Source organism: Apium graveolens, chromosome 1 (genome assembly GCF_009905375.1).
Source record: "Apium graveolens cultivar Ventura chromosome 1, ASM990537v1, whole genome shotgun sequence".
NCBI classification, from domain to species: Eukaryota; Viridiplantae; Streptophyta; class Magnoliopsida; order Apiales; family Apiaceae; genus Apium; species Apium graveolens.
Window position 1 is genome coordinate 160,983,270 of NC_133647.1, and position 71,600 is coordinate 161,054,869.

The window sequence follows — 71,600 nt, forward strand, 5'->3', positions numbered from 1 at the left end:
AAAGTGACTTCTCAGAAGGATTCTGCAATTGGGGGATCTAGGCTTCTCAAGAGGCTTAGAAGAATGATTGTTCCTGAAACTCCCAAGGAATCCATATCTACAAAGAGATACAAGAAACAGAGGGCAAAAAGGCCAGTTTCAGATGATGAAGAAGCAGCAGCTAAGGAAGGGGATCAGGAATCTCTGATCTCACAAGAAAAGGAATCTGTTCCAGTCACTACTTCTCCATCCACTCCAACTCAGGAAGCTGTTACTGAAAAGGACAATACACAATCTGTGTCTCCTGTTCAAAAATCTGTATCTCCTGTTACTACAGGCACAAGTGCTGATATTGATATCCAGACCTTGGTTGTGCCTGAAGTAATTCTCTTAGAAGCTCCAACAGCAACTAATCCATCAACAACGCATGTTTCTGATGCTGCTCAAACTCCAGAATTATCTACTACACCTTCTCTGCATCTAGATGCTGATGATCAGAATATAGGTGAGCATCAGGATATGGCTGTTGATCAGAACTTGGAACCAGATCAGCAATTAGAGGATGGTGAAGCCTCCATTGCTACTCACACTGTTGTTTTATCAGAAGATACTGATTCTGTAAGTTCTGATGCTGCAAATGTTGGAGATACTGGTGATTCTGCTCCAAATGCAGATGCTGATGAAGCAGGTCCCTCAGGACATGCTCCTCAACAAACTGTTCTTAAATCTGAACTTGTTAAGAAGTTTGTTACAAGAGAAGCACCAGTGCCTTGGAGTGAAACTCCTGCAGGACAGGAGTGGACTAAGGAATGGAACTCAGTTTCCTGTGTTCCAACTGCAAAGCATCTTGCTGAGCACTTGACTAAAGCTGATGAGATGTTAATTACTGATGATTTCAAAATACAGCTTAGAGTCACTGCATTGAGTACTAAACATCTACAAGGTCTTCATTCAACTACTCATGCAGAGCTACACATGATTCGGGAAGAATTTATCAAACAAGATCAAGTTCACAAGATTGATAAGAAAAAGTTCTTCCAACCTACCTTTGACAGGATTGCTTATATTGAGAAGACTCAAGAGAAACAACAAGCTCAGATTGATGATATTCTGAAAAATCAAGCTTCTCAGCAATCTCAACTTACTGAAATCCAAGCCTCAGTGGAATTGCTTGTCTCTCTTCTACTACCTGCTGATGCCAAAAAGGGGGAGAAAGTAATTAAGTCCAAATACAAGGATGACAAGACACTGAAAGGGAAGGATGATGAGAAGGATGATCACTGATGAAAAGGATGATCTTGCTCTAACTTCAAGAAAAGTTTTTAAAACAACCACTGACATGGCTCAAGTTGTTCAGAGTCAAGAGACAGTAAGTTCTGATATTCCAAAGAAGCAAGTAACCTCTGACATAGCTCAAGTTAACTTGATATCAGAAGATAGACCAAAGACACTCCTACCAGGATTCACTAAAGCAAAACAGACTCAACCTTTGAAGACTGCTGCAAGTGGTTTTGAAGCAAGAGTAGTTACTGGAAATGAAGCAAGAGATAAAACTGGATTGGGAAGTGCTGATGAAAGAAGAATACAGAACACTACCAATGATCCAACTTCCTTGAGTGAACCAGGTATTGGAGCAACTCCTGAGATATTGAATCAACTGGAATCTGTACAAATGGTTTACCATACCTACTTGAAAGAACACATCTTGTTGTACTTCATGACAGATGGTAGGGTTTATCATATAAGGCAAAATGTCATTCCATTGAAGTATTTTGAAGAATTGGAGCATGTACTATTCTTACTTCAAGTGGATGACAGATTGACAGGAAGTGCTGCAAACTATTTGAAGGATTGGATTCAGAGACAGAAAAGGCTTTATTTTGTTAAGTCTGACAGCACATATGTTCCAAAGTACAGAGATCACAAGGGTGATATAGTTGAAATGAAGCCCAATACTGCTAAGATTATAACTACCTTTCTGGGTTACAGGGCTGTGGAATTCAATCTTGAGTCTGATAAAGCTTATTTGATCAGACTGGATCAGGATATAAGAAAAGCAAATATTAATGATCTCAGGGCTGCAATCTTTGAAATTGGTGAAGATAATGCAGAGCTTAAAGATGCTAAAAGGAGGATGATTGATGAACTTAGATATGCTGAGAGATGTTTGTTGAAGAACTATCTCAGAACAACTCCTGACATCAGAGAGATCAGAAGATGAAGTCAAGTCAAGATCTACAACTGCTTAAATTCTGATATTTGTACAGACTGAAGCTGTTATCAGAAGTTAAATATTGGTAAAGCTTTAAGGACTGTAAGTTGTAGTTATATAGTCTAATTCTCATGCATTTGTACTTAATGTTTTTGACATCATCAAATATCTGTTAAACTTGTATATTATGCTAATTTACAAGTTGGGGGAGATTGTTAGATATATTTGATAATGTCATGGTTAATATGATTTATGTTTAGTTTTCAGATCTTACTTAAACAGGATAAATCAGTACTTACTGGAAGTCAGGACTTAAGGATATCAGTACTTATATTATCAGGAGATAATCATCAGAAGATGAATATCAGAACTTAAATGCTGAAGGATGATCAGATAAGGACAGTAGCTGATTAAAGGAAAGAAGACCGAGATAAACATAAGAAGAGATATGCATGAAGAAGGAATTCTATGAAGAATAGAATACTTGGAAGAAAAGATATCTGATTGATATATTTTAGGAAGCAGAATTATATTCCATATCAATTAGCGATTATCTTGTAATTGTGTAGTATATAAACACAGACATAGGGTTTACACTATAAGTGTTATCATATTTGAGAAGATTATTCATTATAACCCTAGCAGCTCTCGTGATATTTGTTCATCACTGAGAGGTAACAGTTTCATACAGTAACAGAGTTTATTGTTTCAATAAAGTTTGTTTTCTGTTACTTGAGATATTAACGTTCGATTTGATTGTACTTTACACTGTATTCACCCCCTCTACAGTGTGTGTGACCTAACAGCCTAAATATATACATAACATACATTTTCGTGATGTGTTACCCACATTCGTGTTTAGTGGGTATCTTGGGAAATCCTTCCCACATTTGGATAGTTTAGGTTGAGTTTTTTGAGTAGAAATTAGAAATTTTGATATAGCACCCATACTATGATGATTTTTAAAAATTATTTAAATACATTAACGCTACCCGTACTTCGTATGGGTTATCAACTATTATAAATAATATAAAGATAATATTGATAATTGTTTCACGAGCATTACAATGATGCACCACAAATCTAAGGGAGAAACTGATAAGAAGTACGGGGACAGTATTCGGTGTTGGCCCCGAATGTTACAATTTGAGGTAGAATGACTCTCAATGTCACTTTGGGAAAAGATGGCCCCAAATTTCACTCTAAAACCTAATTTCGTGTTATGTTTTTCTTTTTAATCAGAAACGGAGTTGCGTGTTTCGTTTTTAATTTTTATTTTTTACAAAAAATGTAACTTCCAATCATGTTTATGGGGGCAAAACACAATCTCAAACTGTGTTTTCCATGTTAACGCATGTTGAGTTTGCGTTTTTTATACCCAAAATGCTAGATAAAGTTATATTTTTCAAGTTTAAAACTTTACTCTAACAAGTATTTTATTTCATATTTTATTCAGATCTATAATTATTTGATATTTTTAAAACTCAAATTGAGAATCGGTTAATCGTAAAATATTAAAAACGGTGAATAATTAGAGTTTGATTTCGTAGGAATTAGGTCCATAAACCCTAGATTAAATTAGGGTTTGGGCTCTAGGGTTTAGGGCCCTAAACCCTGAATCCTAAACCCTAAATCAGTGTATCTTTTATTAATTTATTTTTAATATTTCTAAAATCCAAATGGAAATGGATGAACCCTAAAATGTTAAAAATTGTTAAATTAGACATGTTTTTTAATCACTTTTTAATATTTCTAAAACCCAAAGTTAATGATTGTTGAACCGGAGTCCGCACTTTTAAAAATTAATTTGAAATTTTAATATTTTTGAAACCCAATAAAAAGTTATGAAAATATAAAATATTAATTAAAAATTAATGAAAACGTATTTTTTTAAGTTATGTTTTATTGTTAAAAATGTAATATCAAGTGTTGTTTAGGGTCTATAAACATAACTTGAAGTTATATAACAAATTAAAAAAAAGATTAAAAAAAAACAAAAAATATTTCAACGAGAATGAATTTTATATTTAACAAAAATATTAATTGAAAATGAGTTATAAAGTGACAATTAGAGTCACCTTTTAAAGAGTGTACGTAAACGTGTCCAGATACAAAAGGTTATTAGGGATAGAGGGAGGAGTATGCGTTGGTCAAACAATCACATGCTGAACTATTTTCCATTACACAAAAAAACGTACATAACATACCCATTATTTTTTAGGTCAACGATGTACCCAATAAATAGGTTTTACTAATTGGGTGCGCAGGCGCAACATTATTCGCAAAGGATTTGTTTTAATAATGATAAATCAAATGGGTTTTATATTAAATTGTCCACTAAACTCGTTAAAATATATCAAGTAGTTAATCAATTTCCACGGCGACTCATTTAAATTATTAAAATACTACTCTCTCAGTCCCTTTCAATTGTTTACATTTCTGAGCAAATGTCCGACACGTATTTTAAGGTGCATAAAAAGTATAGTTATGTAACTTATTTTTACAATTTTCTTTTTCTGAATAAAAGTTGAATGTTTTAATTTTTATTCTGAAAAACAAAATTGTAAAAAAAATTACACAATTATACTTTATATGCACCTTAAAATACGTGTCGGACACTCTCTAAAAAATGTAAACAATTGAAAGGGACGGAGGGAGTATTATATATCACTCCGTTAAATTGTTTATTTTTTTTTAACAGAAGTGTTGTGTTTGCCGTATATTTCTTTGATTATATTGAGTGTCTCTCTCATCTGTATATATGTTTAATTGGTCCCAAAATAGTTATTATTTTCATGAGTAAAATAAAAGTAGGGTGGTATGCAATTGCAGTATAAATTTGAGTAAAATTCAACAGAGAGATGAAAAAAATATGTCCTTTCAACTTGCATAAAATATAAACTTTTTTTATAAAAAATATTATTATAAAATATAATATATTGTCTTGAATATCCATGCTGAAATTATTGATATAAATATAATTATATCCTTTTCTTAATTTCTTAATTATTTTGTTATATTAATTGAAATTATTAAAATTAATTTTTGAAATGTTTGATTATTACAAAAGAGTTAAGTAAGAATTTGAGTATAATTAGAAATTAAGTTGAATAATAATTCATAGAAATCTGTAGTTATATTAAAAATATGATTTAATTTTTTTAGTTAAATTATATTTATTTAAACTTTATTTTGTAAGGTGTTAATATACTTAAGGTGTTAAATGTTTAATTTATAATAGAATAGTATATTGCCTTACGTTTTCTTTATTTTGCAAGAGTTTTTTTCTATTTGTTTATATTTATATAAAATATGTTTATTTTTAATTAGGAAAATAGATCGATACCTGGGCCGATGAAGGAGATTTTGCAGGACAGGATTTTGCAATAGAGTTTGACCCAGGTTATTTGTTGAAGTTTAATAAAAGACTAATAGCGTTGTTTATATTTTAAATTTTTTGGAAATATTATAAAGTTGTTTTAAGAAAGTGTTAACCAACCAACCAAATTATCATATGTTTTACTTATAATAGTATAGTATAAAAGTTTAATAAAAAACTAATAGCGTCGTTTATATTTTAATTTTTTTGGAAATATTATAAAATTGTTTTAGGAAGCTGTTAACCAACCAACCAAATTATCCTACGTTTTGCTTATTATAGTATAGACATAGATACAATTATATCCATCAATCTGGAACTCATATCATTTAACCTTTAAGATTTCGTACCCTTTAACCCTTTTTATCGTTGCCGTTATAAATTGGAGTGGCAAAAAGACGTTTATCCTCCGAGTTGTACCATTATGAGTCAAAAAATATATTTTTCATAATTTGAGGGTAAAAATGTAGATCTCTTACATATTCATTATATTTATTAGTCCTTAAATTATATTACGGTATAATTTTTAACCCTCGAAATATAATAAATGTATATTTTAACTTTAAAAATATAAGAAATGTACATTTTAACCTTCAAGAGTACAACTCGAAGAGGGTTTAATATCTTTTTTGCTTCTTCAATTTATATCGCTAACGTAAAAATAGCTAAAAGGTACGAAATCTCATACCTTGGATTTTTTTATCGCAGGTAACCCACAACCGCTACCTTTCGGGTGCGCACTGGCTAAACTCTGCGGACTCACGCAATAGCATGTACGAGTTAAATTGTACAAGTTCATGCCCTGGGGTTAAATTGTACGAGTTCAAATATTTGAGTTTGATGGGTATAAGAGCAATTTCAATAGAGGCTGCCAACGGCATGTGAGATGACGTGACTTGACACCCTTGTTAGCACTCTATTGGAGTTGATAGATGTCACTGGGTGCCAAATCAGTTGGCATGTGGTGCCAACCTGGGGTGTCAAAAGTTAGCATTTCATAAACTAGGGTGTCAACTTCATTTGTGATCCCAATTTAATGTCAATGGTACATAAAATATCATTTTTCTAATATATTTATATAAACATTTTTTTATTAAATTAATGAAGTTGATATCTTGGGATGCCAATTATTGAATATTTTTTGAAAGAAGAGTGCTAAAAATGATATGGAAGAGATAAAGATTAAAATATAATACTTTTAATTATGCGGCAAAGTTGGCACCATTTGAATTGCTCTACATTATATATTTTAGGGGTCAGAAAATAAATTATTAACTTTTAATTTATGAACGTATATATATATATATATATATATATATATATATATATATATATATATATATATATACGCAACGTCTCATTTTATTATGAGTAAAATTATCAAATATACAACTTATACGTTAGCATTTGATAATGATTCCGAAAATTATTTGAGAGATTATAGCATTTCTCTTATGAAAGTATTAATCTAAATACTATTCAAATCATTCGACAAAGAAGAACTAAACCATCCCTATCAAAGATCACAAGTCTTCCTTCGTTTCTAGATCATGTTTACTTTATCAAAGTTAAATGCATCAAATTCACTATATATAGATCGTATGTTCATTTCTCAAACCCATAATCAACCATCACAAGTCAACATTTCAATAATATGAAGATTTTATTTGCCACTATTTTTCTTTTCTTTGGCTTTCCGTTAACAGTTTCATCAACTAAGAGCCATGAAGATTTTCTTCAATGTCTTACGCGTTTTTCTCCGAACTCGAATTCGATAATCAAAGTCATTTACACCCCGCAAAACTCATCTTACACATCTGTGTTAGACTTCTCCATAAACAACCTTCGATTCGCGACCTCTAGCACTCCGAAACCTCTTGTCATTATCACACCAGTGAAGGATTCTGAGATCCAGACCGTTATTTATTGCTCGAAAAAGTATGACATTCAAATGAGGATACGAGGAGGAGGCCATGACTACGAGGGGCTTTCATATGTGTCGAAAGCACCTTTTGTGTTGCTCGATATGATTAATTACCGTTCGATAAATGTTGATCATGTCGCAGCTACTGCATGGGTTCAATCTGGTGCTACATTAGGTGAACTTTACTATAGCATTGCGGAAAAAAGTAATACACTTGGATTTCCAGGTGGATTCTGGTACACTGTTGGTGTTACTGGCATCATTAGTGGCGGAGGTTATGGCAATTTACGACGAAAGTATGGTCTTGCTGCTGACAATGTGATCGATGCTCGGATCATGGATGTGAATGGAAGAATTCTGGATCGAAAATCAATGGGGGAAGATCTGTTTTGGGCTATTCGAGGAGGTGGTGCTTCTAGTTTCGGTGTCATTCTTTCTTGGAAGTTGAAGCTAGTTTCAATTCCGGAGACACTGACAGCTTTTCGATTGGATAAAACAATCGAAGAGAATGGTACTGAAATTCTTCATATGTGGCAAACTATTGCCCCTAAGCTTCCCAAAGAAGTCGAAATCAGAGTTATTGCAGCTACTATATGGAAATACAAACCTAATCCAGGAGGCAGAACAGTACTAAGCGAAAGTACCAACAAAGATGAAAAAACAATACGATTAAGGTTTTCGGGTTTCTTTCTTGGCAGACAAGATGAACTAATTTCAATGATGAATACAGAGTTCAAGGAACTAGGGCTGTCAAAAGAACATTGTACCGAACTTAGTTACATTCAATCTGCATTACGCTTCTCTCTTTTTCCAGAATCAGGGTCTCCGAAACTTTTATTAAACCGAACATCATTCAAGATCCCTTTCAAGGCCAAATCAAGTTATGCCGACAGACCAATCTCAAGAAAAGGTTTAAATGGGATATGGACAAGACTTCTCCAAAATGATCCTGGAACGACGAATTTCATCTTCACGTCCTACGGAGGTAAAATGGACGAAATTTCAGAATCTGCAATTCCATTCCCACATAGACGGGGAACATTGTTCATGATCTACATGAGAGTGCAAACTGATGGAAATACAGAGAAGAAAATGAAATGGATCAGAGAGTTGTACAAGTATTTGACACCATATGTAACGCAAAATCCAAGAACTTCATACGTAAATTACAATGATCTTGATTTGGGAGTGAACAATCAAGAAGGTCCAACAAGCTACAAGCAAGCAAGCATATGGGGTAAAAAGTATTTCAAAAATAATTTCGATAGATTGGTTAGGATTAAGTCCATAGTTGATCCTGGCAACTTCTTCAGGCATGAACAAAGTATCCCTCCATTTTCATAATTCTTTGAAATGTAAGGTTAATCTGATTCTTATTTGTAAACGTTCTTCGATAGATTTTTCATCAAATTATATATTTCAAGTTCTACAGCAGTATAGTTGCTTTGAAACTGTTTTTTCTTTAGACTCATCGACTGTAAAACGTATGAAATCGATATGATGTACCTCAGGTAGATTTCTTTATCATTTTTTTTGGCATTATATCGAAGCTGAAATAAAATTGTTTACTGATTTTCGGAGGTAAACCGGGCTTTAACATAAGTTGATCCTCTGGTTCCTCACTTCCTCCTCTAATCTGCATAAATTTTGACCAATATTTTTTATTTTAGTTGTGGGCTGCACAATGATTGTAGAAACAGTTATTGCGGCCAGGTTGACGAAGGTGGTTGTCTGGTTTTTGTCACAAGTCAATCTCTGTATGCCACAAATCATGATTACTACAAGATAGATAAAAGCTGTAAACTAATATCCAAAGAAAAGTCAGATTGACATTGTCAAATACACATATACAACTAGAACACAAGTTCTAGGATTGTATTGATAGAAAATTTAGATTAGGGAAAAAAATTACACAATCAAAAGAACCAAGAACACCACAAATCTCATGTGACTACAATAAAGTTATGATATGATAGCCATTTGTGCTCCTCCTGTCATTTTTCTATGTTTGTTATTCAAAAAGTTAGCAGACTCTTTTGGTTTTTTAATACAAACGTAGAATAGTTCTGCTTCTTTTGGTCTAAAATTGTCATTTGTCAAAACAGTTTTTCATTAAATATTAAGCGGAAGTTGGACATAAATTTGACTTTTGTCATATTAAAGAAAAACAAATGGTGACAAAAGTTATTGCAAAAAATTTCAGTTGAAGATCAGAAACAAAAGTAAATAACCCTTAAAAAAAGTTAAATGTTAATGAAAGTTATTGCGGACCATGCTTGTATCTGCAGATTTCCTTGTAAGTCTACGAGATGGGTTCAATCTAGTATTGTTATGTTTAACCATCAGAGCTTAGTTTTCACTGATAGGCTGGTGGTGTTAGCCAGTTTCTCTCTGGTTTTCTTCTTGTAATTACCACGTAGCATAGCATTGACTTAAGTTTAGTAAGGGATCATAAGTAAAACTTGACCTCTAATGCGTAAATTTCTCATTCAATCTCCAATGAGAAACTGAGTTATGTGATATTGGGTATTTATATTAGAGTTGAAGTTGCAGGCACATTGAGCACATGGACATCTATCAGTGACTGAACTGCATTCTAGCTAATCATAATTAGACCTAAATTCAGTGAATTGGACAACAATAGACATTGTGTGTGGGAGATGAACATTTCCTTCCTAAAATTAAACAATTTGGTTTGAGCATATTTTACCTCTAAATCATCCAATATTGATTTTGCATATTACATATAAACAATGTTATTTCTGATTTCATAGTAAATTGAGTTTTAGATCCAAGATGTTACCATGTTAATGCACCTAGTCCAGTGACCAATCTACAAACATGTAAGATCGATGAAGCAGCAGGTTGAGTTTATGACCCATCCACAATACCTAGATTCAGCTTTGATGATAAAGCTATAAACGCTGATCTTCTCTACTGGTTGTAATTGTTTTCGCTCACTGCGACTGTGGTAACCAACATTCCAGGATTATCTAAAGGATGTAAAAGATATGGATGACTATCATCCACAGGCGCAGACATAGTTGTTGATGCAGATTATGATCCTGCGGGAGCAAAAGCATATGGTGCTATACTTATGATCAACGGAAAGTTTGTAAGTGTCAGAGACTTAAGATGCAATAAATAGTGAAACAAACAATTGAAAGAAGAAGAGTAACTGGTATAAGTAAATCAAATGATTTTTATTCAAGTCAAGTGATGGCTAGCTTAAATAAAACGAGTCCGTTAATTAAGAGTTAAACAAATTCCATTTCAAAATCAGTTGTCTTGAATTAAACTATTTAGCGTTCTCAGAGTTTATTTATTTATTATGACAGGACATTGCTTGCGGTTGATCCGCGGAGTGAGCCAAAGAAAAGTGCAGTGGACATAGTGATCGTGCACTCGTGCCAGGTTCTTGGAGATCTTTGATGGGTAGACGATTTCTAGCTTTGCTACCTTAGTGTTATTGAATCAAATATTTTGTGTAGATGTCGATTTATAATTCATAGATTAATGTAATTGCGTTATTGTGATCACATTCTAAAAAAATTCCAAAGTTAAGCATACCGAGAACAGTAGTATGAAAACAAATAGAAGTATTGTTTATAGGATGGACTTGGCATATTAGGGTATTGGGTGGATCAGTTGACATGGGACTGCAAAATCAAGAAATTAAAAAAGTCTATACGAGTAGATAAGAATGCTATGTTGATTAGATCCAGACAATGTACGATAAACAAAGATGTGCTTGAAAAACTTTTGATCTAGAAGATCAAGCTCACAACTAAATTATTGCACAGTTAAAGACCCAAAATCTTACCATTTGTTTATCGTTATAGAGTTCGTAAACACCCTTCCTTTTTCTTCCTTCTTCCTCCTGATTCAACTTCCCCACACACACACTCGCTATATTTAGGAGGCAAAATGGAGTCGGACAGCGATGCTAAAGCAATTGCTGCTGAGGCATGTTCTCAACTAGTGAACTCCATTATATCGGATAGTCCAAGTGATATGTCAAAAGAATATTATCATACAATCCGAGGAAGAGGTTTTGATTATTCACAAGAGCAATTCGAGGAAGCGCTATAAATATAAGCTAGGGACCGAGAACATTCGAGACACAATGAGAGTTGATACGCCCTTTGTGTTGAAATTTCACTAACAAATATTGCAACATAGAGGCAAGTATATATAAAATTTATCAAGTCCAGGCCAAGACCACAATTAACAAAACAAAGCATGCATGTAAACAAAATTAGTAACTGAAATAACGAAGAGAAAAACGAAGATGTACTCGAAACCATAGTTTTCAAACGTGTCTGAAAAATAATGGCACACAGATACAAAAATGCCAAGAAAATACGATCACAGCCGAGTCACCATGCCTTGCTCGAAGCCCTGGCTGTTCTTGAAGAGAATATTGCCCCCTACCTGTTGCCTTTGGGATGTGTGCAATATCTTCACCAGGATAAAACAGCTCGGAGTTTATGTTAACAACAGCAACAAAACCTCCACCTCGACCAGCACCTCAGTCGCCGGAAAATAACAGCACTTCGAACTTGTGTTTTTGGGAGAGAAATGCAGAGAGGGAGAAGAGAAGAGAATGTTGTGTGGAGTAGAAAATACATTCACTTTAGCCTCTATTTATAGGCGAGGAAAAATGAAACTGTTCCACACACTTTAATGTCTGAATTAAACTGCACCATTAATTTAAAAAATCAAAACTGATCAGATTTTGAATTTGAATTATTTGTAACAATTTTTTTCACTTAACACCCACATTATTATCAGATTTAATTTTAATTCAATATATCAGTTACAGATCAGATTATTTATTCATGTCCAAGTTCAATGAATTTAGACTAAGCCTATCAAACCCAGCCCAACAATTTATTATAATAATAATAATCCAGTCACCGATAAATAAATTCGAATTAAAATTAATTCTCAAATAAATAAAATCCTCGCCCAGGTCGCCTCGCGAGACGCCGAGACATTCGCCCAAATCGCCCTTCGACCCGGCCCGGTGCGTGGCGGGGCGGCGGCGGCGCGCACGTGAAGCACACAACACAATGGACCATCACACACCTTAGTAGTTGTATACTACTCATGTGGGTAATACCATATAAAGCACACAACCCCCTTTATTTATTTCAATGTGGGACAAACATTCTCAAAATTCCAAGTTTTTTCAAGCTACTTCCAACTCTCAATTCATATGGATTTCATTAAGAAAATTCTTAAAACCATACATAAAAATTTAAGTTCAAATATCATTGAACAATTCCCAATCATTAGATTTTAGGATTAACATCAAGTACATAATTAAATTAAGCTCTAAAATCCTAATTTTCTAACAATCCCCCACAAATCCATACAGAAATGCGATTAATTTCCCATCATGACTTGTTTTTCAGAGTCGGTACCCTTCCGGGTTTGAACCCTCCTAATTCCTATACTTCAATGGCTATCGGATTCAGATGGAATGTTTCACCTTGAATCTTACTCCGTTTAGTATAACCATATTCCATAGACGACGACAAGTCAAAGGCTATGGTGTCAATCTAACGGCTTTGAGACATTAATGGTCATGTCTCGATCCTGTTCGTCGAATGCTTCAAGGATTAACGCTATCCTCTAATTGCGACCACACAATTACATTCGTTTAGCTGGGCATCTCTAGAGATATACTGCCTATATCTCGTCAAATGACTTGACCCCATTCAGAGTTTTAACACTCTTGCTTTTCTAGCAGTGTCAGTACCTTCTAGGTTTACAGGGGATAGACTCAGATACTATAGTATCATCTATGTAGGAAAGGTACTACCAATTCATCCTTAAAGCTTGTTATTACCCATTGAATACACTTCGAGGGATCTCCTCTCATGTGTATTGGGTTCCCACTGTTGATGAATCATGATGGGTTGACAGTCTCATCCCCAACCTTGACTTAAGGACCACTACAGGTTCCAGTCCTTTAGTAAGAGGATCAACTATATTATTCTGAGTTCCTATGAACTCTATAGCTATGATCCTATCAGTCACTAAACCCCTTATAGACTTGAGTCTAACTTGGATGTGTCTCTTGGTTTTAGCATTATGCTTTTTAGTGCTAATCTTGTCGATAGTTGTTCGACTATCACAGTGAATAGCAATAGCAGGAAGCGGTATGCTTATTACAGGTATTGCAGACATAAGTCCGTGTAACCATTCAGCCTCCGTCCCTGTGGCATCAAGTGCACACAACTCAGCCTCAAAAGTAGACCGAGTAACTATAGTCTGTCTGCTTGACTTCCAGGATATTGCTCCACCAGCCAAGGTGAACACGTATCCAGTCACTCCATTGGAACCAGACTTCTTAGCTATCCAACTTGCATCACTGTACCCTTCAAGCACACCAGGAAATCTCCTGTAGTGTAAACTAAGGTACATTGTGCCTTTTAGATATCTAAGTACTCTATCAAGAGCATCACAATGAGTTCTGTTTGGACAGCTTGTATATCTAGCTAATTTAGACACAGAATATGAAATATCTGGTCTAGTACAGTTAGCAAGATACCGCAAGCTCCCAATAATCTGAGAATACCTTAACTGAGACACAGGCACTCCTGAAGTATTCTTGACAAGTGTAACTTTCGAATCATAGGGTGTACTAGCGATTCTACACTGTGAATAACCATATTTCTCAAGTATAGATTTCTCTATATAATGAGATTGAGTCAAGGTTATTCCTTCAGTGGACTGAATCAGTTTGATTCCAAGAATCACACTTGCCCCACCCATATCCTTCATTTTAAAATGCCTTTTCAAGAATTCTTTAGTCTCGTTAATAATCTTAATATTGGTTCCAAACAGTAAAATATCATCCACATATAGGCACAAAATAACACACTCATTACCTTTAACTTTAGTGTAGACACACTTATCACTTTCATTAATCTTATAACTGAAAGGCAATACAGTTTCATCAAACTTTTTATGCCAATCTCTGGGAGCTTGTTTCAAGCCATAGATGGACTTGATCAACTTACATACTTTCCTTTCATTGCCAGATGCAACAAATCCCTCAGGCTGATCCTTATAAATCTCTTCTTCAAGTTCACCATGAAGAAAAGCCGTCTTTACATCCATCTGATGGATGATAAGACCATGGACTGAAGCCAATGCTATAAGCGTTCGGATTTTTACCATTCTTGCAACCGGAGAGTATGTATCAAAGTAATCAATTCCCTCCTTTTGCTTAAAACCCTTAGCTACCAGTCTAGCTTTGTACTTGTCTATTGAGCCGTCAGGGCTCAACTTCCTTTTAAAAACCCATTTGCACCCAATAGTAGAACACTCAAGAGGGAGATCAACCAACTCTCATGTTCCATTAGAAATAATAGAGTCAATTTCACTCTTCACAGGGCCCTTCCAGTGCCTTGACTCAGAAGAATCCATAGCTTGTCGGAAAGTTAAAGGTTCGTCCTCGACATTGTACATTGTAAGTGATGAAATCACCTCCAAAATCCTTGACTCCCTTTGCACGCTTACTCCTCCTTGGTTCCTCTAGTTCCTTAGGAATAGAGCTACTACTAGGTTCCGCCCCCATATTTGTCATCTTTTCCACATGATCAGGATTAGAACTTGATGTGTGAGTAGGATCTTACTCAGAAGTCGTTTCAGGTATTCCAGACTTCATAGGGTAGACATCCTCAAAGAATGTCGCATCTCGAAATTCAACTATCGTGTTTGCCACTATACCATCTATGTCAGATTTTAACACTAAAAATCTCATAGCTGTAGTGGTTTCAAGATAGCCCAGAAAGATATAGTCAACAGTCTTTGAACCTAGTTTCTTTCTCTTGTGTTCAGGAACAAGCACCTTAGCAAGGCACCCCCACACACGAAGATACTTAAGACTAGTCATCCTGCCTTTCCATAACTCCAAGGGTGTTTTATCCATGTGTTTTAGAGGGACTCTATTCAAAATATGGCAAGCCGTATTTAGAGCCTCTCCCCACATGTATTTAGGCAACCCAGAGTTAATAAGCATACTATTAAAAACAAGTACCCATCATAAATACACGTATATGTAATTCTCTCCATGTCATAGGTGCATGGTTCTTTTAGTCTTGTTCTAGTGACAAGTTTATTATCGCATTCACAGTTCATCATTCATATTTCATTTAAAGTTAAAGTATGGCGCAAGATAATTCTAATCTGGAGCAATTGTATGCAAAATTAACAATTGAGGAAGAGGAGGAGGGCGGGATTATTATCGGGGATGCGGAAGTTCCAGGGAAGAAACAAACGTTTGTCCTAGTTGGGCGATTCTTAACAGATAAAAACATCAATTTCCAAGCAATGAGGAATGTGTTAACATCATTATGGAGGCCCAAGGAAGGAATGGAGGTGCATGATATAGGGGGGTACAAATATTCCTTTGTTTTTATCATGTTATGGATGTACAAAAGGTGATTGATGAAGGGCCATGGTCTTTTGAGCAGAGTATGCTTGTGTATCAGAGGATGAATGAAATGACGGATCCGCATCAGGTACAACTAAATGAAATAGATATTTGGGTCCAAGTTTATGACATTCCCAAGGGATTCATCTCAGAAAACATCCTGAAAAACATAGGAAATTATATTGGAAGGTATATCAAAGCAGAGCTGATCAATTCCGATGGACTGTGGAAACAGTTTGTTCGTATCAGAGTTAAGCTGGATATTCAGAAGCCATTAAAAAGATGTATGAAAATGAAGAGAGAGGGTGGAAATTGGAGCTGGATTAATTTTAAGTATGAAAGAATGGGAAACTTCTGTTTTGTATGTGGGGTAATTGTCCACACAGAGAGGGAATGCAGTATTGTTTATGCTCATCCGGAAAAATAAGTAGAAAGGGCATATGGATCATGGTTGCGAGCGCCAAGTAGGAATAATAAAAATAATGCAGGTGCAAGGTGGTTGAGAAATGTTGAAGGAGGTGGTGGCTGGGCGGAGTATGGTGGGGGTTCTGGTCAACGAACAACTGAAACTGAACAGGAGCACAGAGAGGCGAATTTTACGGAAACAACGGGAGTGGTGCGCGAAACTAGCGGTGATAAGGGTATGATTGTGGTTACACCCCAAAATCAGGAGAATATAGATAAGGAAGGGGAGATTTCAAATCTGGGCGCTAATAATGAGGAGTTGAATAGGGTGATTGAAACAAAATGTAAACGGGTGGAAAAAGATCAAAATAATTGGCCTACAAATATGCAGATGGATGGGCTTTCACAAACTGAGGAAGAAAACTTAAACGGGTCAGATATTCCAAAAAACGGGTATGGGGCGGGTCCTGGAAACCAGGCCCGCCTAGTATTATGAGTCTGTTAAGTTGGAACTGTCGTGGACTGGCCAAGCCACGAACAGTTCGATTTCTTAAGGAAATCACAAATCAATTAAGGCCAAGCTTGATTTTTTTATCTGAAACAATAGTAAAAAGAAAACGAGTAGAGGAAGTTTGTAAATTAATCCATTATGCGGGTTGTTTTGTTGTGGAGGCGCAGGGTCATGGTGGGGGTTTAGCTCTCATGTGGAAAAAAGGGGAAGGAGTAGAAATAGTGAATAGTTGCAGTCATTATATTGATTTCCAAGTAGTTTGTGATCAGGTTGGCAGGTGGAGATACACGAGATTCTATGGGTGTCCTGAAAGATATCGAAGGCATGAATCATGGGATTTAATCAGAAATTTAGCTGGAATATCACAACTGCCATGGTGTATGTTAGGAGATTTCAACGATTTCATGTATGAGCATGAAAAGCAAGGAGGTAGGGTTCACCCGAGGTATTTACTAGAAGGCTTCAGAGATGTGGTAAATGAGTGTGACTTGGTCGATCTAGGGTTTATTGGTAATGTGTTTACTTGGGAAAAATCTAGAGGTTCTGGAAATTGGGTCCAGGAACGTCTTGACAGAGGATTGGCAAACTTACAGTGGAGAGATTTATTTCCAAGGGCTACGGTTCGAGTACTGGAGGTCTCGACATCAGATCATATGCCTTTATTTCTCGAGTTGAATCGCATGGTATATGTTCCAAAAGTGAAAAGGTTCCATTTTGAAAATAGCTGGATGAAGGAGGATTAGTGTTTTAATGTGGTTAAAGAGAGTTGGTTGCAATCTGGTGGCATGAGTATTATGGATAAAATTGAGTATTGTTGTTTGAAGTTGGACGAATGGGGTGGAGGGAAAGCAAAAGATATACGTATGAAGATTCAATATTATAGGAAGGAAATGCGGAAATTTAGATCACGCAAAGACCAGGTTGGGGTGCAGCAGTATGATGAAGCTAGGTGGGAATTCTTGAAGTTACTGGAACAGCAGGAGATATTTTGGAAATAAAGGGCCAAACAATTTTGGCTTAAGGAGGGAGATCAAAATACGAAATTTTTTCATAGGTATGCGTCAGGGAGAAAGAAGTATAACCAGTTAACAAAGCTGAAGGATAAAAATGGAGTTTGGAAGGAAAGTCGGGAGGATATAATGCAGATTATCAAGGACTATTTTTCTGAGCTGTTTACTGCATCTGATATGGTTGCGGGTTTAACAGAACGAGAGGTGGTGAAGCAAGTTTCAGAGGAGCAAAATCAACAGCTAATGGTGCCAGTTTCGTATGAGGAGGTCAAGAATGCGTTGTTTTCAATGCATCCTGATAAATCCCCTGGGCACGATGGTTTAAACCTAGGTTTTTATCAGGATTTTTGGAGTGTTGTAGGGGCAGATGTGGTGGCTTTTGTCGAGATTTCTTTAGCACAGGCGAGTTACCAGTGGACATTAACCGTACATTAATTTGTCTTATACCGAAGATCAAGCAGCCCCAATCTATGAAGGATGTGCGGCCTATATCATTGTGCAATGTCTTATTCCGAGTTCTATCCAAGGTAATGGCTAATAGAATAAAAGTTTGTTTACAAACTATAATATCGGATAAGCAAAGTGCTTTTATAGAGGGTAGATTACTCACTGATAACACACGTTTGAATTGAACCATTACATTCGTAGGAAAAAGCAGGGTGCAAATGGTGTGATTGGTTTTAAAATTGATGTCTCCAAAGCGTATGATAGAATTGAATGGGTATTCTTGGAGAGTATGCTTAGGAAGTTTGGATTTGATAATGTGTGGATAAATCGAATTATGACTTGTGTGTAAACAGTATCATACATATTCACACATGATGGCGTGCAGTTTGGTGATATTATTCCGCAAAGGGGAATTAGACAGGGAGATCCCATATCTCCCTACTTGTATATCCTTTGTGCAGAGGGTTTGAGCTCGCTCATTAGGAGGCATGAAGATGCAGGCCTACTTCATGGTTGTAAGATTGCAAGGGGGGCTCTGGTTATATCCCACCTTTTGTTTGCGGACGATTCATATTTCTTTTTCAAAGCCACAACCACTGAAGCTACGATAATGAAAAACATTCTTGATAGGTATGAGAACTTATCAGGCTAGAAAATTAATCTTGAGAAGTCAAATGTGTTGTTCAGCCCAAATACTATACCTCCAAACAAAAATCAAGTATGTGATATATTGGGGGTCCGAGAAGCTACTTTGCCAGGTAATTACTTAGGATTGCCTATGTATATAGGAAGGAGGAAGAACAGTGCTTTCCGGTTCTTGAAAGAGAGGGTTACTGAGAAGCTTCAATGCTGGTCGAACAAATCACTGTCTAAAGGAGGCAAGTTAGTTTTGTTAAAAACGGCTGCACAATCCATACCTACATTTTGGATGAATATACTTCTTATCCCGAATGTAGTTTGTAATGATATTCAAAGATCTATGAATTCATTTTGGTGGGGAAGTGGAGGGAGGGGAGGAGGAATAAGATGGTTGGCTTGGGATAAATTATGTGGTGCAAAGGAAGGAGGGGGCCTGAGATTCAGAGAGTTGCATAAGTTTAATGTTGCCATGCTTGCAAAACAGGGGTGGCGGCTCTTGAACAACATTAATCCTTTAGTAACGAATCTTATGAAGGCAAGGTATTTTCCAAATACAGATTTCTTTCACGCTACCTTAGGAGTGAATCCTAGTTATATGTGGAGGAGCATCTGGACATCTCAGGAAGCTATTAGGGATGGGTGCCGAAGAAAAATTGGGAATGGGGAAGACACTTTTGTGTGGAAAGTACCATGACTACTGGGACCGGGACATGGATACTTAACAACACCAAAACCTCGGGAATTGGAAGATATTAGGGTGGTGAGTTTGATGGAAGTAGACACTCGAAGTTGGGATGTGGAACTGCTATAAGATATATGTAATGAGAACGATGTGCAAGCAATAAAAAGTATTCCTCTTGCTATGAGAAATACACCTGATTTATGGTTCTGGAGGTTTGATGACAAGGGGTTATTTACAGTAAAGAGTTGTTATAGAAGGCTTACAGGGGAGCAAGATTGACCACATGCAAAGTTCTGGAGGAAGCTATGGTCATTCGACTTACCAGGTAAAGTGATCAATTTTATATGGCGTATTTGTCGTATGTGTTTACCAACTGCAGTTGCTTTGTTAACAAAAAGGGTAGAGATTGCTAGTAGATGTACTTGGTGTTTAATGCGAGATGAAGATACATATCATGTGATGTTTGATTGCTCGTTTGCAAGATCTGTGTGGGCAAGGGCTAATATACAGGAAGTGGATTCAGCGAACTATACAGGTGATATAGTAGAGTTTATACAGTATCTTTTCTTTGTGTGCACACGGGATAAACTGGTCCATCTAGTAATGTTGTATTGGAATTTGTGGAATCGGAGGAACAAATGGGTTTGGAATAGAGTGAGTATATCTGGATTCGGGGTGCAGGCCACAACAATGAATATGATCAATGAATGGCAAAGATGTCAGAAAGAGAAGCGAGTATTTGTTTCAGCAGCTAATACAATCGCGTGTACGTGGAAGCCACCAGCACAAGGTTGGTTTAAGGTGAATGTAGACGCTGCGTTGTTCACTGATAGTGCAGGTTTTGGCATAGGATGTGTTATCAGGGATGCGTCTGGGGGTTTTGTGGCAGCCAGAACTCAGAAGATTGAAGCTATCATCACACCAAAGGAAGCGGAAGCAATCGGGTTGAAGGAGGCGTTGTCTTGGACAAAAGAACTCAGACACAAACGATGTGTATTTGAGACGGATGCAAAACTGTTGGCAGAGGCTTGTAAGGGTGTCCAAAGATGGACGTATTTCCATACTATTGTTTTAGATTCTATTGAATTATTTAAGAACTATGATGATGTGCTAGTCGAGTTTATTCTGAGGTCTGCGAATGAGGTAGCTCACAGATTAGCTAGAGCAACCTATTCTATGTCAGGCGTCAAGGAGTGGGTTCATAACCCACCATCCTTTATATGTGATGTTTTGAGTCTTGATTACAATTAATATAAGCAAGTTCATTTTGTTTAAAAAAAAAGCATACTATTAATCATATCTTTAAATGTTCTGTTCTTTCGCTCAGCAACCCCATTAGACTCAGGTGTGTATGGTGGAGTAAATTCATGAACTATACCATTATTTGCACAAAATTCATTAAAAGCATTACTCATATACTTACCACCTCTATCAGATCTCAACTTTTTAAGTAACTTACTAGTTTGTTTTTCTACTTCAATTTTATATATAATGAATTTACTAAGTGATTCATCCTTATGTCTAAGTAAATAAACATAACAGTATCTACTACTATTATCTATAAAAGTAATGAAGTGAAGTATCCAAACTGGTCCTTGGTCAACACACCACCAAATTCATAAATATCAGTGTGTACTAAATCTAACAAATCTGAATCCCTAACAACGTTATGAAAAGGTTTCCTTATTTGTTTAGCAGACACACATACTTGACATTAGAATTCTTTTCTATGGTATGTTTTGGAATCAACTCTAAGTTCATCATGTTCTTAAGAGCACCAAAGTTTAAATGACCTAGTCTAGCATGCCATATATTCGAGGATTCAATACAGTTAACAGAAGGAATAATATTATTATACAAATTTCCCAAAACGGGATCCGCATTAATAACAAATAAACCATTTGACAAGTAACCCTTGCCAAAGAATGTACCAGTGTGAATAAGAACTACTTTATTACATTTGAACGAAATTTCAAAACCACTAGAAACTAAACAGCTTCCACTTATTATATTTCTACGCATGTCGGGAACATGATGCACTCTCGTCAGACATAGAATACGTCCTGAAGGGAACTTCAGATCCACGTTTCCAACTCCTTGTACTTGAGCAGCACTAGCATTCCCCATCTTCACAGTCAGGCTATGACTCTGTTGATAAGATACAAATAAACTAATATCAGCACAAATATGTACATTAGCTCCAGTATTTATCAACCATTCATTTGACAGATAGGTAGAAAATATTACAGGGTTGTAGGATACATACCGGTCAACATCGGTTTCAGAAGCCGTAGCCTCACCAACGACCATGTTCACTACAGGCCCACTTGCGGTTCCAAACACAACATTCGCTTGCGCTACCTCGGTTTTCTTCGCTTTCTTCGTAGGGCTGTCCTTACTCCAGTGCCCAACCTGCCCACAAGACCAACATGATTTGTTTGCCTTGGGTTTCTTGGCCTTGTCATTGTCACTCTTAGGTTTATTACTATTAGCTTTCTTAGTAAGAGCCTTCCTCTTCTGTCCTACAGTTGCTATGTTTACCTTCGAGGTACCGTGTTTAGTTGGCATCACATGTCCCTGTTTGGACTTGTGTTGTTCTTGCACCGAGATGTCCAGCATAAGGTTGGTCCAGGTGATCTCTCCTTTCTGTCTTTTCAGGGAGAGAGAGAACTCTTCCCAAGACTTCGAGAGCTTTTCAATCACACTCATCACCTTGAACTTCTCCGGGAGGTTCATTCCAGACTCCTTCAAAGCATGCACTATCATCTCGAACTCATGCACCTGCTCAGTCATGGAGTTATTGTCCACCAGCTTGAACTCGAGGAACCTTGCCACATAATACTTTTTTAGACCTTGTGAGTCAGTATTATGTGTCTGGTCCAGCTTCTCCCATAAGAGTTTTGCGGTGTAGGCATCAGAAGAATAAACATCAAACAAAGTATTTGTTAGTGCCGCCAGAATGGCCGCCCTAGCCACTCCATCCTTCTCAGCCCACTTCGCAAAAGCCTTAACTGTGTCAGCCTTCTCTTGATCCACTACTGGTTTCTCATATTCCACAACCGGCCACATACACTTTATAGTCAGCCACAACTTCATCCTTTTTTGCCAGCGAGAAAAGCCAATGCCACCGTTGAATTTCTCCGGTCCGGTTAGTTCAACAACTTGTGGGAAACTATAGGTGGTCCAATCAATGGCCCCGGCAGTTGCACCCGAATCGCTACCACCACCAACGATAACCTCACTTTCGTTAACCATTATGCTAAATTCTAAATAACTAATATTCTCTTCAAGAATGTTGAAAATTTCACTAACAAATATTGCAACATAGAGGCAAGTATATATAAAATTTAACAAGTCCAGGCCAAGACCACAGTTAACAAAACAAAGCATGCATGTAAACAAAATTAGTAACTGAAATAACGAAGAGAAAAACGAAGATGTACCCGAAACCATAGCTTTCAAACGTGTCTGAAAAAATAATGGCACACAGATACAAAAATGCCAAGAAAATACGATCACTGCTGAGTCACCAGGCCTTACTCGAAGCCCTGGCTGTTCTTGAAGAGAATATTGCCCCCTACCTGCTGCGTTTGGGATGCGTGCAATATCTCCACCAGGATAAAACAGCTCGGAGTTTATGTTAACAGCAGCAACAAAACCTCCACCTCGACCAGCACCTCAGTCGCCGGAAAATAACAGCACTTCGAACTTGTGTTTTTGGGAGAGAAATGCAGAGAGGGAGAAGAGAAGAGAATGTTGTGTGGTGTAGAAAATAAATTCACTTTAACCTCTATTTATAGGCGAGGAAAAATGAAACTGTTCCACACACTTTAATGTCTGAATTAAACTGCACCATTAATTTAAAAATATCAGTGCGTGGCGTGGCGGTGCGCGTGTGCGTGAAGCACACAACAACACAATGGACGATCACACACCTTAGTAGTTGTATACTACTCATGTGGGTAATGCCATATAAAGCACACAACCCCTTTATTTATTTCAATGTGAGAAAAACATTTTCAAAATTCCAAACTTTTCCAAACTACTTCCAACTCTCAATTAATATGGATTTCATTAAGAAAATTCTTAAAACCATACATGAAAATTTAACTTCAAATATCATTGAACAATTTCCAATCAGATTTTAGGATTAACATCAAGAACATAATTAAATTAAGCTCTAAAATCCTAATTTTCTAACACTTTGAGCACAAACAAGAGATTGAGCACATTCGAGACTGCATAAGATCTGCCAAGCACCCTGAAGAACTGCAAACATATGAGTCTGAAAATGAGCAAGGAATGGAACATATTCGTCATTGTATAAGATCCGTTAACCTCTCTGGAGTAAGGCAAACATACAAAGATATAAGTCAGCAAGGTATAGAACATATTGAATATTGTGTTCGATCCACTAACGATTATTCACCGTCACAGATAAATGAACATGGATGGCAGCAAGGAACTGAGTATATTCAAGATTGTATAAGATGAAAAGCATTGCTTCAACCACCAAAATATAAGGATAAATTCTCGATCAGCAATATTAGAGCAACTGCAAGATCAAGAGAAGATCCCGAAGTGCTGCAAGAACCTAAAGACAAAAAGGCACAAACAATTAACTATAAACAAGCAAAAAGAATGTTAACTTGGTTCGATGATTTGTTGGAACTGGTTGAAAATGAACATCTGTACAAGAAAGAAGAACTAACTCTGCAGTATGAAGTACTACAAGTAATCAAACTTTTACATCATTACAGGGTCGACATTATAAGGACTGGAGTGGAGGACAGCCTTGAAGATATGAAGCAGAAGTTCGACAATTTAGAGAAAGATCCTGTAATGCAGAACTTGAAGAAAGGTTTAGAGGTAATGCTGAAAATATGTGAAAATGAAACATGTCAAACAACTATTTACGAAATAATATGTAAAGCGGAAAGAGATCAACTGTTCTTTGATTATGAGTCTGTAACTAGTGAGGATGATCTTTATATGAGTTTGTTGTTTGCAGTGATTTAATTTCTAGTTTTTGCTTGAAAACTCTGTTGCAGTGGCCTGGTGACCATGGCTTTAGATTAATAATACATACTTTGAGTTTGTTTTGTTCTTTTTCTTTTGTTGTATGCAAGGTTTTGTGAAACACTGCAACATATTAGCAAAATTTCATGTTCTTATAACACAGCAGATCATGTCTTACAATAACATTGCGAATTACTTGTAGGAAAATGTTAGAGGCCCTTGTTACAAACAAATTTCTTAAATATTTTATAAAGGGTTACTTTCCTTGTAATAATACGGGATCTGCGTGTAATTATATAAGATTACTAATTAAATTTAGCGCTAACACGTCATTATGTATTGTATAATTGTATTTGACATGAGCCAACATGGCAACTGCAAGTGTTTAAGACCGTATTGCAAGCTACAAGGCTATTTATACTTTTTTCTGCTCATTTTATTTAAAGATTTTTTTTTTCTTTTATTTCAGAGTATTGAAAAAGGATTAAGAACGCCAAAATACCGTTGATAACATAATGTATATAAAAAATATTGAATGCATAATATTTTTTGACAAACTAAAATGAATACAAAGATTAATAATTATGTGACGCAAAACTGTTTTTCTATACAACTAGTTGGTAACCTGCAGGGGAGCAACCAGGGGGACCGAAGGGAGCCCCGGTCCCCGCCAACTGCAGAATAACCCCAAAATTTTAATATAAAATTTTAAAATTTACTATCAAAATTTTTTTTGGTCCCTCTAGATTTTTAAAAAAAAAATTGAAATTGAAAATTGATTATACAAAATTTTATTGATTTTGTTAATTATTTCATTCAAAATAATATTGATTATATGGAAATCATGGAATTTGTTCATTAATATTAATAATTAATAAATAAACATATAAGATAAAGATAGTACAATTTGAAACAAAAAAAAAGATGCTTAAAACTAAAGTCTAAAAACAGATTGTTCAGTTGTTCTGCTCCGGTCCCAAAACCCCCAATACATACTATACATACAAGTTACAAAATTACAATCCCTAATATCATCTCTCTTTATCTACTCTACCTTTACATCTAATCCGTAAATATGAGCAAGAGAAAAGAGATTACATCCTATTTTCAACCCAAGAAGAAGCAAACAACTACTTGTGAAGATGAAAAACCTTCTGCCGCCTCAATTGAAGTCAATGCAGATGAAGTTGAGCCTCTGATTTTTGGTGGGATAAACAGAAACTCCGAGCAAAATCCTCAAAATCCAGAGATTGTTAATGAAGGTATTGATTCTGAGAACACTGATGAAATTATTGATTTCAATTCGTTAATACGTTAATTTTGAGAACAAGTCTTCGCAATCGAATGGAAGATGAATTTCTTAGGGATTATTTGATAGTGTATATTGAAAAGGAGATTGCGGAGACCATTTTTGCCGAGGAGATCATTGATTCTTTTTATTTGATCAAAGAAAGGCGTGCACATCTCAAATAAATCGGTATGTTTTCTACTTTTATTTATTTTGGTCCCCCCATGATAGATTCCTGGTTCCGCCCCTGGTAACCTGTGCACGGGTCTAAAATTAAAAATAATATTATCATATTATTATTTGTATAAAACTGAAACTCATAATCCGTGTAAAATACAAATCTAAATATAATATATAAAATGGTGTTAAAATATTTAGTTAAAAAAATCGAAGTTAAGTGTAAATCTAAAATTTCACCGTATAGTTTTAATTATGCATGCATGTAATTACTTACTTATATAAATCTGACATGTTAACTTATAACTAATACAATTATTTTAAAGTAAACCAACGCTTGGATGTTCAACAACAAATAAAAATTGAAGAAAAATAAAATTTACATGAAGTAGAAGTTAATTTTTGTCAGTTGAGATTTTATTACAGAAAATTTTAAAAATAGTTGTATAATTTTCTAGGGAGTACCAAAATTTGGGACCTAAACATAGTTTCGCTTATTAGTATAGATAGTTGATAACCCGTGCGAAACACGAGTCCGAAACTAAAACTATCGAATTAATAATTGTAGAGAATTATTCATAATTCGTGCGAAACACGAATTAAAATTATCAATATCAAATATTAAGTTGTTACTTGCAAAAAATAGTAACGTGGTTAAAAAGAATCGAATCAGTTATGAAATTTTCCGCTATAATTCTAGTTTAACATTGTTTTACTTGATATAGAAATCTAACATATTAGTTTTATTTTTGTGATAAGAATTATATCTTTATCTGATGAACCAAATATTCGTTCTTTAGATAATTTAATATTAATTAATATAATTTAATAATTATCTTATAATTAGTGTTTTCATAAAAATTAATTTACAAATTAAAAGTAAATAGATGTTATTAAACTTAATTTAATATTACTTAATATAATCTAAATACAACCCATAAATATGTTATTGTTACAATATATTTTTTAATTTAAAATAAATAAACTTTGTGATGGACAATAACAAACACCGTCGTTAAATCAATAATTTCCAGTTTAAAAGTTAATAAATGTTACTAAAGTCATTTGCTATTACTTAATTATTTTTAAAATAATGCTATAGAAAATAAAATTTACAGAGAATATAAGTATTTTGGTTTTTCAAAATAAAAGTAAATATATGTTAATTTACTTAATTTAACGTAACTTAATAAATTTTTAATATAACTTATAAATAAATAAAGTTTATAGAGAATATAAGTCAATTCGTGTTAGAGTTTACCTAGTAGTTTATAATTTTTCTAAAATTAAAAATAAATATAACTTATTTTACTTAATTAAACATAACTTAATGAATTTTTAATATAATTTACAAATCATTTTAAAAATATTTTTATTTTATGAAGTAAATAGACGATTAGATGAACACTAACTGAAAAGAAAATAAAATTTATAAAAAATATAAGTCGATTTTTGTTAAAAATAAAGTTTATAGAGAATAGAAGTCAAGTTTTGCTACTTTGGTAATTTTAGCATCAAATCGTTTATTAATAAAGAGTATAGATTTCTATTTTTCTTTACAATTCTTCCCTTGCAGTTGAGAGCAGAGTTGTGATTTTTATTTTTATTTTGGTCAAGAGCAGAAGTGTTTGTTATTAAATCCAGTAGTCTTTTTAGAAATGTACATTAATAATTAATGTTTGATGTATTAATATTTAATACTTAAAAAGTTATTTTTTAATAAGTATCGAAATATATTTTCACATGTTGCACGGATTAATATTTAATACTTAAAAAGTTATTTTTGTAATAAGTATTGAAATATATTTTCACATGTTGCACGGATTATTATGTGATTATTATTTTTGTTAAAATTTTGAAAAATTTTGAAAAATATTAATTTATAATTTTTTTATTGTTATTATCTTGTGAAAATATTTGTAAAAAGATGGTATAACCAAAATCAATCAGAAATGCAACTAGTTGAATCGGGTTTTGTTTGTTATATTTGAGGTTGCGTATAGTCGCAGAAACCCGTCGAATGTTACATTCGTATTTAAAAAAAAGAGTAAAAAATAATATTTTTATAAGTAAAAAATGTATCTTTGCAATTATCTTTAAAAAAATGACAATATTTTTGTAAAAATATCTTGGATTTTTTTGAAAAATACCCAAATCTAATTTTTTTTTACAAAAATTCGGTCATTTTAAAAAAAAAATTATACAACCAAAAAACCTTTATTCAACTAATTGCATATCTACTTGATTTTGGTTGATTCCGTATTTTTATAAAAAAATTAGAAAATAGTAAAATCGCAAAAAACAATTAAAAAAGTTAATATTTTTAGTAATTTCTCAAATATCTTTTGGTATTAGGTAGTTTTATTTTTCAAAAGAAACATATTCATATATTTAAATTATTTCAAATTTTAATTTACAACCGAAAAAAGAGGGGTGAAATAGAACTCGAGCCAAACGGCCCCTAACTCAATCTTCTCTCTTGCTCAGTCTGATAGCCATGGCGGGAGCTGTGCACAGCTTCTTAGTACCTGCCACCATCTTTTTATCACCCAAATCTTCTCCAATAAAATTAATACCACACTTTCCAATAATATCCTCTCAATTATTTTCTTTCAATCTTTTATTTTCTTCTTCATTTTCACCCTTTCATTTCTACACAACTTCTACTCATTTTCGTTCAACTAGTAAGTGTTTAAATAATTTAAACTTTCTTGATTTTTCATGTTTTTGTTATATAATTTAAATGGGGTTTCAAGATTTTAGTTTAATTCTAACTATCCATCAAGTTTGAGTAGTTTTAATGCTTAGTTTGTACTAAAGTTTGCTATTTTTAGTACCATCATTTGTTTGTGTATCAATTATTTTTTCTTGATTTTCATGTGTTTATTGTATTATTGAAGTGGGGTTTCAAGATTTTAGTGTGATTTGCATTATCCATTAAGTTTGATTAGTTTTGATGCTTAGTTTGTACTAAAATTTACATTTTTAGTACTATTATTTGTGTATTTATCAGATTTATTTTGTAAAAAATGTTGGGTGATTGATATTAGTATCCATCATTTTATTTTATAATGTGATGTGAGTTTACACTAGCTCATTGTTTGTTTCACTAACATGTGTGTACTATTGTATGGATTGAAAATTTTCAGAGGTTTTCGCAACTCCAGAAGCAGAGATTAGCACTGAAACTGGTGAATGGGAAATGCAAGGTATGTTATGAGTGTGGTGTTCTTATCGGAGTTGGTTTAGTTGATTGAAGACTGTTCTTTCATGTATAATGATTGTTATATTTCTGCAAAATAGAATTTTAGAACTGTGAATGATATTGTTCCAACATTGATTACTATCAATCTACAGTTTAATGTACATTAAACTGTCCCACGAATCTCGAATGGAACTCGATCTACTTTAAATAATGTCAGGGAAACATGACCGTCCTTTATTTTGAACCGTAGTTTCTTTCTTTCTCTGCAGACATGGTTAGTTGTCATATTAAAATCTTGGGGTCTTTAACACAGTTTAAGAATAAACTTTCATAAACAGTACATAAGAATATTTCCAGCTCTTTTTGTGAATCTTAAAGAAAACACAGAATCAGTAAAATTTAAAAGTAAACCCGATAAAACGTTATGGTTTTGATACATATTCTTATAGATGTTCTAGTCGAAAACATTAGTAGCATCTGCCAACTGATTTATAATAGTCTCTGTAATGGAAGCTTAGAAGAGGTCTGACAAGGTTGCACTACTAGTCATAAATAACTTTTGCTTTTCCGCTTAATGCAAACTCTTATGATATAATTATTACCATATGTAGGATATAGCTAAATTTTTTGTATTAAAAGTGCTTTTGGTGTCAAAGGTAAGGTGAGTAACTAATCAAGCACCGGGATTTTCATTGATGCAGGTTTTTATACCTTAAGAAAGGAAGTTGAAATTGCTTCTCAGCGTGTGGAAGAGATTAGGGCCTCTGCTGGTCTTCAACAATTAGAAGCAGATCTTGCAAATTTGGAGAAAGCAGCAACAAGTACCTCATTATGGGATGATCGTGGTAAAGCTCAAGAAACGCTTATGGCTTTGACTGATGTCAAAGAGAAAATAAAGCTTCTTAATGAGTTCCAGTCCCAGGTAGAAAAAAGCCAACTTGTGCAATAAATTTGTTTGCAGTTCATTAGTTTACCAAATAACCATAGTCTATAATATTTTCGTTGATCAATGGTTTACAGAAATTTGCTTGTAAGATGACTGAATCAGCTACGCTTGAGTGAAGTGTTCTTTAGTCACCATGATTATGTTGGTTATCTAGTAGTAGGCCTTGATGATAGGTTGTCTGTGGGATATTCAGGTATTTAGATGCTCCTAGTACTATATAACTGGGACCCCGGAGATTATTTAGGTTATTTTAGGTTCAATAGATGTCTATATATAATTGTTAGCTAGTTTGATACACCAGTGTTGGAGACTTTTTTTTTCTAAAGGCATTTATACTAAGCAACTATTCAATGTTGGATGGCTGTACCATCTCACTTAATTGGGTAGGCATCTTCATTGGTTGTTTTGGTTGTCAAACAATTTGGTATATGTTAGGCTTGTGGATGACACGAGGTTGTTTTCAAATCCATAGTTATATTTCATGTTTTTTGCTGCACCAACTTAGGAATGTATATTGCATAGAATATTAGAAATTTACGATGCGATTAATATTTAACTTTTAAAGCAACAGGTAGACCTAAATTTGTAACACATTAGTTCTTTATATACGTATTTGTCTTGAAATGTTACTTGTGAAGGACAAATTGATGTACCTATACCAGGTTTTAAAATGGTTTTAGACTATTTAAGTCCTTATTCTAGTAAACTCCTAATAGAACAGCTTCTAGACTTATTTAGACACTGCATCCCAAGTCCACTATTGAAGCAGGTATTAATATGGTTGAGGTGCTACAATTAAGTTGAGGTGAGTTCTCATTCTTTAAAATAGCTTTTTGGGTTGAGTCCTGGTAGTACCTACTACTTGAGGTGGCGAGAATACTTTAGAAGTTGGAATTTGTCAAATTTTAGATTAGGGATCATCATCACATGATGAAAGGGCATCTATTTGCTAACTGATATTGAATGAATTGGAGATGAAATTGTGGATAATGGTTGCACGCATTTGACCACCTTTCTCTCTCTTATATATAGGGCCCTTGCATTTGAAGCATGATTTTAATTAGAAATATAAAAGTATGACCACTTTATCTATTAAAAAAAGACTTTATTCATCATTTGCATTCAGATGTGATTTGAAACATGATTTGATGTGAAAATAAAGCTTGAGGTGCTTGCTCTTGAACTCAAAATATTCTAATTTCTACAATGACTCAACATTTGGTGGAAGGACCTAAAGAACATGTAAATTTATGCCACACAGCTTTGAATTTAAAAGTTTATCACTTTGACTAGGCTTAATATATTCCTTCAAACGCAACCACTATCATTCTACGTATAACATGTAACCAACAGTAATAGGATAGTTTTATAGAACTTTTATCCTTACATGAGAATACAGTGTATGGGACATTTCACCAAAGCCAAGAAAATTATTATCTATTTTCAGAATGGTATTACAGAAATCATATATATATATATACATATATGATATATCAATAACAATTTCAGTTAAATATTCATCCCCATTCCTAGAAGATCATAATCTTATTTGAGATCAGATTAAGAACATAAGACATATAGAGGAACTGTTAATGCGGAAGTCTTAATAGGCGATAGTATCTTGAAAGTGTTTAGTGCTTTGCACTTGCTACAGGTTGAAGATGCAGAAACAATAGTTAAACTTACTGAAGAAATGGACTCAACTGATACAGCTTTTCTTGAAGAGGCTTCTAACATCATCAAGGAATTGAACAAGGCATTGGATAAGTTTGAGTTGACTCAATTACTTTCTGGCCCCTACGATAAAGAAGGTGCTGTCGTCTCCATCACAGCTGGTGCTGGGGGTACTGATGCACAAGTATGTTTCTTACTTCTAAGCTACAATAGAATAAACTACAATTCTAAACTGCCTGTTCTAGTTACCGGACAACATGTACCATCACATCAATGATTAGGGTTTGATAAATCTAGCCACGGTAAGCAGCTGGATAAAGTTTTTTTCTATTAACAGTAATATGAATTGTTAGTTGCTAAGTTGTGGAGAGATGAATTGTTTATATGTATTGTTAGTAGCTTGTAGCTTGAGTTGTATCCTTTGTCCTTCATTATGTTAGATATCAGTTATCCTCTCTCTGAAGAATAACATATGGATTTTCTTTGTCTTCTGAATCACTGAAAATCTGAAAATGATGAAATGCTGTTTAAGCATAATAATCCTCCTTCATGTAATTTGATAATTTTCAGTGCAGGATTGGGCTGACATGCTTCTTAGGATGTATGTGAGATGGGGAGAAAAACAACGATATAAAACAAGAGTTGTTGAAAAGTCTATGGGAGAAGAAGCTGGGATTAAGTCAGCTACAATTGAACTAGAAGGTCGCTATGCCTATGGTTACATGTCTGGAGAAAAGGGAACACATAGAATTGTACGACAATCTCCTTTTAACTCCAAAGGCCTTCGACAGGTAACTTTCAAAGTTTTCTATATATTTTTACAGAAACTGTATTAGTATGATACTCGTTATCTGGAAGGTGGAAGCAACATCACTCTAATAGCTGAGGGTAAACAATAAACGTTTTTAAGTTTTAGTTTTAATTGTAGCTAGGTTTAATAAAATAGATTTATCATACAGATATTCTTACATGTATGCATTTCTCGGAGTGTTTGTGAAAAAAAATTCAAATGATTATTTTTTGTCTCTTTTGTTAGTGTTAATAATGGGTTACACTTCGAATCTACACAGACAAGCTTTTCTGGTGTTGAAGTCATGCCTCTTCTTCCAGAAGAATCACTAGATGTTGAAATACCCGAGGAAGACTTGGAAATTAGTTTCACTAGAGCAGGTGGTAAAGGGGGTCAGAATGTGAATAAAGTCGAAACTGCTGTCCGGATCACTCACATCCCTACTGGTGTCTCTCTTAAATGCACAGGTATAAGTTCTTTGTCAGCATTCTTCCGATTTTCATTGTTTTTCTAGGATTTCATTGCTGAAAAGAAAATCAGTACGACTATAATAGTGCTTCTTCTTTTCATTGTTTTGAACTATTCGTGTCTTTGATTCATGTAGAAATACTATCATATAAGAGAAACTCATGCTCCATTTACAGTCTGAATATTGCAGAATGCATCTATAGATTCACGTTATAATTATATAATTTTTTTCCTCTTAGCAATAATAATATTTACTTAGCATAGTACAAAACTAACTCCACATAAACGAAGTTATATTTTCGATACGAACTTGCTATGTTCGATATAAAAACCAGCTGTAATGGTGAACTTCTGCTAAATTCAAGTCACGGATTTAGATTTAGTGAAACAGAATACATGAGCATCTTCAACTTGTGTCCTCTTCTGAAATAATTGTAATTTGTTGATGATTATCATCTTTTTACTAAAATAGGGACTTCTGTGGCCCATAAGAAATTTTGTGCTTCCTCCACAAGATGTCTTTTTTAGTATATCGGTTTAAGAAACTCAGCGGATGCATTGAAAATTGGAAAAAGAAGGAATTGATGTGCAATATGTTATTAACTGAGTTTTATCAAATCTCAGTTGATTTGAAATTAAAATTTGTGTATATCGTTATTTCACATATGGTGTACTGCACATTATTACATGATCAGGTCGAGTTGCTAATGTCAGAAAGCATGCGCAATTGATTATGAAAATGACTGCCGTTGTTTTAGTTTGTACACTAGCACCTTGTATATAGAAAATGTAAATTGTTTCCCAGGTAGGGTACAGAAACATGTTTATAACATTTAGCAAGATCTTAAATTACATATGTGAACATTTTAGTTCTGAAAATTAGTCTCCTTCCATTTGATAGTACTATACAGTGACAGTAATATAAGATTACTAACCTTCTTGAGCTCAAATGAATCTAACTTTTTTAGATTATCAGAATGTATTATATCCTAAAATTTGTGACCCTGTAGATTGTAGAGAACATATATCTTAAGGTAAAACCTTTGACTTACATAATTTGTTTTGGTCTACAGAAGAAAGGTCTCAAATGGCAAACAAGATCAAGGCTTTAAGCCGTTTAAAGGCTAAACTCCTAATTATAGCTGAGGAGCAACGGGCATCTGAAATCAAGCAAATTAAAGGAGATGCTGTAAAGGCAGACTTTGGACAGCAAATCCGGAACTATGTTTTTCATCCGTACAAGCTTGTGAAAGATGTCAGGACAGGACATGAAACATCCGATATCACTTCTGTGATGGATGGTGAATTAGATCCATTCATTAAATCATACCTCAGGTACAAATACGCTGAATCAATGTCCAACTAGTTAAATAGACTAAGAATTGTATCATAGTATGCAAGTTTTGAAGATTGTATTATCTGGCTGATAATTGTCATTAGAATTGAAAGACGTGTGTATTAGAGATCGTTATTTATTTGTGTGTACAAGTCATGTATATCCCGACTGTTTTTGCCTATAGGTTCCGCATGAAGCTATTCCAGTTCCGCACTAATTTTTTTTTATCCAAATGTTAAATAGAGTATGAATTTACACCAAGGAAAATACGAAAAAGTACAGTCCAGCTCTTTAATATACCTTTCCAGATTCTAGCGCCTTGAAATTCTATTAATTCATTTTTCCATTCTCATGTTAACTCTTCTTGTTCATGGTTCCATTCTGATGAAATTTAGATTGAAGAAGAGTCCTTTGAGGAAGGACAGAAAGAGATACAAGCAAGAGAAAATAAGAAAATAGTAAATTACATTCTATTTCAAAAATTTGTTATGAATCAGTTTATTCTATTTAAAGGTAGTGTAGAGAAATGTTTACTAATTTTTTGTTGGTGCATTTTCAATTGAAGATCCAACCAAGAAGGTATTTAAAGGAAAAGCCAGTAAGAAATTTAATTTCTCTCACATTCGCTCCCAGATTTCATTCAGGCTGTCGGAAACAGAGTTCCCCCCCTCAGGAATCCAGTCAGGAACCATTGCCACCCAGTAGTTGATAACAATGGCGAAGATGGTAAGAGCTCTTATCGTCTTCACATTTGTTACTGCGCTTTACGTTGATGCACATCGTTCTCCAAAATCTGGTAGCCTGAGAGATATGTATGCTGCAATAGAAAATAACAAGTCTCAAGAATATCTAGCGGCTCACAATAAAATAAGGCAAATAATAGGCGTGCCACCCTTGACATGGGATCGACATCTTGAAAGACTCTCGAAAAAATATGCTAATAGTCAAGCTCATATATGCCATTTACAGCATTCTCATGGTCCCTACGGAGAAAATCTTGCTTGGGAATTATACGATGAGGCTTCACCGCAACAAATTGTGCAGAAATTTATCGATGAGCAAGCAAATTACGATATTGAGGCAGGTGTGTGCAGATGCCCGGCTCTTTCAAAAAATTGCATGTGTGGGCATTTCACTCAGATAATTTGGAGAACTACTGAGAGAGTAGGGTGTGCAGAGGTTACCTGCAAGGGTGAGAAGGGAAAACTTGTTGTATGTTCTTATGATCCGCGGGGGAATGTTATAGGCCAACACCCGCTTCATCCCTCCCCGTAAGGATATTACAGAGTCGAATGCTTGAATTCCGAGGGAATGTTAATATATACGTGTCTTGATGCATTCGTATTTATACGTACGTGTATATGTCATTGAGCAATCCAAAACTGTAACATGACATTAATACAACTTCTTAATGCTTCCAAGTCCAGACATTATATCAAATGAGTGCATTCAATGTGTGCAGATGTCAATCACTCTGCACGTTCCCCAGATATCTTCAATCTATTTCTTACTTTCAAGTGTTTTGATTACTTTTTATCAATCTTATTTATTGTAAATTTTTATAAAGAAATTAATTTTTTAAAAATCTTAATATAAAAAGGTAAACATTTAATTGAAAAGAAACTATACTAACATTAAAATACAAAAATAAATACATACTACAAGAAAATATATAAAACATAAAGATGTAAATTTTTTAAAATAATAAAAAGTAAATACATAGTAATAACCGCTATAATTAAATAATAAAAATTTTGTAAGCACACGACAAAAAACACAATTTTTAGATAAATAAACGAAAATAAATCGAGGGTGTACAGTAGAGACAACCATAATCGACAAATGTTTTTAATATATTGATGAGCCGGGACTTCTTGTGTACAAAAATCCTGTAAATAATTAATTCTGTACATGTAGCGTTACTATTATTACATACTATATGATAATACTACAAGAAAATATATAAAACATAAATATGTAATTTTTTTTTAAATAATAAAAAGTAAATACATAGTAATAACCGGTACAATTAAATAATAAAAATTTTGATAAAAATTTTGTAAGCACACAACAAAAACACAATTTTTAGATAAATATATAAAAAATAAGTTAAGGATGTACAACAGAGACAACCACAATTATAATGGCCGATAAATATTTTTAATATACTGATGAGCTGGGACTATCAAGTCATTGTGTACAAAAATCATATAAATAATTCTGTACCATTACTCCTATTACATATGATAAAAGAGATACATATGTTGCATAGAGACGATCGCCAGTGCAAAACACATGCATTAGTCTAAATTTTTTGCGCAATTTGTTAAGGTGAAGTCTCATCGTATAATTTTCATGTTTTATTCATCGATCCCACGAGAGACTGGGGATCCCACGTCCAAAGGTGGCACATCCATTATAAATTAATGAAAATATCGACATGAATTAATACAATTTTTTTTATTGTATTTTTAATAAATTCAATAATCACAAATATGAGTAAATATATGACTGGTGCGTAGGTTGAAATGTAGACTAATAGACTCGACCCCGTTGGAGGATGCAACCGACGTGCTGGATTCATATTAATCCACTCCGACAACAAGTCAACAAATACTCCTTTTTTCTCAATTACAGACTGCATATGTTCTGTCTGTACTGATATGAGTTTGAAATGATCCTGCAAAAACATGGACAATCCTAGCTCCAACTCTAAGTTTAAGATTTTAGTAGCTACCCTCTTATTGTATTCATTGATTTGCCCTTCAGTTTCTGATATTATTTTTGAGGAGAGGTTTGAAGGTACCCCCTTTATTCTTACTTCAATTTTTTACCCTTTCTCACTTCTTCATTTTACATCTCTCTCTCTCCCTCTCTCAGTTCTTGAATTTTTATTACACTATTTCTTGTCGAGTTGGGTCTCTCTCTCTCTCTCTCTCTCTCTGCCTGTGTGTTCCTTAAGTTCTTGAATATTGAGGAAATGTTTCATTTTGTGGTTTTATCTTATTGTAGCAGCTGATTGTTGGTTTTGGACTTGCAAGTAAGATTAGCTGATAACTAAGCAACATTTTTAATTTTTACTGTATCATTTTACCTTTTTCAAGGTAAATTAAGTGCATAAACATAAGTAGATATATATGTGTGTGACCCATTTGAAGAAATCTAGTTGAAAGCTACTCCATTTGCTATTGATACTGTTAAGATATTGATTGAAACTTTAAAGCAACTGCTGAGTATCACCTTATATATGGCAGCATCTACACCTAATTTAGTTGAGTTTTTATTCTTTTTTGTAAGTGTACTTGTTATAGATTTTTATGTTTATCCTTAATTTGGAGTAATGTATGTGGTTTCGTTTGGGGAAGATGGGTGGCAGAGCAGATGGGTAAAGTCTGACTGGAAGAGAAGTGAAGGGAAAGCAGGCAATTTTAAGCATACGGCTGGAAAGTGGTCCGGTGATCCTGATGATAAAGGTGTGCCCTTGCCCCCTAGTTTTGCTTTATTTGTTTTAAGTTCTATATTCATGGTATATAATTTGGTGAGAGATTTTTAATGAATTCAGAATATTTGTGTATTTGATTATCTAGGTTTGTTATCAGTTATTTATGATTCACATGGTTACTTGACATTTCTTTAACTCAATATGCTTGCTTTACCCTCAACATAAACTAAGTTGTATGCAAGTATTCGAACTTTCGAACCAAAAGCATAGTCTCCAGGTCTAGTACTTCCTATTGCAAACTTCCTTTCATACAAATGTCTGCTAAATGAGTTTCATTCTCGTGTGCAACTGCTTGTTACTACTTTCTTGATGCTATTGATTTGATTGTTCCTATTCTCTTGCATTCGGATATAGATTGTTCACTGTTTGAACCCACTCATGGCTTAAGTACACGCGCTTCTAATATTCTGGTTTACTAGATTGCTAACTGATAACTGTGTTTTAGCTTAGAAGAAGCCAAGTTCAGTATCTTTTTCTCTACTAAATAAAAAATCTTCGGAGTTCGAATTCGTTATATTAACATCTTTATTTTGTTAGTACTTGCCAGTTTCTGAAAAAATTGAAATTGTACAGGTATTCAGACAACTAGTGATGCCAAGCATTTTTCCATATCGGCTAAGATACCAGAATTTAGCAACAGGAACAGGACCCTGGTCCTTCAATACTCTTTTAAGTTGGAGCAGGACATTGAATGTGGTGGTGGCTACATAAAGCTTCTATCTGGATATGTTAATCAAAAGAAATTTGGCGGGGACACTCCATACAGGTTTGTTTTGATTTCAGTTCTCTAATATGTTACCCAAATCTTATTTATCAAGAAAAATATGCTTCTTGTGTGTGTATGTAACTTTCTTGTAAAATAGTGGTCCATTTCATCTGTTGCGGGTCAAACTCACACTTGGCTAAAAATCTCTGTGATTGTACTTATGAACCCCCAATCTAAAAGCATATTAATGTAACCTTCCTCTTTATTATGGATTTTTACTAGTAGCTGCTTTAATTTTGGGAGTACTATGGAATTACATTTTATGGATTTTTTTTTCTTTCGAGTTTCTAACCCTTTTAAACTAAAATGGGAATAAATGAATTTGTCACTACCATGTTCTCTGTACCACTACCACCAACCTTATCTATCCAGTTCAATAAATTATTTGTAAACTAGGACTATTTTAATCACCCAAAAAATTCAGTGATACTCTGTCCATAATGAGCTCTGTAGTAATCCTCGTAGACTATCATTTAATTTTCATCCATCATGTTTACAACAACCATAGTACCAAGGGAAAACAAAAATATTCTTTTCAACTCCATATGCCTTGCCTTTTGCTGTTATGAAAAACTATTCACGATCGATGTTTTGCAGTTTGATGTTTGGACCAGATATATGTGGTAAACAGAAGAAGAAGCTCCATGTAATACTTTCCTATCAGGGACAGAATTATCCCATCAAGAAGGAACTGGAGTGTGAGACAGACAAATTAACACATTTCTATACATTTATTCTTAGGCCAGATGCATCATATAGTGTTCTTATTGATGGGAGAGAGAGAGATTCCGGAAGCATGTATACAGATTGGGACATCCTTCCCCCTCACAAAATTAAAGCTGTCAATGCCAAAAAGGTTAGAGACTAGAATCTGCAAATTGCAGCTAACATTAATCTGATTCTAATTTCTCATAGATGTATGTATCAAGCATATCTGAAGATTTAACTGACTTTGATCAACTCTAAACAGTTAATTGTGCTATTTTGTTCTCTGTGCATCAGTCTTTAGTCTTTACTGTGGTTGTGCTTCTGTGGTTCTAATCAGAGTCACTATCCATGTCTGACAGCCTGCAGATTGGGATGATAAAGAATATATAGATGATCCAAATCATGTCAAACCTGAGGTAGCAATCTTTCTTTTTGGATGTATGGCAGCAAGGTCTTTACTTCTTTATCATTGTAATTTTTGCCCCATGATTATAGACATTGACATATAGTACTGTTACAAGCAGGGGTATGACTCAATTCCTCGACAAATTCCTGATCCAAAAGCTAAGAAGGTTGGTTGGCATGTGTGCAATGTCTTTTTTTTTAATGTTCAATACAGCAGTGGGTGTTGTTTGTCTTCTTTATGGACTCTTTCTAAATAACCTATGCATTTTAAAGATTATGGTGGTTTTTCTTCTATTAAATTTAGAACTCTTATGACAACTAAATCTTTATGACAAGCTACATACCACACGTGGCACATAGAATTTATTAGCTTATACTCTATAAGAAGAAATGGTAACCCCGATGCATATGCATTTTTTTTTTCTGAAGTAGCCTGATAGTTGGGATGAAGATGAGGATGGTATATGGAAACCGCCAAGAGTGCCCAATCCTGCATACAAGGGACCATGGAAGAGCAAGGTACACCAACTCTTTTCTATAAGTGAACAGAAGCTGCACAGAGATTACTTGGTAAAGTAATTTTCTCAACCGTGTTTGTTTTTATACAACAGAAAATAAAAAACCCCAACTATAAAGGAAAGTGGAAAATTCCATGGATTGATAACCCAGGTATAGCATTTATGCATATTACACTGGCATGCTTATGTATTTTGTTGTCACATAGGTTCCTCATTACATTCATTTTGTTCAGAGTTCGAAGATGATCCTGACCTTTATGTCCTGAAGCCAATCAAGTATGTGGGCATTGAAGTATGGCAGGTAGGATGTCGATGAATTCTTTTTGCGTATTGCAAATGACAAGCATAAGATTTAGTTGTTTACAAGGTCTATGATGTTGTGTCTCTAGGTGAAGGCTGGTTCAGTCTTTGACAACATTTTGATTTGTGATGAGCCAGAATATGCAAAACAAGTTGTGCAAGAAGTTTTCGCTAACAGAGAAGTACAATCCAGTTCTTTAATCTACCTTTGCAGAAACTTGCTATGATGCCTTGAAAATCTATTTATACAATTTTCTATTCTGATGAAACATAGATCGAAAAAGAGGCCTTTGAGGAAGCGCAGAAAGAGATAAAAGCAAGAGAAGAAGAGGTTATTGTCCTAATACAGGGCTTACATCCTTATATTCTGCGACTGGTATATTGGATTATATGAAATTACTAATGCTTTTACAATTTTTACATTTAGGAAGCTCAAAGAGCAAGAGAGGAAGGTGAAAGGAGGAAGAGAGATCGACGAGATCGCTACAGAGACAGACATCACAGGGTTAGGATTACAATGCTTGCAATATTTCTTTGCTTAAGTACTTGTTTTGCATAATCATCTAGTGTGATACTTAAGTAAGTGTAATTGAATTTAATTGTCTATTCCACACATGTCTGTGTTCTTTTTGTTCTCTTAATATCTTCTTCGACTTGTTGTTTTTTTATGTGTCACGTTTGTATGTTGTATACCTAGGTTCTCGTTAACATGTCCATGCTGTACATTAGTACTAAAGGTCTCAAAGTTCTTATCATAGTAGTTCAAGCAGCAGCATTTTAGTTGGCATAAGGTGGTAAGCAAGCAATAAAATATGTCCAAGTAATGTGGTGATTAGTACCTATTTTTCAACCCGATTCTTTGTTTCATAGTATAACTGAGAGTTGAAAGATAAGTTAGCACCCACACGTTGTAACCTGTACTTAACATGGTCTGATTTTTTTTTTAAATATATTGTTTCAGCTACAATACACCTTGTAGATGTCCTCTTAAGCAAGTGCTATTTATAAAAAGTTTAGTCCTGTATCAAACTTATGCTATCTCTAGAAGGAAGATCTTGTAATTTGTATCAATTTTTTTATTTCTACTTGGTCACTCTATGAAATCGTCTGATGACCCTCCGATCATGCACCCTTAATAATTTAACTCCACATTTTTAAGTCTGGAATTTTGTTTATTTCATTTTTTATTATATCTCTGATTTTCTTATATCTCATTTGCAGCGTCGTCATGATGACATGGATGATTATCATGTAAGCACACTTGGTTAATCTTATATATTAATTAATTGGTTTCTCTCTTTTTTTAAGTTATTACTACATCTTATTATAATACAAAGATTTTAATATTTGCAAACAGTCAAATTTTTTAAAATAGTAAGAACTCTTTTAAGCACGCCACCCTACAGTTGTGCGCTTAGAATCTTCATTAAGATGACATTCCGTCGACAAACTGGATCCCATATTGGCAATAAGGAATGGCTACAAGGACGTAGAGTTTGTACTTGTAGAATGTAGAGTATATCTAGTCATTAACTAGTCCCACCCGTGACCAATCAAAAATTAATCAGCAGCTGTTGGTGGTGATTCTTGTGGAACTATAGAGCCTTTTTGATCTGTCATAGCAAATAGAAATATATGGAGGGGCATACTTGATAAACTGGAACAAGATTAGACTGTCTTAATTCAAACACATCTAGAACCAAAGTTAATACTAAAATAACATATATTAAATATAATCTGCGCTAAACAGGATATAAGCTAGTATACTTTATGTGCGCTAAACAGGATATAAGCTAGTATACTTTATGTGAAATATGTAAGAACTATTCCTTACCAGTTTCATGCGTACATTATTAAGTTACAAAATTTTATTTACGTTCTTGAGAAATCAATTTTTTCTTGCAGGATGAGCTTTAATAATATTAAACTGCACTCAACAATCGGTACACCGGCCATCCTCTATCCTTTGGTTAGTTGGTAATCTGTTGTACTAGCTCATTTCGACTATCTCAGCACCGCTGTAATATTAATGGCTACACTTATATTTGCATTAGATCAGACTTTTATCTTGGTCAAACTTTCTAATTTTCCCATAATACATGTTCATTTTCAATTTTCAATGCAAATTTATTGACATTATTCTCAAATTACATGTGGAAACCGGAAAGCACTAATAGGGTGGTTTAGCTGTGTATGATAAAAGAAAAACTAATTAACAAACCATATAAATGTAGGGTCAAGGATGGTCCGCAATTACTCTCTTAAATTTATATTACTTGTTTGAATATTTATTCTATCTATATTAAGTATTTGAATTATTTTAAAGTCACAAGTATTATGTGAGCATAAAGAAGTATAAAAAAAATAAGTAGGTTAAAAATAAAAGAGATAACTGGTTTCTAAAATATTGGTAGTGAGTTTGTACTTTATAGAAGTTGGCCAAGATTTATTGTTTTATTTTGAAAAATGAAAAGACTCTCTCTCTCTCTCTCTTACTCACTCACCTCTGTTTTCTTTATCCATTGGTACCCAAATAATTAGGATCACCAAATTCCCCTCTTAGCAAAAAAATGGTGCAAAGAACATATTTACAGCTCCGTAGGAGATGGCCCTGGAACATTGGAATAAGAAGTAGACTGTTCAAACAAGAAACTAAAAGACATGTATATATACATATAAATTTCACCACAAATCATTTAAAAATAGGGCGTAGAAAAGTTATAAGGTTTGACATCCCCACATTGAAGAGTGGTCAAGCGCAAACAACGCTAAGCAACCAAATAAACTAGCCCATCTATTTACATTTACTTGATCTCTAATACTAAAACTTCATTCTCTGCATGCATGACATTTGCCAACAACATATCCAAACAACCACACTTCTCTCTTCCAATTCTAAGTGAGAAAACACTCATATAGTCTGAAAGCTTCATCTCAGATTCACCAGTTTTCCAGGCCTCCAAGTTTCTACTTGCTCACTCAAACATCTGATCCCCGTTCCCCGTATTACATTCCTCCGGTTGCGAGGAAAACTAGTTAATTCCTAATTAACGATGAAATCTCCGCTCGTCTTCTTTCTTATTGTTTCGTGTTTCGCCTCAGTGATCCATTTATCAGCACTAGCCGATGACCCAAAACCCGCGACACATTCCAAAGACCCAAAGCCTCTAGCACATTCCAAAGACTCAAAACCCGCATCTCATGATTCCAAAAACTCAAAATCCGAATCACATCATTCCAAAGACTCAAAAACCGCATCGCATGATTCCAAAGACTTAAAATTCGATTCACATGATTCCAAAGACTCAAAATCCGATTCACATAAATCCAAAGACTCAAAATCCGATTCACATAAATCCAAAGACTCAAAGTCCAATTCACATAAATTCAAAGATTCGAAGTCCGATTCACATATATCCAAAGACTCGAAATCCGATTCACATGATTCCAAAAACTCAAAATCCGATTCACATAAATCAAAAGACTCAAAATCCGATTCACATCAATCAAAAGACTCAAAATCCGATTCACATGACTCCAAAGACTCAAAATCCGATTCACATAAATCCAAAAACTCAAAATCCGAATCACATCATTCCAAAGATTCAAAATCCGCCTCACATTCCAAAGACTCAAAATCCTATTTCAAAGACTCAAAATCCGCATCACATGATTCCAAAGACTCAAAACCCGCATCACGTGAATCCAAAGAACCAAAACCGGCATCACAACCTCAAGACGCACAACCCGTTGTACCATCAGGACTCAGCACATCACAACCTCAAGGCGCACAACCCGTTGTACCACCAGGACTCAGCACAACACAACCTCAAGGCGCACAACCAGTAATACCACCAGGAATAAGCGCGGTACCACCAGGACTGAGCACAGCACCACCTCAAGGCTCACAACCCGTAATACCACCAGGACTTAGTGCAGCACAACCTCAAGGTGCACAACCAGTAATACCGCCAGGACTAAGCGCAACACCACCAGGACTCAGCGCAGCACCACCTCAAGGCTCACAACCCGTAATACCACCAGGACTTGGTATAGCACAACCTCAAGCCGCACAACCCGCGATACCACCAGGACTCAGCGAGGATTACTACGCAAAAACATGTCCTAATTTAGAGAAGATTCTACTAGAAACCATAACCCCTAAGCAAAACGCTAATCCAACAACTGCAGCTGCCACCCTTCGTGTTTTCTTCCACGACTGCTTTGTTGAAGGTTGTGATGGATCCGTCCTTGTTAACCCCACTCCCGGCGGCAACACTGAAAGAGACAATCCCCTCAACCTTGACCTTCCTGGTGATGCCTTTGACGTCATTGTGCGTACGAAGCAAGCTTTGGATATCGCTTGCCCTGGCGTTGTCTCTTGCTCTGACATTCTTGCCATTGCCACGCGTCAGCTAATCAAGCTAGTAGGCGGCCCATCCTACAAAGTCTTGTTAGGAAAAAAAGATGGCAAGGTTTCCATAGCACAACATGTCGATCATAATCTCACCGATGAGAAAACAGATTTTGACACTATGCTCGCACCTTTCATTCAAAAAGGATTCACAGTAAGAGATATGGTGGCATTACTGGGTGGTGGCCACACCATTGGTTTCGCTCACTGCTCTAAGTTCGCCCACAGGCTCTTCAAGTTCAGCCCGACTCAAGAGATTGACCCAGCTCTTAACCCTGCCTTCGCACAGAGATTGAGGACACTCTGCGCCGATTACATTGCTAAACCCGAGTTAGCAGCATTTATGGATCCTTTGTCAGCTGGAGAATTTGACAACAATTTTTTCTTGAACGTAATGAGGGGTTTGGATATCTTACCATCTGACCATTTGCTGCTGAATGATCCAAGATCGAAGCCTATAGTTGAAGAATATGCAAAGGACCAGAACAAGTTCTTTGCCGATTTTGTTCTAGCAATGGAGAAGCTAAATGTGCTTGGTGTCAAAACAGGAGCGGATGGAGAAATCAGGACTAACTGTTTTGCATTCAATAAGAATCCATGAAAAAAACAATCACTAATGGAAATTCTGATAATAATTTTACTGTTCTGAGTGCTTGGAAAGATGTTATAATCACCGCCTTATAGTTTTGTTTTGTTTTTCATTTTGTCGTAATTGTATGATTTAGTTATGATAAATTGATAATGATAGTGTTGTTTTAAGATTAATAAAGTGTGTTATCATTTTTAGCTAAATGATGTATTCTTTCTATATTCTTTTTTACTTGGATTTATCTTTTTGTTAGTTCAAGGACAGATAAAATAACTGAAGATACAATATCTTGCTTTCGTGCCTAAGCACACAGGATTCATAAATATCTTGCTTGGTCATGAGAACGAATTCCAAATGCTAATAATAAATTTGATAATCCAAAGTTAACTTTAAGAAAGCAATCATAATAAGAGATTACGCAGGAGAGTAAACATCCATTGCATTTCATAGTTCTGGAGAGTAAACTGTTCCTAGCCAATTGTAAATGTGCACAATTAGATGCCTTTTTCGTCAATTAAGCCAATTATGAACAAAAGATTTTTTTTTTTTTTTTTTTTGAGAAGTGAACAACAGAATGTTAAATTCAAAAGAATGTACACATTCAAAGTGCCTTTATCGGCAAGGTATGCATGCATGTTTGGCTAAAAAACATTATGGGGCATCCGGATGGTAGATGGAAATGGGAATGACGAATACGGGAACATGAATTATATGAAATTACAAGGGATTTACCCACCCTGATGGGATGAAAATTTCATTACAAACTTCCCGATTCGTGTTAACCACCCCCATTAAGTTGCCAAGTACTAAATGAACACAAATAACTAATGAAAGAAGAGATGCAAAAAAAAGAATAGCTGGTCACTACAAAACCTAATATCTATACTTTATGTGAAATAGATAACAACTATTCCTTGCCAGATTCATCCATACATTGTTAACTTGACTAATTTTATGTTCTTTGAAAGTCAGATTGTTTCATCGCAGGATAAGCTTTAGTGATATTCAACTGTACTCGACAATCGATCGATTGAGCAATCTATTCTCTGGTCGGTTATCTGTCGTACTAGGTCATGCATCATCTGTATCAGCACCGGCGTAAAATTGATGACTACAGTTGGAATTAGCATCAGGTCCAACTTTTAATTCGGACCAAACTTTTCAAGTAAAACTTTACACCATCCTCATAAAAAAAGTCTTCCCCGGTCAATTGATGCACACTAATACATAGAGTTAAAGACGCCAGTGAACTAATTGTGCTACAATTATGATTGTTACTGTAGCAGGTTAGAATATTCTAAGATACACATGAATACAAATTTAACAGTGAAATGTTCCTTTTTTAAATAGTTTGATGTATCAAATGTTAAAGGCAAAACTCTATAAAATTATCTTTAAACAAAGCATTATCACGTGGAGCATACAAATACAAGTCTATCACGTCTCAAATTCTCCACCTTCGTACAATTGCATCAGCAGCAATTTGCTGTATGGAAAAGCTTGGATGTTCTTCGTACCCCAGTTACATATGTCCCGATAACATAAGAACGGTTCTCCCCGCAATCCTAATGTCATCAAAATTAAGGAGAAAATTAGGTACGACAACTGTTATTAAAATTCAGGAGAAAATTAGGTTTAATAATAGAATGCTATTAAACTCGGACAGGAATCATACTAGTAGACATTTTGATATCTGAATCGTATACTCCCAATGTAAAAACAATCTACTACACATGTTTCAAATTCCAGTTAAAAGTATATAAAAAGAGCTAGACTTGGATACACCATCTGTAGAAAAGAAAGTTGCAACGCTGATGCTAGAATTTTTTTAAGAGTTGGGCAATAATAATACGGTATCAAAGTTTCAGCAACATAGAGGCAATCTGTTTAATTATATAATACTACATGTAGTAAAAAGAAAGTTGTTTTCATCACTAGTACAAAGCTGAATATCAATTCACAATTTTTAAAACTGAAAAGAATACCTAATTTCATCTTTTTGCAACCATCATCTTCTACTGCCTGGCCCACGTGGAAGTGGACCATTTACTTGCTGGGTTTGGGAAGCAGGTTGCCCTTCCTCAGGCATGTTCATGGCTTGAGTGACAGCATTCATGACAATAAGTCCAAGGGGGATCAGATACATCCACTGCAAAAAATAAGATTTTAAATGTTATTGTACCTTTACCTTTCTTTGTCAATTTAGAGCTCAATTGAAGTCGATGTAACAACCACTTACATATTTAGCCCAAAAAGATCTTTCCAATGGCTTCACACCTTCATCTTCCCCACCAATTTCTGTAGTTCCGATATCTTCCGAGAAGGCAGGAGTTCTGTTCCACAATGGCATCTAATTAGCAAAAGAGAGAACAAAATAAATTGATATGCATGTTGTATCCTACGAAATCATAAGAGGGATCTTACCCAAACTTTTTACTGTTAGTATGTACCACATTAAAAATAAAGATTGTTAGATCTATTGGCATATCGATAACAACAGTTAGATCAATTAGCGAAGGATTTTTTTTCATTTTATGCTAATAGAGTACTCAGGTTCAAATCTTCATAACAATAATAATACTTTCTTTTCTATTATTATATAACAATTAAATCTTTTGGAGAATTCCGCAGCAATAACATAATACATTAAAAATACATCAAAGAAATTTTAATATCATGAAGTTCTGATACAAAATAATATTTTTACAAATTAACATTAAAATTAATTCATATTTACTATCATAATTTTTAAATAAAGTCGTAAATATATATATAATTAAATAACAAAGAAAAAAATTCCAAAAAAACGATAGAATATAGAACTTTCATATATTGGTTAATTTAGAAACATATACAAATATCAATATTTAGTAAGGCATGATAAAATTGATGTAGGACAGATTTGTAGAAACGATTGATGCAGGACAAGATTTAAAAAAAAATGAATTGTTGTATTAAAAACAAGAACAAAAGCAATGAATTATACGATTCCCAAGAATAAATAATCAATATTATTCTCAAGAAAAGTGTATAATCAAAACTAAGGAATATGTGGGGGATTACAATGCTCATATAAGGAAGAAAAACCCTAATAAAATAACCTAATAGACTAAGGCCCATAAACAATTGGGCAATATTTTAAATACAATACTTAAGTAATACTCCTATAATCCTAGCCCCACATATAAAACATATAGATAAATACATTATTTATCTTTACACTCAATAAATATAAACTAATTAATAACATATATATTAATTCCTTATTCTCCTTCCTCATCAAAAAATTAATAAAAAGGAATTAAACGGCGGATTGGGTGAAATCTTATAAATAAAAAAATACATTCTCATAAGGGCCTGAAGGAAACATTTCGATTATATCATATATTATTTGTATATAATAAACATGGGAAAATTATGTGAATAATAAGATCCATTACATCTACTACAAAATAGGATACAATTTTGGCTTTACAGAGTGTTTGATCACTTGATCACTACACAGACCAATATCTAAAAATTATAATCAGATTGCATAAAAATTTCATGAGAACTTTTTTTTTAATAAAAAATTTAGCCATTAACTTCTAAATTATGAAGTAACACTAATTTTATAAACTAATTAAATAGGATCAATACATTTTAAGAATTCTTTAATTTTAGCTATGAATAACTTTATTTAAATTTGCATACCTGTTTTGGCTCTACAGGTGATTAACTAGCTTTAAAATTATGGATACAACATCACTCAATAACTAGCATGGATGCATGATATAGGTCATTACATTCAAAGCACTAACAAATAACACGTGAAGGATTTACTGAAGTCTCTAAGCCAAAAAAGGTCAAGTGTTATACTATTTTGGCTTTACACACTGTTTGATTTAATCACTGCACAGACCGATATCTAAAATTTAATAATATTTAAACAAACAAATAGTTGAATAAAAAATTAGTGAAATGCTTTTTCTTTAATAATTTTGTCATTGACTTCTAATTTATAAAGTAACAATAATTTAATAAACTATTATTACATAGGCTTAACATATTTTAAAAATTCTTTAAATTTAGCCATTTATCACTTTATTTGAAATTTGCATAACTATTTTTTAAAAAAAGAATATTATAAAAGTGTGAAAAAAGTTGTCATAAATCTGTGCGAGCACGGGTTATTAGCTAGTTTTAAATTAGAGATACAACAACACTCTATAACTAGCATGAATGCTGAATAATATAGGTCATTGCTTTCAAAGAACTAACAAATAACACGTGAAGTATTGAAGTCCCCAAGACAAAAAAGGTCAGGTGCTATACTGTTTTCCTCATAAATGGCTATACCTCTACATCAAAAAGAACATATTGATAGGGGCAAAGGAAATAGTATTTAATGAGGTAGGTCTAAATGCCGAAGTTGCAGCTAAATCAAACATCTCAACAAAGAGAGATGTGTCAAATAAACTGGTTGGAGTGAATACTTGAGGAAATACTGAATTGCGATTAGATTGTCGGTATGGATAAACTTTGCGGACCAAGCCATTGTTTACTTTTAAGAAGACACACATTGTTGACAATTCTACCATTACAACCGGTCACATACAATGGACGATTTTAAGGTATTTTGTATATTTGAAGAGGAATCAGCTTGCCATTCAAAAAAGTTCATGAAATCTGACAATCATATGCAACTAGAATCTTCATACATTTGGTTCAAATCAGGAAGATTCATTTGGTTAGAATCAAGAATATTTAATACAATGAAAATAAGAGAATATAACTCACCTTGGTGCCTGCTCGCTACTCTTTAAGACTGTGTGAGAGGTGAAGGCCCACTTGCTTGGCTGCAATAGAGACAAAATTAGTCATATCACTGTTTTAAAAGTTAAGATAGGTGATCTTGCAAAATCCGTTGTGCTTAATGCCCATGCATGGCCTCTTCTTTGCATTTTTTTGTGGTAAAGACTCATAATCCTATTTTTTTTGTAAATTCAACTTTAGTCTTTATTAGCCGTATTAAGTATTTAATGATACACCAGAACAATAATAAAAAAACAGGTACAAGTAAACCAAATCCAGCATTATGACTCAGACACAGTGCTCAACTAGAAATTGTGGACATTAGCATTCTTAGTTTAAGTTCTTCGTACAGGGTGCAAAAATATCCCAATAGATCCAAATTTGCCATCTCTTGAACATGGTACATTATCATAGAGCAATGAGCATACATCAGATCCTCACAAATAAAGAAAGTGAATCCCTCTGCAAAGCTTCAAAATTTCATTTTGAGAGCTTACTACATGTAAATGAAACTAACCCCGCAAAATTACTTATTATTAACATCTTCACTCCAATTTATTGAGTCTGAGACTAAATTTATTGAGTTCTAGACTGTGCTGAAGGAATACGGAAGCTAAATTCCCCACAGAATATGATCATGGGTTATATGCAAATTGTATAAGGTTAGCTTTCTACATATGCATCAAGAACCAGATGTCTAAAACTACAATGCAAGTCAAAAACTCTAGCTCACAGCTTTCAACTAAATCTAGCTCCAAGCAAAAGTAGGTAGTAAGTAGCATTAGGGTATTAATAAAGACGACGTCTCGTTGAAGGAATCTCTGCAGGTCTGTTTGGATCTACTTCTTATAAGAGGTCAGATTTTAATGTCCTTTTACAAATCCCATATAATAAAAGTTATTACATACCAGCTTGAATTGTCGAGGATACTGGCATACCGCAAGAGAACCATAATTAACGCCCAAAATATTAACACCGTCCTGCATAATCAACAGGTGAGATTGAACTGACTGGGAAATATATAACCTTCCATATCACTCAAATGCAGAATACGTAATTAAGTGTGAACCAGAAATAATAATACTTCTTATCTCAAATGGAGCAACTTCAACCAAAAGCAGATCATTTTAAAAAAAATAAAAGATTAAGCTGACATACCAGAAATGATCTCCACCTAATAAACTAACAGCTACAGAAGTAACCTATCCATAGGTTTTAAGACCATTCACACACATTAGCATGATACATGTAGTAAAAGTGTCCATTTCATATTAATTGCTCACAGCCTTGCTTAGGATAACACAATTGTACTAGGCACTCATCCCATTTGTGGGTCTAGTTACACACACTAAGTAAAAGCATTATATTGACAGTGAAATATTGTTTTTTTCTTGATATTTAATATAAAATACAGAAATTCTACATTAGTTATTTAGCCCAAAGTAACAGGTAAAAGTTTGGTAATGGATCTTGTACCATGTGTATGACAAAATGCTCATCCAATCCAGTCTGTGGAAGACATCTCTGAATGTAATCAAAAGAAGCAATCAGTGCAAATGGCAAAGAAATATGCATCAAAGTATTCATGAAAGTTTTGTCTCCCACATTAATGGTTGCAACTTACTGCTTTTACTGAAGAGACAATGTAGTCTTTCCCTGGAGGGCTTATCACATTTGATGGCACTCTTATCCTATAAAAATCATCACCTTCTAGTAACGTCTGCAAGACTATATCATTAATAATTGACAGCTAAATCACAAATACAGAAAAAAAACTAGGATTTTGAATTACCTTGAAGCTTTCCTTGTCTTCTCTGCTCAAGTCTTTTCTTGAGAACCTAAGTTTTGTGAGAGTCTGTAAGAAGTTTAAAACATATATACAAATCAATTTCATTAAACATAAACATTTTGTTACCATTTGCAAAATTGTCACACAGCAACAGTTAAGTACTGATGTTTTGTTTGGTTGAGATGAATGAAAATGGAGGAATGGAATAAGATTTGAACAATAATACTAAACTTGAGATAGAAAGTATCATTTTTTATTAAATCCAAAATAATTTACCAAATTAGCTGGGAAAAAAAAGATAAATATTGCAACATATAATTTATCTAAACAGAATTATAGAGGATTAAATATATCTTATTTCTTTCTTCCCGGACAAATTCTCATTTCTGTTAGCTTATATCATATTGGAACTAATCTAGAATTATTACGAAAGAATCCCTGGCTGAAAACAATAGAAATTCTAAATTGGATGGATCAAATTAAATACCAAAACTCATAGGGAAAAAAATATGGACACAAACACACACAGAAAAATCAGGTGAGGTGGGGATGAAGGTAGTGATACAAGTGGTTGCAGCCTTAGAGCCTCTTGGCCTTCTTCTAAGCGCCGTCATTCTCCTACCTTTCTATTTCATTTTATGAATTACTGTATCAATCTTTGCTTGCAAATCAACCGTTCTTAATATTCATTCTAATTAGATATAAACTGTGATGATCAAGATTCTAACTTTTATCCCCTCCCCCTATGCTATATAAACAAGATTTTTCCAGATTGTAATATTTCTTTATTTTTCTAGTGTACAAATTAATTACATCTAGAATCAGTACGCCATGTCTTTATTCATAATAATAACCCCTTGTGTAGATAAACTTTCCTTGTGTCCCTGGATGAGGGCAGTTATAATGGTGGGACTATGGTGGCAAGATGCCTGAGCTACAAGATGAACTCTGTCCATTACTTAGGCATTGTCACAAGGACTCTTCCGCAACACCTCTCATCATTGCTCATTTATCTTCTGTATTCTGTCGCTCGTGAAAACTAACATATTTCCACTTTAAAACTCTAGATTGATTTCGAAATGTCAAAGCTTAATCACTTCTAGTGAATATATTTAAAATTACTTCAAATACGCTTAAAATTCATTTCCGCTATTCTACATTTTCCCGTCTATTATGGTAAATTGCACAAGTTGGAGCATCCATTTTTCTAAAATCAGGTTTGACCCAAAATAGCTGTGATTCATTAAGCGTACAAAAATTGCTCATATTATACCTTCCACAATTTTAACATTTCATAATTAGGCCACAATCAATATTTCCATTATTTCTCATTAGTTTTATCATTCCATTCCGTTCTTCCCAACCAAGCCCAGAATAAACTCTATTTCCCATTAGTTTTATCATTCCATTCCGTTCTTCCCAACCAAGCCCAGAATAAACTCTTTACATATACACATCCACATCCATGCATTAACACTCTAGTCCATATCTCAGTTCTCAAGAGTTTTACTAATCTTGAGACACAGAATTAAGGAGACTATTTCTAGTCAAAACGGTGCTCCATCCATCTAGAGTCTAGACTATCCTAAAATGCATTACAATAACATACACAATACAAGATACTAGGATACTATGCATCATTTGACAATAAAGCCAGTACATAACACTTCACAGCCCAATTAAACCAAAATTTATTTCTATAAGCATAAATACATCCCGTAATTTACACATGTCTATAACAACTTCCTAATATCCCGAACTATCATCCGCAAGCAACTCAATTCAAAACATAAGTTAACAGCCTATAATGTCATTAATTTTATAGAAATTATTAGTTTTATCAATTCATCGAGATTATTAATCCATTAAGCCGGGAGAGGGACTATAACAACTTCCTAATATCCCGAAACTGTCATCTACCAGCAACTCAATTCAAAACATAAATTAACAGACTAAAACTTCATAAGTTTATCGAGATCGAAACGAGGACGGAGAAAGGTACCTGGCCACCATGAGACCAAGTTTTGAGGCGAGCAGAGAAAGTGCCAGCGGGCGTAAAGTCGGAGTCACCAAAAGCATGCTCCAACACAAACTGGACTTTAGAATCCGACCCAGAATCCGAAACACTCTTTCGGGTCGGCGGAGAAATCGAGGGTCGACCCAGATCCGGAGATTTTATAAACTCGTCGTCTTCGATTAGAAGCTCGTCTGATTGAAAAGTGAAGGAATTGGGTATTAATAACGAGAGTGTAAGTAGTAGGATGCAGCTTAGTGGTGTTAGCGACGATTTCATGGAGAGCCTCATCGAGAGAGAGAGGGTGAGATTCTCAGAGTCTCTGAGATGCTAGTTTTGATCTCTGTTTTGTAATCCGAGGTGTACAGTCACTTTTTGCTTCGAATTTTATTTATTTACTGGAGGTGAGCATTCGGTATTCGGTTACCGAACCTAAATAACCGAAATAATTTGGTTCGGTTACCGAATCGAAATAATTTCGAACAGAAATAATTCGGTTTTTAATTTGGTTATGATTTTTTATATTATTCGGTATTTCGGTTTTTTTACCGCAATACCCGAATTACCGAAATTACAGAAATATAATAAATAATATATATTAATATATACATAAATATATTTATTTATATATTACTTATTTTTACCAAGCTCTTTTCTTCTTTTTTTTTTCACTTGAATTATTAATAACCCATTCCCAACTTCACTTTTCCTCTCTTTTTAATTAATATATTTAATTGTTATTTGCCTAATTTAATTTTCATGATCTTTAATTTAGTTTCTAAAATAAAAAACTAAACTAATCAGTAAGAATTACTTTTATTATAATCAGGACACCACACCATAATATTCAGGTGCATGGAAGTGCAACTAAGAGTATAAGTTTAACTGTTGTATCATTATTAATCTTTGTTATAATTTATTAAATATTTTATTATTAAAATTTTAAATTTTTTCCTAATTCGGTTTCAGAAATTATTTCGGTTCACTATTCGGTTCTGATTTTTACCCTTATTCGGTTTTCGATAACCGAATTATATTTCGGTTCGGTTACCGAATAACCGAATACTCAGCCCTATTTACTAGCTTATCTAATATGTGTCATCGTCATGCACGACCTTTATCTTGTTTCGTATTTTTATGATTTTATCTATAGTTTATTATTTTGTTATATAATATTTTTAAATTTATTTACTTAAATTATTATAAATTTTGTATAAAATACCTAGTGTTGTAAAAAGCGCATTAAGCGGGTGCTTAAACAACCAATTAAGCGGAAGCGGGATGTAAACTCCTCCATTAAAGTAAAATCGGGTTTTTAAACGTTTAGTGGAGTTTAATCAGGTTAAAATCGGATTAAGCGGTTCAAAATCGGATTAATCGGGATTAAACGGGTGAACTAAAATAAATAAATAAAAAAGCTTCATTTTTACAAATGATGATTGTGAAATTAATTTTCTAAACTATTACTAAAAATTCAAGATTCGAGCATTGTCATCAACATATTTTATTAATTTTATTATATTTTTCTTATTAATAAAAAGTATGTACTAATTATGAATAATAGGATAAAATTATAAAATAATTATATATAATCCGTTTAATGGTCCGCTTTTAAAACCAATTAAGCGGCCATTTTACCGCTTAAGCACTAAAAAGTCACCTCCCCGCTTAAGTCCGATTTGCGCTTTTTGCAACACTGAGAATACGTAACAAACTTACGTAATCAATATTAAAAACCTAATGCATCGTAACTACGGTAAAATAAGACTATACATGAAAAAACTCATATGAATTCAAATTTGGGAACTTATTTGTATACTTAAATTATAATATAAATATTTAAATATGATTAAATATGAGTACAATCTATAAATTATTAAATATGATTTGTTAGTTGAATTATAAAGACCGAGTAGATGTGTTTGAAAGACGACTATAGACATATTTATTTTTGTCAAAGAAGTATGCCTAGAAAACTTTCATTTCGGTTTTTAACACGAAACATAGACATTTTACAAATTAACCTACTCTTAAAAAAATCATTATGCTTGGTATTCTTGAATAATAATAGAATAAATTCATTAATTGGGAATTACTTAAATTAGAAAGTTTTCCACTATAGGGTGAAAAATCAAAATAACTACTATTTGGGGGCAAATGTCGAAAATACAGTTTGGTGATATGTTCCACCCAAAATACCCATTAAATACGCATCTGGGGATGCGTGTATATTTGTTTAAAATTTTGTGAAGAACACATTGTTTTTTTATTTTACATGAACATGCATCTTTATGATGCGTATTCTTTAAAATTCAAAACTTCGCTAAATTTTTAAAAGCTGAATACGCAACTCCTAAATGCATATTTCGTGGGTATTTTGGGCATAACGTGCGGGCAATCATCATTTTAGGCAGCTGGAACCGGAAAATAGTGTATTTTGCGCTTTTAAAATGGGAATATCCTGCAATTAATATACAAGAATATATAAATAATATTTTTTTAAATAAAAAAATTCTAAAAAATTGAAAATGTACAATGTATTAAAGAAGTAGAGAAGCTATTGTATAATACAAAATTTGATTATTATAAAGCTTGTATATCAAAAATATAACGTTTCTTAATTTTACTTGTAATTTCATAGAAGTAAACAATTTTTTTTGAAGGAACAAAGTCGATGATGTTTTTTTTAAAATTGTTATTGTGGAATAAAAATAAGAGTGCGTTGATTATTAAAATTAGGGTTTATGAGCTTCAAACTTTAATGGGCTCTCGTGTTCGGGACTATCGGTACTTATAAGATACCTACGTATCTCTGTGTTGTAGAGAATCAAGCCAAAAATATAGTTAGGTTGAGGGGTAGAGCCATTTATATAGAGGTAAGTCTAGGGTTAGACTTGTGTTGGGAGACTTGGTGGACAAGTCTCCAACTTAGATGGCGATTAGGAATCCTTTAAGGGAAGGAACTCCAGAACCTTTTGTGTAGGACTTTGAGTCTGTTTAGGACACACGTCTCAACTCTTCCAGCCGTATTGGGCCTAATCCGTGAACAACTTGTATTCTTGGACCTTGACAACCTCTACTAGTGGGTCTTGCCTACATGGGCCATCTTAAGTCTACTACGAGTTCGGATCAGACAAGTCTGTACTGAACTTCAGACAAAAAACCCAAGTATAATTAATGCGACATAAATACGCATCTAGGGATGCGTGTCTATTTGTTTAAAATTTTGTGAAGAACACACATTTTTTTGTTTTACATGAACATGCAACTTAATGATGCGTATTCTTTAAAATTCAAAACTTCGCAAAATTCTTAAAAGCTGAATACGCAACTCCTAAATGCATATTTCGTGGGTATTTTGGGCATTACGTATGGCCAATCAGCATTTTGGGTAGTTGGAACCGGAAAATAGTGTATTTTGGGCTTTCGAAATGGGAATCTTCTGCAATTAATATACAAGAATATATAAATAATATTTTTTTAAATGAAAAAATTCAAAAAAATTGAAAATGTAAAATGTATTGAGGAAATAGAGAAACTACTGTATATAATACAAAATTTGATTATTATAAAGGTTGTATCTCAAAAATATAACGTTTCATAATTTTACTTGTAATTTCAAAGAAGCAAACAAATTTTTTTTGAAGGAACAAAATCGATGATGTTTTTTTTTTAAATTGTTATCGTGGAATAAAAATCAGAGTGCCTTGATTATTAAAATTAGGGTTTGTTAGCTTCAAGCTTTAATGGGCTCTCGCGTTCGGGACTATCGGTCTTTGCAAGATGCCTACGTATCTCTGTGTTGTAGAGAATCAAGCCAAAAATGTATTCTAGGTTGAGGGGTAGAACTATTTATATAGAGGTAAGTCTAAGGTTAGGCTTGTGTTGGGAGACTTGGTGGAAAAGTCTCCAACTTAGATGGCGATTGGGAATCCTTCAAGGGAAGGAACTCCATAACCTTTTGTGTAGGACTTTGAGTCTGTTTAGGACACACGTCTCAACTCTTCTAGCCGTATTAGGCCTAATCCGTGAACAACTTGTATTCTTGGACCTTGACAACCTCTACTGGTGGGTCTTGCCTATATGGGCCATCTTAAGTTTGCTACAAGTTCGGATCAGACAGGTCTGTACTGAACTTCAGACAAAAATCCCAAGTATAATTAATGCGACATAAATACACATCTGGGGATGCGTGTATATTTGTTTTAAATTTTGTGAAGAACACGCTGTTTTTTATTTTACATGAACATACATCTTTATGATGCGTATTCTTTAAAATTCAAAACTTCGCTAAATTTTTAAAAGCTGAATACACAACTCCTAAATGCATATTTCATGGGTATTTTGGGCATACCGTACGGCCAATCAGCATTTTGGGCAGTTGGAACCGTAAAATAGTGTATTTTGGGCTTTTGAAATAGGAATCTTCTGCAATTAATATACAAGAATATATAAATAATATTTTTTTTTAAAAAAATTCTAAAAAATTGAAAATGTACGATGTATTAAGAAAATAGAGAAGCTACTGCATAATACAAAATTTGATTATTATAAAGCTTGTATATAAAAAATATAACGTTTCTTAATTTTACTTGTAATTTCAAAAAAATGACCAATTTTTTTTGAAGGAAAAAGTCGATGATGCTTTTTTTAAAATTGTTATTGTGGAATAAAAATCAGAGTGCGTTAATTATTAAAATTAGGGTTTGTGAGCTTCAAGCTTTAATGAGCTCTTGCGTTCGAGACTATCGGTACTTACAAGATGCCTACGTATCTCTGTGTTGTAGAGAATCAAGCCAAAAACGTAGTTAGGTTGAGGGGTAGAGCCATCTATATAGAGGTAAGTATAGGGTTAGACTTGTGTTGGGAGACTTGGTGGACAAGTCTCCAACTTAGATTGCGATTCGGAATCCTTTAAGGGAAGGAACTCCAGAACCTTTTGTGTAGGACTTTGAGTCTGTTTAGGACACACGTCTCAACTCTTCCAGCCGTATTGGGTCTAATCCGTGAACAACTTGTATTTTTGGACCTTGACAACCTCTACTGGTGGGTCTTGCCTACATGGGCCATCTTAAGTCCGCTACGAGTTCGGATCAGACAGGTCTGTACTGAACTTCAGACAAAAAACCCAAGTTTAATTAATGCGACATAAATACGCATTAGGGGATGCGTGTCTATTTGTTTAAAATTTTGTGAAGAACACACATTTTTTTGTTTTACATGAACATGCATCTTTACAATGCGTATTCTTTAAAAATTCAAAACTTCGCAAAATTCTTAAAAGATGAATACGCAACTCCTAAATGCATATTTCGTGGGTATTTTGTGCATAACGTATGGCCAATCAACATTTTAGGTAGTTGGAACCGGAAAATAGTGTATTTTGGGCTTTCGAAATGGGAATCTTCTGCAATTAATATACAAGAATATATAAATAATATTTTTTTAAATAAAAAATTCTAAAAAATTCAAAATGTAAAATGTATTAAGGAAATAGAGAAACTACTGTATAATACAAAATTTGATTATTATAAAGGTTGTATATCAAAAATATAACGTTTCTTAATTTTACTTGTAATTTCAAAGAAGCAAACAAATTTTTTTTGAAGGAACAAAGTCGGTGATGATTTTTTTTAAAATTGTTATCGTGGAATAAAAATCAGAGTGCGTTGATTATTAAAATTAGGGTTTGTTAGCTTCAAGCTTTAATGGGCTCTCGCGTTCGAGACTATCGGTCCTTACAAGATGCCTACGTATCTCTCTGTTGTAGAGAATCAAGCCAAAAACGTAGTTCTAGGTTGAGGGGTAAAACTATTTATATAAAGGTAAGTTTAGGGTTAGACTTGTGTTGGGAGACTTGGTGGACAAGTCTCCAACTTAGATGGCGATTGGGAATCATTCAAGGGAAGGAACTCCAGAACCTTTTGTGTAGGACTTTGAGTCTGTTTAGGACACACGTCTCAACTCTTCCAGCCGTATTGGGCCTAATCCGTGAACAACTTGTATTCTTGGACCTTGACAACCTCTACTGGTGGGTCTTGCCTATATGGGCCATCTTAAGTCTGCTACAAGTTCGGATCAGACAGAACTGTACTGAACTTCAGACAAAAAACCCAAGTATAATTAATGCGACATAAATACACATCTGGGGATGCGTGTATATTTGTTTTAAATTTTGTGAAGAACACGCTGTTTTTTGTTTTACATGAACATGCATCTTTATGATGCGTATTCTTTAAAATTCAAAACTTCGCTAAATTTTTAAAAAAGCTGAATACACAACTCCTAAATGCATATTTCGTGGGTATTTTGGGCATAACGTACGGCCAATCAGCATTTTGGGCAGTTGGAACCGTAAAATAATGTATTTTGGGCTTTTGAAACGGGAATCTTCTGCAATTAATATACAAGAATATATAAATAATATTTTTTAAAAAAAAATCTAAAAAATTGAAAATGTACAATGTATTAAGGAAATAGAGAAGCTACTGTATAATACAAAATTTGATTATTATAAAGCTTGTATATCAAAAATATAACATTTCTTAATTTTACTTGTAATTTCAAAGAAGTAACTAATTTTTTTTTGAAGGAACAAAGTCGATGATGCTTTTTTTAAAATTGTTATTGTGGAATAAAAATCAGAGTGCGTTGATTGTTAAAATTAGGGTTTGTGAGCTTCAAGCTTTAATGGGCTCTTGCGTTCAGGACTATCGGTACTTACAAGATGCCTACGTATCTCTGTGTTGTAGAGAATCAAGCCAAAAACGTAGTTAGGTTGAGGGGTAGAGCCATCTATATAGAGGTAAGTCTAGGGTTAGACTTGTGTTGGGAGACTTGGTGGACAAGTCTCCAACTTAGATGGCGATTAGGAATCCTTTAAGGGAAGGAACTCCATAACCTTTTGTGTAGGAATTTGAGTCTGTTTAGGACACACGTCTCAACTCTTCCAGCCGTATTGGGTCTAATCCGTGAACAACTTGTATTCTTGGACCTTGACAACCTCTACTGGTGGGTCTTGCCTACATGGGCCATCTTAAGTCCGCTACGAGTTCGGATCAGACAGGTATGTACTGAACTTCAGACAAAAAACCCAAGTATAATTAATGCGATATAAATACGCATCAGGGGATGCGTGTCTATTTGTTTAAAATTTTGTGAAGAACACGCATTTTTTTATTTTACATGAACATGCATCTTTATGATGCGTATTCTTTAAAATTCAAAACTTCGCAAAATTCTTAAAAGTTGAATATGCAACTCCTAAATGCATATTTCGTGGGAATTTTGGGCATAACGTAAGGCCAATCGGCATTTTGATCAGTTGGAACCGGAAAATAGTGTATTTTGGGCTTTCGAAATGGGAATCTTCTGCAATTAATATACAAGAATATATAAATTATATTTTTTTAAATAAAAAAATTCTAAAAAATTGAAAATGTACAATGTATTAAGGAAATAGAGAAACTATTGTATAACAAAATTTGATTAGTATAAAGCTTGTATATCAAAAATATAACGTTTCTTAATTTTACTTGTAATTTCAAAGAAGCAAACAATTTTTTTTGAAGGAATAAAGTCGATGATTCTTTTTTTTTTTAAAATTGTTATCGTGGAATAAAAATCAGAGTGCGTTGATTATTAAAATTAGGGTTTGTTAGCTTTAAGCTTTAATGGGCTCTTGCGTTCGGGACTATCGGTCCTTACAAGATGCCTACGTATCTCTGTTTTGTTGAGAATTAAGCCAAAAACATAGTTCTAGGTTGAGGGGTAGAGCCATTTATATAGAGGTAAGTCTAGGGTTAGACTTGTGTTGGGAGGCTTGGTGGACAAGTCTCCAACTTAGATGGCGAATAGAAATCCTTTAAGGGAAGGAACTCCAAAACCTTTTGTGTAGGACTTTGAGTCCGTTTAGGACACACGTCTCTACTCTTCCAGCCGTATAGGGCCTAATCCGTGAACATCTTGTATTCTTGGACCTTGACGACCTCTACTGGTGGCCTTGCCTACATGGGCCATCTTGAGTCTGCTACGAGCTCGGACCAGACATGTCTGTACTGAACTTCAGACAAAAAACCCAAGTGTAATTAATGTAATATTTAATGTGTCTTTATAATGTATTTTCTATCCATATCATTTGCCCCCTAACTTCTTGGAATACTGCTCGAGTTTTCGTGGAAGTTATAATGGTCTTTTCGCGACTCAGAGTACTTTTGGCCTTTTTCGGGTATCGGCCCTTCATTGGTATCGGCCCTTCACGGGTATCGCCGTATTATCGTAAAGTGTGGAGTGACCTACACGTTTACAACGACTTATTAGTTTGACTATACACACTTAAGGCCTTCGCACATGCTATTTGGATGGTGTTCAACACTAAACAGTCCTAATTGGGACTAAAAATCAAGCTTTTATCACCCCTTAACCTTCGTCAAGGTTGATTATATGGTGAAAGCTGCTAAGTGGCCCTAATTGGGGCTAATCGGCCCTAATCGGGGCTAATTTCCATGGACAAGCTGCTAACTAGGCTTAAAAGAGCCTAATTTTAAGCTAGAATGCACTAATTGGCCTTAATCGAGGTTAATCTGCCCTAAACGGGGCTAATCAGGACTAATTAGCATGCATAAGACACTAATTATCCTTTGAAAGGCATATGTCATAGCCTATTTGTTTATTCGAGGATTTAACTCAACTCAAATAAGAATGTAACAAGTAAATAGTGGATCTACCGTCAAAGAGATCTCACAAAGTAACATCTGTCAAAGGATTCAGAAATAATGTTCATCTACAGACTTGAGGAATTATGTCACTGTAAGAAGTTTAAGAAATTGATCAAGCCTCAGTGATATAAATCAAGATTGTGGATTTAATCAAGTGTCAGAGATCTTGTCAGGGTATCAGATAATTACAGGGATTTAATCTGAAGAAAATCAAGTTATCAAAGTCAAGTCATGAAGAAACGTCACGGAAGTTAGTCACTCATGAACCAGACAGTACATCGAGTGTCAACATTGAAGTGGTGGAATTTATTCATAATTTTCATAATTTTCAGAAGATTTTCAGAAGAATGGTTGTTGTTCAAGAGTAGTATTAATTCTCTATTAATTAATTAAGTCATATAATTTAATTAAGAAAATAAATTATATCTGCAAAGATTAATTTATTGATTAATTGAATTAATTGATTAATTAATTCTGAATTAATATTATGAATTTTCAGAATTGATTTTAAATTTATATTAAATATTAATTCAGCATGACAATCAATTGAACTGGTATGACAATCAATTGTCATACCGAAAGTCATGCTAGTTCAAATGGATTGTCATACCGAAAGTTCTACCAGCTATGGAATTGTCTTGCTAGTTCAACAGATTGTCATGCCCATTGTCTTGCTAGTTCAAGCAATTGTCATACCGATTGTCTTGCTAGTTCAACAGATTGTCATGCCGATTGTCATGCCAGTTCAAGCAATTGTCATACCGATTGTTTTGCCAGTTCAAGTGGATTCTGTTGATTGAATTATAAAAGAAACGAAGCAGTAGACATTCAAGAAATTGATTAAAAATTCAACAGACTTCAACCACTTCAAGAACAAAAGAAAAGCAGTAGCAACAACAAAATATTTCATCTCTCAACTGCATTCAAGATCATTAATTTCTAGTAACTAAAGTTAAATCCAAACCACTAGAAATCATTCTCTTGTTCTTGTGTAACTATCTAGCGGATCAAAATCCCTAGAACTTAATCTCAAATTGCTTCTAGCATTTGATCTTTTTATTGCAAAAATAGAAAAAGTTCATGTCGAATTTATTCTAGATTTGTGATAATTTATTTGAAATTAATTCCTTGTAAACGATACCGTTGTTGTAACACCTTTCAACTTTAATAATAGTTTTATTTAACTTGAATTTTGTTTCACTTTTTTATTCCGCATTAAATTCGATTAAACGGTAAATTTTATATTCAACCCCCCTTCTACAAACATATTGGGACCTAACAATTGGTATCAGAGCCTTCTGATTAACAAACAAATCAAGATCCTAGACTTTTGTGATTTTTCAACTCCTTGAATTTTTATTTCTTCAAAAATTCATAATGACTTCACGAAAAGTTGGAACCATTAAAATTCCACAGTTTGATAAAGAAAATTATATTATGTGGAAGAAGAAGATGCTCTTGTTGTTACAAGTTGCAAATCCAAAATATCTGGACGTGTTAAAGAAGGGTCCAAAAATTCCGATGGTTATTGAACCAGAGGTTATAGAAGATAATGTTGTAATTACCAAAGCTAGAACCTATGCAAAAGAGCCTGGGGATTTTACTTCTGCTGAACAGGAAGAAGCCTCATTGGATGCCAGCCTTCAATTAATTTTAGTTGATTCCCTTGATCCCTTGATGAACAGACATGTGATGAACTGTAAAAATTCCAAACACATCTGGGAAACTATTGAGGTGATTAATGAAGGCACAGAGGAAGTTAGGGAGAACAAGTTAGAGATCCTAACCTCTGAGTATAAACATTTTAAATCCAATCCAGGAGAAGGAATTACTGAAGTGTTTGAGAGGTACAATGCATTGATCAACAACCTAAACATAAATGGAAAATATTATTCAATCAGGGAGGTCAATAAAAAGTTCCTTTTAACACTGCCAACTCATCTTGAACATAGAATCACTGCCATAAGAGAAGCGAGAGATTTGAGTGAGATTTCTTTTGAAAGGCTCTATGGTGTGTTAAAAACCTATGAGTTGAAGCAGATTCAGCAGAAGGAAGTCTACGGGAAAGGTAGAGTGGTCAGCACGTCTACTGCTCTATTAGCTGAAGGTCAACAACAACAACAACAATCTCAACAGTCAGAGAGAATGGTACAGTCTTCCAAGGCTGAGGAAAATGTGATAGTAGCAGAATATGATCCTCCTACTACAAATCAATCCGGTGATGATTTTTACTCCTTGGAAGAGCTGAAGCAATTGGAAGATGAGTCAATGGCCCAGATTGTCAAGAGATTCTCCAATGTTAGATTCAAGAGAAATCCCAAGTTAAAGTACAAGTCTAACTACAACAGATTCCAGAAAGGTGGATTTTCATCCTCTAACACCAGCAGTGGTGGATACAAATCATGGATGGTTGACCGGAGCACCATTCGATGCTTTAACTACAATGAGTTGGGACACTTTGCCACATAATGCAGGAAGCCAAAGCAAGTAAGGAAGAACTCTTATGATTCAAATCAGAAGAGTAACTCTGAAAGGGCTTATCTGGCAAAGGAAAGAAGCTGGGATGATACTGATAGTGAAGATGAAGAAGATGGGAATCTTGCTCTTATGGCTATTGATGGAAATACTTCATCGTCAAGAAAAGAGATAAAATTCACTAATGCTGAATTAGTTTATCATCTAGGAGGTTCCTTAGATTGTGCTCGTCGTGATAATGAATTGTTAATCAGATCAAAGACCTTGAGAAAGAGGTCAATAAATTAAAACTTGTGTACATTAATCAAGACAAATTAAAAGAACAAATATCTTTTCTAGAGAATAGAGTTAACTGTTATAGACAACTCGAAACTATTCTCAAAGACAAGATCACCCGATCTTGAGACTAAGGTTAAAGCTTACTTTAATTCTTGTTCGAAGGCTAAAGAGTTCTACAATAAGCAAACTATTAATCAAACATCTGGAATAGGTTTTGATTACAATGTTGATATTGGAGAATTATGCATAAACTCCCCTCCTCATGTATGTGCTAAAGGTAGGGAAGTACCACATGTGCTTAAGGGTGTTGATAAACCCCTCTATAAAGAATCAATTACTCAACCATTTGATGAGACCTCCTTTATTATTCAAGAAGAAATACATGCTGAAGATCTTGCTAATGAGAAGGTTGTTTCCAAGCCAAGTGTGTCGAAAGTTCCAGTCAAAGTTGTGAAAGCAACTGAGACTAACTCAGACACACATGAGTTGGATAAAGAAAATGCCATGTCTACCATGCATAATTTTCCTATTGTTAATCCCTCTCATAAAGTATGTGGTGTTCCTAATTGTATGTCTTGTGCTTTTAATTTGATGTATGCTTATTTTAATGGTAAACATGTTTCTAGTGATAAGACTACTCCTCGTCAGCATGTGAATAATAGGAAGCATGATAGGTCTAAGACTGCTAGTCCTCCTAAGGCTAGAAAGGAGACATTTGTGCCTAAGCCTAAACAGAAATTTGTTAAGGCTGTTTACAAGGTCAAATGTCCAGTCGTTGAAAAAGTTGAGAACATAAAAGTTAAGAATGTTGTTTTGCCTGATAAATGCCAATTCTACAAGTATGCCGGACCCAACCAAGTTTGGGTTCCAAAGAAGGTCTAATCCATTTATATTGCAGGGCATTAAATAGGTGGAACCGGCAGTGTAGATTCTTGACAGCGGATCGTCAAGACATATGACCGGAGATAGAGCCCTGCTATCAAATGTGGTTGAGAAAGCTGGCCCAGTGGTTACCTTTGGAGATAATATCAAAGGTTTAACTAAGGGATATGGCTGTTTGCAAGCTGGAAATGTTATCATTGATAATGTTATATGTTGGTCTACAAACAGAATTGTGCACTCGAACAATTTTAGGAGAAAATCAAACTTCTTTCTACATTAGTGATTTCTTATGTCATTAAAATCTTTTGAAATCACTATTGTACATCATTTCTCTCAAAAGGTTAAATGTATAATTTTCATTCATTATAGATTTTAAGTACATTTTATCCCTATATTGCCATATGTTCTGTGATACAGGTTCAGTCTCCAATGGCTTTCTTTCATTGACAGTCATGAGGTTGAAAACCCACAACTTCTATCCCAGACTTTAAAGACAAACACAGAAACATAACCAATCAACACTCTCTTACCACTAAAATGAAGTATGAATGAGCGTGAGGGAGATAGTGCCTTAGTGCACCACAAAAGGAAGGTTCTGAAGTCAACCCAGCAGCTCTGTCTCCTACAAAGATGAGTAGTATTTAAACCGAGACAACTGCTAGCCCCCATAAATCTTCTCAAAAAGATGTAATGGCTGAAAAGGCACAAAAATAGTTACTAGATTCTTCCTCTCAACAGGGTGCCTCTATTGAAATTTGCCTGTCGGCCAAGGTATCCGATGTAGTGTCACCACCTCAAACATAAACAATTCTTGATACACAAGGAAAGGTTACACACACAAAGGATGAGTTGATGGAAATAAGATTTTTGACCATTTTAAGGTCAGATTCGATTGTTCAAGTTTCTTTAATGGACCAATTGCCTTTACAGGTGTTAGGAGAGGATACTGATCCAATAGCCATATGTCAGTGGTCAGTGTCTACCTCCCCAGGCTTAAATCCCCTGGATGCATCTGCGGATAGTGGATCTGACATAGGCGCAGATCGGCAACTTGTTGACAATGATTCAGATATTACCTGATGAGTCACAAGGAAATGTCTTCACAGACATTAGAAGAGAACTTTGATCTTTATACTAAATTCCTTGGATCATTGTTTACCTTCCCAGAGTTCAAATCTGGAACCCTAAAAGGGAAACTAGCAACTTGTAGATTATGACTCAGATTCATCTGACGAGTTTAACGAGGATGGGGATTTGCGAACTTCCATTGCACCACCTGTGACCTCCTTAAGGATGGCTAAGGTGATTTTCCTTGCAGGCACAGCTGAATTTTGGAGCTATGAGAGGAGTGATACACTTGTGAGAATGAGTGTAAACACGAGTGGAGAGAATAGTGAAACACAAGTGAGGTACACTAAACAGAATCACACACTCACAGTGAGGAAGAAAGAGAAACTACTTGTTATTTCTTTTCCAACCAAGTGAAATATGAGAACTCCTTCAGACAACGGAATACATTCCTTCTCTAAGGGGGAGATAAAAGCTTAAGTAATAGTTTGGAGGATTCCTCAACTAAGGGGGAGAAATAGCAGAGAGGAAGAAAAAGGTAAAGCACATGTACACTATACCACACCATTGTTGTTTATAAATACGGATCCTATTGTACGGGAGAGGTGGTAAACACAAGGTGATTTCCTAGTAATCAGAAGAAGTGGTTTGGTTCATCACTATTCTTCATAAGGGAAGAAGCTGTTTTCCAAAAGGAGAGTACCATTGGTTTTTATCTGCGGATCCTATTATACGGGAGATGTGGTAAATGAAGGTGATCTCCTTTAAGCAGTTGATTCTCATAGGGGGAGAAGCAAGAGAGATATGCGCTTCTCAACAGGAAATGTGGTTGTACAAAAGAAGATGAAACTACTTGAAGATATGTTCAGTCTAGAGGAACATCTATTTGGAATCTGGAAAATGTTAAATATAATCCAGAACTTTTCTGCTATTTACTTTGCATTTCTGTTTACATTTTTTTCTTATTTGTTAGTTGAGTTATCCTCTAGGTATTTGTTGTTATTGTCTAACAAACAAATAGGGGGAGATTTAAAGGCATATATCATAGCCTATTTATTTATTCGAGGATTTAACTCAACTCAAATAAGAATGTAACAAGTAAATAGTGGATCTACCGTCAAAGAGATCTCACAAAGTAACATCTGTCAAAGGATTCAGAAACAATGTTCATCTACAGACTTGAGGAATTAATTCACTGGAAGAAGTTCAAGAAATTGATCAAGCTTCAGTGATATAAATCAAAATTGTGGATTTAATCAAGTGTCAGAGATCTTGTCAGGGTATCAGATAATTACATGGATTTAATCTGAAGAAAATCAAGTTATGAAAGTCAAGTCATGAAGAAACGTCAGGGAAGTTAGTCACTCATGAACCAGACAGTACATCGAGTGTCAACATTGAAGTGGTGGAATTGATTTATAATTTTCATAATTTTCAGAAGATTTTCAGAAGAATGGTTGTTGTTCAAGAGTAATATTAATTCTCTATTAATTAATTAAGTCATATAATTTAATTAAGAAAATAAATTATATCTGCAAAGATTAATTTATTGATTAATTGAATTAATTGATTAATTAATTCTGAATTAATATTATGAATTTTCAGAATTGATTTTGAATTTATATTCAATATTAATTCAGCATGACAATCAATTGAACTGGTATGACAATCAATTATCATACCGAAAGTCATGCTAGTTCAAATGGATTGTCATACCGAAAGTTCTACCAACTATGGAATTGTCTTGCTAGTTCAACAGATTGTCATGCTTATTGTCTTGCTAGTTCAAGCAATTGTCATACCGATTGTCTTGCTCGTTCAACAGATTGTCATGCCGATTGTCATGCCAGTTCAAACAATTGTCATACCGATTGTCTTGCCAGTTCAAGTGGATTCTGTTGATTGAATTATAAAAGAAACGAAGCAGTAGACATTCAAGAAATTGATTAAAAATTCAACAGAGTTTAACCACTTCAAGAACAAAAGAAAAGCAGCAGCAGCAAAATATTTCATCTCTCAACTACATTCAAGATCATTAATTTCTAGTAACTAAAGTTAAATCCAAACCACTAGAAATCATTCTCTTGTTCTTGTGTAACTATCTAGCGGATCAAAATCCCTAGAACTTAATCTCAAATTGCTTCTAGCATTTGATCTTTTTATTGCAAAAATAGAAAAAGTTCATGTCAAATTTATTCTAGATTTGTGATAATTTATTTGAGATTAATTCCTTGTAAATGATACCGTTGTTGTAACACCTTTCAAGTTTAATAATAGTTTTATTTAACTTGAATTTTTTTTCACTTTTTTATTCCGCATTAAATTCGATTAATCGGTAAAGTTTGTATTCAACCCCCCTTCTACAAACATATTATGACCTAACATCCTTAATTCACACTAATCACGGGAGTGAATAGGTTAAACTGCCCTAAACAGGGCTACTTTCATCACACGAGTCATTAATTCCCCCTGATTCGGGTTAATTACGCTTAATAAACACTAATCGGCCCAAACCTTAAGAGCAAACACAAACGCTGCTAATTCTAAATCATGCGTAGGATATTTTTGCTCGTGCGGTTTTAATTTTCGTGACGCATATGCTATCACCCTTCCGTGCTGCATTAACACACAACCTAATCCTTTATACGAAGCATCGCTATATATTACAAACTCGCCTTTCTCATCAGGCAGAACCAATACTGATGCCGAAACTAACCTTTTCTTTAGTTGTTGAAAACTTTCTTCACGCTTATATGTCCAAATAAACTTCTCATTCTTCCTCGTCAACTTAGTCAATGGAACTATAATCTTAGAAAAAATCTTGAATGAATCACCGATAATATCCAGCTAGTCCCAAAAAGCTTCTCACTTTCGTTGGAGTCTTTGGTCCTTACCAATTCATAACAGCCTCAATATTCACAGGATCCACTTTAATACCTTCACTATTGACTATGTGTCCAAGAAACTGAACTTCTTTTAACCAAAACTCACATTTAGAAAACTTCGTGTACAATTTCTCTTTCCTCGAGATTACCAAAGCAATTCTCAAATGTTCCATGTGCCCCCCCTCTGACTTTGAGTAGATCAAGATATCGTCAATGAAAATTATTACGAACTTGTCCAAATATTTCTTAAATACTCGATGCATAAGATCCATAAAATCAGCTGGCACATTTGTCTATCCAAACGCCATTACCAAGAATTCATAATGTCCATATCTCGTTCGAAACACCGTCTTGGGTATATCTTCCGCCTTAATCTTTAGTTGATGATATCCATATTATAAATTGATATTCAATAAATAAGTAGCTCCTTTTAGCTGATCAAATACATCATCGATTCGCGAGAGAGGGTACTTATTCCTTATAGTCAACTTATTGAGTTTGCGATAATCGATTCACAATCTCATTCTTCCGTTTTTCTTCTTTACGAACAGCACTGGTGCACCCCACGGGGATACACTCGGTCATATAACTCCTTTATCTAACAATTCTTGCAATTCTGTCGCTAGTTCCTTCATTTCAATGGGCGCCATTCAATAAGGGGCTTTCGAAACTGGTTCTGTTCCAGGAGCCAAGTCAATCATGAATTCAATCTCTCGATCTGGAGGTAGTCCAGGTAATTCATCTGGAAACACATCGGGAAACTCTTTAACTACATGAATGTCTTCAATCTTTAAGGATTTCGTCTCTACATCCTCTACATGAGCCAGATATGCTTCGCATCCTTATCGCAACAATATTTTTTTCTGAATTTTTGTTAAAAACTTTCTATCTTGCTTCTTTCCTTTGAATATCACCTCAGTTCCATCCTTGGTTCTTAGTTTCACTTTCTTAC

At 34.3% G+C, this 71,600-nt stretch overlaps 7 protein-coding genes and 1 long non-coding RNA gene across 9 annotated transcripts; 6 read left to right on the forward strand and 2 right to left on the reverse strand.

Annotated features, from left to right (window-relative positions):
* Positions 1–7,207: 7,207 nt before the first annotated feature.
* Positions 7,208–8,928, forward strand: LOC141669041 (tetrahydroberberine oxidase-like). The gene has a single exon (XM_074476069.1). The coding sequence runs from the start codon at positions 7,225–7,227 to the stop codon at positions 8,836–8,838; it is 1,614 nt and encodes a 537-aa protein (XP_074332170.1). The 5' UTR covers positions 7,208–7,224; the 3' UTR covers positions 8,839–8,928.
* A 1,270-nt stretch (positions 8,929–10,198) lies between these two features.
* LOC141669057 (uncharacterized) lies at positions 10,199–11,534 on the reverse strand. The gene is made up of 2 exons (XR_012553360.1): positions 11,318–11,534; positions 10,199–10,559 (listed from the first exon to the last, which is right to left on the reverse strand). It is a non-coding gene; the product is annotated as an uncharacterized LOC141669057 (long non-coding RNA).
* A 4,144-nt stretch (positions 11,535–15,678) lies between these two features.
* LOC141708848 (uncharacterized) lies at positions 15,679–19,652 on the forward strand. Its single transcript, XM_074512662.1, has 10 exons — positions 15,679–15,891; positions 15,954–16,344; positions 16,435–16,838; positions 17,030–17,545; positions 17,687–17,811; positions 17,917–18,274; positions 18,325–18,399; positions 18,531–18,593; positions 18,705–18,949; positions 19,007–19,652. Exons 1-10 carry the CDS (start codon positions 15,679–15,681, stop codon positions 19,650–19,652), a joined length of 3,036 nt encoding a protein of 1,011 aa, XP_074368763.1.
* Positions 19,653–20,000: 348 nt separating this feature from the next.
* LOC141708859 (uncharacterized) lies at positions 20,001–20,891 on the forward strand. Its single transcript, XM_074512673.1, has one exon. It carries the CDS (start codon positions 20,001–20,003, stop codon positions 20,889–20,891), a length of 891 nt encoding a protein of 296 aa, XP_074368774.1.
* A 7,663-nt stretch (positions 20,892–28,554) lies between these two features.
* On the forward strand, positions 28,555–34,770 carry LOC141669068 (peptide chain release factor PrfB1, chloroplastic). Its single transcript, XM_074476070.1, has 7 exons — positions 28,555–28,808; positions 29,274–29,333; positions 30,031–30,251; positions 31,930–32,133; positions 32,525–32,740; positions 33,020–33,206; positions 34,281–34,770. Exons 1-7 carry the CDS (start codon positions 28,622–28,624, stop codon positions 34,571–34,573), a joined length of 1,368 nt encoding a protein of 455 aa, XP_074332171.1. The 5' UTR covers positions 28,555–28,621; the 3' UTR covers positions 34,574–34,770.
* A 487-nt stretch (positions 34,771–35,257) lies between these two features.
* On the forward strand, positions 35,258–35,818 carry LOC141708869 (pathogenesis-related protein 1C-like). Its single transcript, XM_074512685.1, has one exon. The coding sequence runs from the start codon at positions 35,258–35,260 to the stop codon at positions 35,816–35,818; it is 561 nt and encodes a 186-aa protein (XP_074368786.1).
* A 1,256-nt stretch (positions 35,819–37,074) lies between these two features.
* LOC141669084 (calreticulin-3-like) lies at positions 37,075–42,862 on the forward strand. The gene is made up of 14 exons (XM_074476071.1): positions 37,075–37,345; positions 37,909–38,016; positions 38,619–38,811; positions 39,409–39,667; positions 39,879–39,935; positions 40,044–40,091; positions 40,357–40,443; positions 40,536–40,593; positions 40,676–40,743; positions 40,832–40,924; positions 41,017–41,073; positions 41,170–41,247; positions 41,964–41,993; positions 42,648–42,862. The coding sequence occupies exons 1-14, from the start codon at positions 37,234–37,236 to the stop codon at positions 42,657–42,659; spliced, it is 1,260 nt and encodes a 419-aa protein (XP_074332172.1). The 5' UTR covers positions 37,075–37,233; the 3' UTR covers positions 42,660–42,862.
* Positions 42,863–47,058: 4,196 nt separating this feature from the next.
* Positions 47,059–54,713, reverse strand: LOC141669100 (uncharacterized). 2 transcript variants are annotated; one of them, XM_074476074.1, is made up of 10 exons: positions 54,331–54,713; positions 52,332–52,394; positions 52,164–52,259; positions 52,016–52,063; positions 51,448–51,519; positions 50,525–50,583; positions 47,985–48,078; positions 47,731–47,894; positions 47,297–47,310; positions 47,059–47,214 (listed from the first exon to the last, which is right to left on the reverse strand). In XM_074476074.1, exons 1-8 carry the CDS (start codon positions 54,631–54,633, stop codon positions 47,754–47,756), a joined length of 876 nt encoding a protein of 291 aa, XP_074332175.1. In that variant the 5' UTR covers positions 54,634–54,713; the 3' UTR covers positions 47,059–47,214; positions 47,297–47,310; positions 47,731–47,753. The 2 variants fall into 2 exon arrangements, with proteins under 2 accessions (XP_074332175.1, XP_074332174.1); XM_074476073.1 differs by having other exon boundaries at positions 47,059–47,310; positions 54,331–54,712.
* Positions 54,714–71,600: the final 16,887 nt, after the last annotated feature.

Excerpts from the sequence above, each read along its gene's own strand:
- LOC141669041 (XM_074476069.1), top strand. The coding sequence starts at position 7,225 with ATGAAGATTTTATTTGCCACTATTTTTCTTTTCTTTGGCTTTCCGTTA.
- LOC141708848 (XM_074512662.1), top strand. The coding sequence starts at position 15,679 with ATGGCGCAAGATAATTCTAATCTGGAGCAATTGTATGCAAAATTAACA. Across the intron at positions 16,839-17,029 it reads CTGGAAACCAGGCCCGCCTA|GGTCATGGTGGGGGTTTAGC; the intron begins GTATTATGAGTC and ends GTGGAGGCGCAG. Across the intron at positions 17,546-17,686 it reads TTCTCGAGTTGAATCGCATG|TTGGACGAATGGGGTGGAGG; the intron begins GTATATGTTCCA and ends TGTTGTTTGAAG.
- LOC141708859 (XM_074512673.1), top strand. The coding sequence starts at position 20,001 with ATGTGTTTACCAACTGCAGTTGCTTTGTTAACAAAAAGGGTAGAGATT.
- LOC141669068 (XM_074476070.1), top strand. The coding sequence starts at position 28,622 with ATGGCGGGAGCTGTGCACAGCTTCTTAGTACCTGCCACCATCTTTTTA. Across the intron at positions 32,134-32,524 it reads CTGGGGGTACTGATGCACAA|GATTGGGCTGACATGCTTCT; the intron begins GTATGTTTCTTA and ends TTTTCAGTGCAG. Across the intron at positions 32,741-33,019 it reads ACTCCAAAGGCCTTCGACAG|ACAAGCTTTTCTGGTGTTGA; the intron begins GTAACTTTCAAA and ends GAATCTACACAG.
- LOC141708869 (XM_074512685.1), top strand. The coding sequence starts at position 35,258 with ATGGCGAAGATGGTAAGAGCTCTTATCGTCTTCACATTTGTTACTGCG.
- LOC141669084 (XM_074476071.1), top strand. The coding sequence starts at position 37,234 with ATGGACAATCCTAGCTCCAACTCTAAGTTTAAGATTTTAGTAGCTACC. Across the intron at positions 40,444-40,535 it reads AGGGACCATGGAAGAGCAAG|AAAATAAAAAACCCCAACTA; the intron begins GTACACCAACTC and ends TTTATACAACAG. Across the intron at positions 40,925-41,016 it reads AAGTTTTCGCTAACAGAGAA|ATCGAAAAAGAGGCCTTTGA; the intron begins GTACAATCCAGT and ends GATGAAACATAG.
- LOC141669100 (XM_074476074.1), bottom strand. The coding sequence starts at position 54,633 with ATGAGGCTCTCCATGAAATCGTCGCTAACACCACTAAGCTGCATCCTA. Across the intron at positions 52,395-54,330 it reads CTTGGTCTCATGGTGGCCAG|ACTCTCACAAAACTTAGGTT; the intron begins GTACCTTTCTCC and ends AACTTCTTACAG. Across the intron at positions 48,079-50,524 it reads AGTAGCGAGCAGGCACCAAG|AACTCCTGCCTTCTCGGAAG; the intron begins GTGAGTTATATT and ends ATTGTGGAACAG.